Here is a 63,155-nt window from a genome sequence, read left to right as displayed (position 1 = left end):
ACTAGGTCTATTGTAGCACTCGATGAAAATATTTCATGTGTGTAGTTTTTCTGAAATAGGAACACAAACGAAGAATAAGATCATTTTAAAAATGTAATATACCCGAGGTGTCCTACTTTGACTTAAACTCTACAACACTTCTTCTTTGCGCATGTGAAACTTCATTCAAACCAATCTAACCATTTAGAAGTTAAAGATTTATTTCCCTCATATTTTTCTAAACCACTATGTGTCGCTTACGATAAAATTCGTTTACTGTAAAATGTAAACATTGACTTACGATAAAATCTTACCCCCTATAATTTTGAAGTCATTAACAATTTTGATATTCTGAGAACGCTAAAACAACAGTCGGTCTATAAAATTTTAATTTTTGCAATAAAAAAAAAATTTAAAATGTCGCTTACGACAATTTGGCGCTAAGGGCTCGATATGCGCTGAGGGAGAAAATACTATAAAAGGTGTTAATGAAAACTTGAATAACTTTTACAATTTTCATCCGGTTAAAAAAAGATAAAACACTGTTTTGTTAAGAACTAAATTTGTATAGATCGGCGCCAAACGGCGCCAATAGTTAAAATCCTAGTCAAAATTGCGTAGGTAAGCCAAAAAACATTATATATTTTGAATGAATAAATTTCAAATCTGCTAACAATATGTACAAAACTCTTTACAAATATAGAATTTGGACAAAATACCCTTTCCAACAAGGTATAAAAATTCTGAAAAAAATAATTATAAATATTAAAAATACGCCCTTTAATAAGGTATAACTCCCCAAATCTTTAAAGTGGAAAGTAGTGTATTATGTTGCATTTTCGAATACTTCTGTTGACATAATAACTATAATTTCTGCAAATAATTATTGTTTGACACCTTAACTTTACCATACAAGTTGTTTTGTGGTTAATTTCAATCATTTGGAAAATTTTGCATTAAGCGCTTTATAGTCCGTGCCCCGTTCGACTACTATTTGTTTCGATCGATGCAAAACGCTCTCTCTGAGATATGCTTTGGAACAGAGTATTTGATATTGGCTTGATTCATTCTTAATCTCAAAAGATGAACATTTCTTTTGGCGTGGATACCATATGTTGCCAGAAATTATTCGTTTTATTCATTAAAAACTATTCGATTAATCGAACAATCAATATTCGAGTGGATACCCTAGTAAACCATTGGGTATATCTTAATGAGATTTTACACATTCATAACAGATATATTTTACAGTTGAATGGATTAGTGGGTAGCCCACCAAAGTCACCTAAATATGCCAAGATTTGATTATACAAAATATATAAATTTTTATGGCCATAATAAGAATCGGCCAATTCAAAACTCACGCACGTTTTGAATTGGCCGATATTTGAGCAGTGATGTCAACAAGAAAAATAGTTTGAAAGTTTACAGCATAGTTTGTATAAAATGAAACATTATACGAGAGACAATGCGTTTATGTTGTTGAACAATATTGATCTAATTTCGTGCACAGTGAAGAGAGTAAAAAAATTCAATGAGTTTCGATGATTTGAATGGTTTATTTCAAAAACCAGTCAAGCAACAAATACTCTGAAATTGAGTTATTGGGCGATTACTGTTTTGTAAAGGTAAATGAATCGTTTAATGCAAAAAATACTGTCACTTTATTATGCTGATCCAAAGACGAGAAATCCGTGTTTAGTCCAGAAATAAGTCAAGTGACAGCGCTTGACAGGCCCTACTGGGCCCTAATCTAATTTTTTTTAATAAATATTGTAGGTCTCAACAAATGTGAAAAAATAAAAGATTTACAAGCTCCAAAACCCTACTTGGTTGGATATAAAACAGTTTTATGGGAATATTTTTCAATGGCCTACAGCAGAAGAAAATGCACTATGATGGCGAATAAAACAAATAGGAATATGATATTGAATTCATTAAAAAGTTAATGTTTCATTTTATTTTTGAAGTTCGTAATAAAATTAGAATATTTTGTATGAAATTTACAATAGTGATGGTTGTTTTTTTCAGAAACCAGTCAAGTGCAAACTTTATATTATTTAAAATAAACTTTTATGTTTATCAAACAGTTACACAAATAGATAACTTTCATAGGAAAAAATATAAATTTTATAAAAGTAATTTTTAGACTGCTAGAAAGTTGTCTTTGATTTACTCAAATTCAATAATTTGTTGCTTGATTGGTTTTTGAGATAAACGATTCAAATGGTGATTCTGGATTTGCTGGTAGTGCTGTTGAAATGTCATTATCGAAACATTGCATGACAGTGATGACGAAAAACAAGAAACATCAATTTGGATTCTTGGGCTAGAATTGCAAATTTCAATAAGTTCTCTATAGCGTATACTGGCTTTTCATCTAATAATTTTAGGTGACTTTGCTAAAATGTATAAATTTCTTTTAAAATAAAAACTACAATTTTCATTATTGTTTAAAGATTATATAAAATAACGGTATTTTTATTTATTTTTTTTTTGTTTGTTTTTTTTTGTATAAATTTATAAATATAGAAAAATTAGTAACTAATGAACTCAATATTGATTAAACATAAACATAATTATAAAATAAAAGTGAAAATTATATATGTCTGTATTGTACTTAGAAGTTAGAATATAAAAAAAATTAAACAATATTTAAAAGAATTTTAAACCATTAACATATTTAGAAATAACAACTTAACATTTATGATATTTGAACATTTATTTCCAATTGCTGAGTAATTGGTTGGATGGCACCAATTTAAGAGGTGCTGGGGGACGAGCCAAGAATGGAGGTGGAGGTAGAACCTGAATACTTTGGGCAGAGCTGGCATAACGTAAGTTGGAACGTCTGTAACAAAAATTTATTTTTAATATTAAAATTTTTAAGAAAAATGTATAACTCACCTAGATTTCAATGATTTGCGTCCAGAGCTATTAAAGAAATTTTATGTTTTTAATTTGTTTGCTTGTTTTTTGTTTAATTTTTTATCTTACCGTTTCTTGGAGCGAGACTTGGACTTGGATTTGCTTCTCCTAGATTTTGATTTGCGAGATTTTGACCTAGATTTTGATCTTGAGCGGGTAGACTTTGCACGAGATCGGGATCTTTTAACAGAGCGGGGGGCGTACTGAACCACTCTTCTGCTATATATGCCTCGTGAAGACCATGGATGATAGACGGGGTGGTATGGTTTGATTGGTGCAGGCTCTGGCTCGGGTTCTGGTTCCTCTTCTTCTTCCTCCTCCTCTTCCTCCTCTTCTTCTTCCTCCTCCTCCTCTGCAGGCTCTTCTTCAGGGGCTGGTGCTTCGGGGGCAGCTGCTGGTGGTGGAGCGGTATACATAGCCGAAAGCTGAATTGGTACAAAAGCTGGCAAGGAGACTGTAAGAGGTACTCCAGCTGGAGGGCCGGCGGGTTCAGGTTCTGGCTCAGGTTCTGGTTCCGGCTCAGGTTCGGGCTCTTCCTCTGGCTCGGGTTCAGGCTCTGGCTCCGGCTCTGGCTCTGGTTCAGGCTCTGGTCTAGACACTTCTTTAGCTGCTTCTAGCAAAGTTATCAATTCTTGTTTACTAATATGACCTAGACCAATTGACTGAGGGTGAACTGGAGGTCCATGCCAACCGCCACCATGAATGGGAGGACCATACAATGAACGTTGGGGTCTCACTAATTGACCTTGCTGGAATTGTGGCGGCCTAATGTTGGGTGGTGCATTACCGGAAGGAGGTAGAAAAGACATGGGTAAACCCGATACAGAAGCATAAACCATTTCGGCCTGTAAAAAGCTTATTAAACTGCACATGGCCAAACAGCCCAGCTGTTGGAAAAAAAACAAAGTTTTTATTAGTTTGAAATTTTATTGAACTTTTGAACTATTTGCTCAAATTCTTCAACTCACTATGACTTTATGCATCATTTTATAAGAATTTCACTTTTTAAATCAATCACTCAAATTGTATCCTTTTTTCGTTTTTGGATGTTTTCAATTAAATTAAGTTTTATTTGTTGTTTATTTTTCTTTCGTTTCCTTTTAACTAAAAAGTCACTGGTTTTTTTAAACTATTTCTGATATAGTTTTGATTTTATCAATATTTTTTTATTTGAAATCTTTGTAATGGCCTAGAGCTGTTGGTAGGCAACTGATGATGATGAGATGAAATGTTTTAGTTTTTATACTACTGTTACAAAAACAAACACCTCTGTAGCAAAATGCAGTTGGTGATGAAGGCCTCCTCCAACTCACCAACAAAACACTTGAAAAACAAAAACAAACATTAAAAGGAAAAAAACCGACTTGATCACTTTATTCCACGTGTCTTGCATCATTTATGTTTTTACAGGTACCAGAATTGAGTAAATCACCATAAAAAATCGAACATTAAGCTAAACTCTATTCATTGTGTGTGGCTTGGTTTTTTCAATACAGACTATTTGGTGCAATTTCCTTTGGCGTAAAACGTATAACTACTCCCTATTCCAAAACAATAAATCAAACAAACAATTGCTCAATACTTTATTATTGTTACCATGATAATGTTTGAGGAAGCTTTTTTCAATGTTTTATTTTTATTTTTTTGTATGTGAGTGTTGCATTAACAAATCTGATTTTTTTTCCAGTTAGTTACCACTCTTTAATACAACACCTCAATACAGTTTTCATTTGTATCTTACTAACTTGGTTATCCTTTTTTGGCTTATAGTTAATAAAGATTTCTTGTTTCTTTTAATTTTTTTTTTTTAATAACTTGAATATTATTACATTTATTATTTAGTTTTTTATTAAAATTTTATATACAATTCATAATAATTATGAAATTTTACAGTTTTCACTCCAATTTAGGTGTTCAGTTTGGAAACATCAGCTTAATTTGGCTTTTGCTAAGTGCAACTGCATGTTTACTTAAAAAATAAATAAAATTTTTAAAATATTTAACAGTTATATGATATGTAGTTTTTAAGAACTAAATAAATTTTAAACACAATACATATACCTAGGGATATAAATAGTTCTGAAGATAAACCTTTTTGAATATAAGCTATCATAATGTACGAGTCATAGAGTGTTTTTATACCCACCATCAAAAAATATAATGGGTATATGCATTTTTTCATTCCGTTTGTAACATTTCGAATATCGTAGAATTAACAAGTAAATCCAAACGAAAGGATCTAGCTGGCTGAAATTTTCCACAAATATTCTCTGTTTGTCTGGTATTGAAAATGAGCAATATCGTAAAGGTATTTATAGACGGCAATACTGGGTAATTTAAAATATTATTGAAATCATTCGGTATTTCAAAAAATCGTTTCGAAAAATACATTTCTTGTATACACGATAGTATTACAAATATTTTATTTGTTTGTTGATTGATATTTTTCTGCTAACTTTATTTGTATTTTATATTTTCTTCACATTTTTGTTTGCCTTATTTGTTATAAAAAGTTTTTGAATTGTTTTAAAAAATTTTGGAATACCGACCGTAAATCAAAAAAAATATTTGTATTTTTTGAAAATCTAATACAATTTTTGTTTAGACGATGAAATTGTATTATGATACTTGAATTTGTGACAAATATTAATACTCAGTATTGCCGTCTATAAATACCTTTAATGATAATGTCTCCCCGGAATACCCCTTGGGGCATGTTTGGACATCTTGGTAAACTACACGACTTGATGTTATGTCTCAAGGGGAAATATTGGGCAAAATTGGGGTCCCTGAGATGCACGGACCTCATTCCTTGTAGGAATTTAATTTTTTTTAAATTCGCAGCTGACTAGACTCTTGTCTATTGCCATATGGATTCATTTGCCCCAGGACTTGCCCTGTTGGATCATTGGTGAGGTCACTTATGCGAACACGTGGTGGCTGTGGTTAAAACAAAAAGCTTTATATAGTTGTTTGAAGCTAGTGGCAAAATTTCGGGCAACCAATTGTATCTTACTAGTTGCTATTAGCCGAAGCAACAGAGCCATTGAAGGTAGCAGATAGCAATTGGCGCAGTGATCAGGAAACGTATTGGGGTGGTCAATTGTATGTGGTGTCAAAAACACACACAATTTGACTTTTATCGACCGGAGCTTTCGAAGTCTGAGATCATATATCTGATTGGATTACCATGTCTCTCCAGCAAGGGGTTTGTACATTGATTTGTGCCGTAAATGTAAAAGTCACGCAATGGCGGTGATAGACGCATAGATTCTACACGCAGAGAAAACATATAATTGGGCATGGTTACTGTAACCATTTAAATAGTTGTACAAGATGTTTAACAATATTATAGTCACAGTAACTATTTACATGATTGTGGTAACCATAATATGGTTAATTTATGATTCATATGATTGTATCAACCACATATATGGTTACAGTAAACAAATATATGTTTGTGGCAACCATATTTATGATGAATAATTTTATCATAATATGTTGTTCTCAGATTACGATAAGCCTTAAGCCGAGAGCAACATAATATGATAAGTACTTCATCATATGAATGGTTGTCACAAACATATATTTGTTTACTGTAACCATATATATGGTTGATACAATCATGTGAATTGTAAATTAACCCCTTACTTGTTTTTTTGGGTGTATTAAAATTGGACCTCCAGATTCGCGGCGGCCACATGCCAAAAATCATACATAACCATTATGTTTTAATTCCATTAAATTATCTAATTAAAAAAGCCAATTGGATGGATATTAAAAACATTTTTCTCAGTTTTATTTCAATTTAAAGTTCTCCGCCTTTACCTTCTCAACACTTAGGTTTTTGACAACTGAGTTAGGTCTTGGATAATAGAGTTTACACTATTTTGCTATGGTTCGAATCTAAACAAATCTTGAAGGCTTGATGTTTATTGTTTTCATTTATATTTTTCTGTTATTACAAATTAATATGCAAATCATAAATAAACTTTATTTATTTATGATTTTCATATGCATTTATGGAAGATAAATTATTATTTTGAGATGCAATTACATATAAGTTAAACAATTTATATAATAATCTATTTCTTTTCAAATTCTAAAACAACAGATTTCAATAAGAAAAACTGCCTCATGTTCAATTTTACTAAATTAATCAATATTCATGTAAAAGTCATACAGTTTATGTTGAAATTTATTTTATGATTTATTATTACGATTTATGGATTGTTGAAAATACCATATTTTACTTAATTGAATTTACTAGTTTTCAAATTGGGTTAAAATTATTAAAAAATAAATACATAATTATTAGCACATAACAAATGAATAACAGTGTGAAAGAAAATGGCAACAAAAACAAATTAAACGGAAGAAAAAAAAAATAAATCCAATAAATACAACATTAAGAAATATTGTTAAAAAAAAGTTGCTATAAAAACTAAATAAAAACTATTTACAAAAAAAGGTTTATTGTCTGCAAATGTCACTTAATAAAGAAGATGATGATGTTCAGTGGATTCCCACAAATCAAATGAAAAATTAAGTTTCAATATTTTTTATTGAAAAGCAACAAAACAACTAAAAAATACTTGATCAATATCTGCCATGAAAACTAGTGCAAATCTTCCAAACAAAAAAGTCAGTCAGTCAATGAGCCATTATCGTCATCATCATCATCATCTGGATGAAGAATAAGTTTTCAGGTGAATTGTTGTGTTTGTAAAAAAAACAACAGAGTTATATTGAAACAAAAACAATAAGAGCTAGTTTTTGTGATAAAGATGATCTACATTCTCTGTTTAAACCTAGCTTAAACTAAAATTGCTATTGTTTACTTTATAATCTTGGTTTAACAGAGCACCACTAAATGTAAGTTAGAACTGTCAAACACAAACAGTTGAAAAAATTAAATTCAGCACAGTATTTTTATATAAGACTGTCATTCCGTTTGTAATTTCTACATTTTTCATTTGCGACCCCACAAAGTGTACATGTATATTCTATATGATTTATGATTTATACATCAATATATCGGGAATTCTTCCGGCTCGGTAGCTAAAATCGTCCCACAAATGGCTGAGTTATAAGGAAAAAACCGGTACAACCTAGATTTTTGGCCTATTTTTATACCCTTCACCATGAGTGGCATGGCTATATATAAGTTTGTCATTCCGTTTGTAATTTCCACATTTTTCATTTGCGACCCCTAAAGTATATATATTCTGGATCGTTATAGATAGCGGTATCGATATAGCCATGTCCGTCTGTCCGTATGTGTGTTGAAATCAACTTTCCGAAGCCCCCAAATAACATACATACACGATTCATACATCAATATCTTCGAAATTCTTCCGGCTCGGTCGCTATTTAAAATCGAGAAAATCGGTCCACAAATGGCTGAGATATAAGGAAAAAACTAGGACAACCTCGATTTTTTACCTATTTTTTACCTATATCTGGATTACTAAGTCATTAATATAGAAAATATGGATATCTAATGATAGATATTTCAAAGACCTTTGCAACAACGTATATAATACCATAGTAAGTTGGACATACAATGGGTCAAAATCGGAAAAAAATATTTTTTAACCCGAATTTTTTTTTCATCAACATTTTTTTTTTTGTTATAAATTCTTTTTCAAAAAAAAATAATTAAAGAAATTTAAAAAAAAAAATTTTGAATAAACTTTTTTTAAAAAAAATTAAAAAACAATTTGGAAAAAAAAAATTTTAAAACATTAAAAAAAAATTTTGATTTTGTTTAATATTTAAAAAAAAAATATTTTTAAGTATAATTTGGTTAAGGGTATATAAGATTCGGCGCAGCCGAATATAGCTCTCTTACTTGTTTTTATCTATATCTGGATTACTAAGTCATTATATCAAATGATATATATTTCAAAGTCCATTGCAACGATGTAATTGGTCAAAATCGGGAAAAATATCTTTGAACCCGAATTTTTTTTCAACCAAAAAATTTTTTTTTTTACAAATTTTTGTTCAGTAATAAATTTAAATTTTTTTTTAAAAACAAATTTTTGAAAAAAATTTAATTTTTTTTTTTGAATTTTCAAAACTAATTTTGAAATTTTTTTTAAAATTTTGTTTCCCTAAAACTATTTAAAATTTGTATTTTAAAGTATAATTTGTTGAAGGGTATATAATATTCGGCACAGCCGAAGCTCTCTTACTTGTTTTTTTTTGCTTTATCATCAGGGAAACCAAAATATGCAAATGCATGTTTTTTCTGGTGAGTCTAATGAGCACATGGATAAGATATTTACACGTTTCAGATCTATTTAAGAATTTTGGCATCGATTTGTTAGTGCATATTTTTGCATATTTTACCCTTAAATACATATTTTTGCATATATTTGTTTTAAGAGCATATTTATGTCATATTTTGCGTTTTTAGATCATATTTTACTGTTTAATAGCATATTTTGAGTTTATCAAAAACAAATTTTGTCTTACTTATTTTTCGCTGTTGTGTTACAGGTTTTTACTTCCTTTGTTTAAAATTCAAAATTGAAAAATAGATGGCTTTTCACCAAAAAAAAAAATTAAAAAAACAGACATTTTTTTTTAAATTTAAAATAACAGTTCGAAAAATTTTTTTATCCAAAAAATGAAAAAACTGAAAAAATTTTTGTTCACCTAAAAATATTTAAATTTTTTATTTTGAAGTATAATTAGGTGAAGGGTATATAAGATTCTCTTACTCTCTTACTTGTTTTAATATAAAATAAACACTATTTTAATAATAGCTCCATCTAAATATCAAATTTTAGTTCTAATTCAAACTTAACCGTTCTAAGTGTTAAAGAAATATTGTCTTTTAAATTTGCTCCTGTAACATCAGTTGATGTCGAAAGAACATTTTCTATGTTTAAAAATGTTTTCAGATCCAATAGACAACGATTTTTATTTGAAAATTTAAGTCAATTTTTTTTGGTTAAAAATTATGTAAAAGTTTGTTTTTTAAGAGCATATTTTTTAAATTTTAAGAGCATATTTTAAAGTTTTTACTGCATATTTAAAGCGCCTAAAACGCTTTTTTTAGAGCATATTTCCGGTTTCCCTGGTTATCATGAATATAATTTTTAATATCCATTTTATTTAAATAGCTTTAACTATTTCTTTATACAATGTTAAAATTTATATGAACATTTTTGGCAATACTAACAAAATTGGTTAAAGCCCGACTACATTTGCCTCATGTTTAGCTTAACAGCGTGTTAAGCTACGTTTAACTAACCAGTAAAAAACTAGCTCTAAGAGACTCTCAGCGATTAAGTAAAACTGGGTGTATTAAACTACATACATACATCTGTCAATCAATAGTTGATTGTTTATTGGTTTTTCCTAAATAAGAAAATTCAACAAAATTGAACATTGAACTGCATTAAAACCAACAACAATAAAGTGATTTGCTAGTACAGTGGACTCAAACAAAGTTGATAACATCAAAATAATTTCTTTAAATTTAAGATTATATAGTCAATAGTACTCAAAACTTTAGAGGATCACACATAGAACAGAAGCTCTTCTTTTTTGTCTAGTTTCCGCTCTATATATGTATTTTTCTATGTTCAAAATGTTGTTTGTTGTTTAGAAATTTTCTTAGTTCAGCTGTTTCCACTGTCTAGTGTTTTTAATTTTGACAAACGTTGATATTGTATGAATGGTAAATGATACAATTTCTCTCTTTGATTCATTTTATCATGGCATTTGGAATGTGGTTGGGGATGTTGTTTATGGAATTGGTTTATAAGGTTATTTACTTTTGTACTCCTCATATACTTATGTAGTATTTAAGTAGTACTGTTTGTTGTCTGTTGACTGTGTAATATTGAATGCTGAATGATGTTTTAATATTGATCTATTATGGTCAAAGGAAGTGATTATGTTTATTATAGTAAACATAATGTAGTTTGTCTTAGATTTTTACGCTTTTTGTTTTTTATTATTATTATTATTACATACATACATATTATGAAAACAAATAATCTTTAATATCGTATTTTTTTACTTCCTTTTAATTAATAAAATAAATAAAGCACAAACCATGAACAGATTTTTTAGCGTTTAAGCAAAAGTATTTTAAAGATTTCCAAAAAAAATAAACATGTTGTAGCGAAACTTAAGTACCCTTTAGTTGTAACAAAAATAACTGAACTTACCCAGTTGGTCACGTGGGAAGCAAATCCCTGACGACTTCTTCAAACTAAAAGCACTTGAATCGTATGTTAATATGGGCGGAAGAGAGGGCATTCGTAGCCTAATTCATGGATTTTTGCAATGGAAACTGCACATGTGTGCACCCGATTGTGACCAAATCTTGCGGAAAGCTTTCTGATACCCAAGTGATCATTCAAGATTGAAACCACTCAAACAGAGATGCCTTTGGCTTTCGCAATTTCTCGCCTTCAGTAAACCACCTTTTTACCATTGAAATTGATGGTGCAGAGTATTTATCAAGCTTAGCCTAGGTTTAAGTGATGATTTCCCGGGCGAACCAGATAAATGTTTACCCACAAAACGTGCAACAATCAGTGTCCCTATTATATTGGTGGTGGGTATATAAGAATCGCTACTGCCGAATATAACACTCTTGCTTGTTGTTTCTTATTTGATACTTTTTATGAATTTCGTTAACATTCGTATTGTATTCATTGTTCAGGTAACTAACCGATCATTTTCGCTCCCTGGTGTCTATGAGTGGCGATCACTGATTAAAATCTTGAAATTAAATTACCGCATGCTAAGGGCACTTTAAACATGTCTTAAATAAAGTTTCAATATTAATAAATTAATGATACATATCTATATTTAAAATGACACCTTAGTGCATCGAGTATAGAGTGAACATAGTGAACAAATGACAATATTAAATCTTCACACATTTCTTAAATTATTTCATACCTACAACTATTAATGTTTTAACAAATCTCTTACATATTACTATTTACTACATGGTACATACAATGTTGCTACTTGGATAAAAAAGAAACACTAATCGTTGCAAACCCATGGTTTTTGATCTTCATGAAATTGTATTAAAACCAGTTCATAAGTAACAATTGTTCCAGCCACCTAACGATAACATTTAAAAGAAAACAAATAGAAAAACAAATATTTAAGCTATTTAGCCATACAATAATTTTCAATTAGTATCTGTTACACAGTTTGAATAAATTTTCGATTACATTGATCGCAACTTACCGTTAATACCAATTTCCGGGTTACATCGAAATATTGCATGCCCGTCATGGCAACTTTATTGATGTTGATCTCCAAAACGAAACGTTCTACTTCGGGATAGTAACAGTCGGGTGGTATATGTTTTATAATGTTTAAAGGATCTCGAGATCTGTCATTCACCTCGGCCAAATAGAGAGAGACGGCCAGAGTACGAGCCAGTAAAAACATAAGAGAGAAATAGAAATAAATTGCATGGGCCATGGAGGGCATTGTGCTGGAATTAAAAAATGAATATAATTTTTTATAAGTTCAGTAACTGATTAATTAAATTTCAGATCAATAAAAAGTAGATAAATCAGAAATATTTCTCAAAAAAATCAGCCAAATCGGTTAAAAGATGGACGATTTTGGTTTTGATATCTATATCGAGCCCTTAGCGCCAAATTATCGTAAGCCTCAAAACACAAATTTTACAGGAGAAGGTTTTTTCGATTATTTTGAAATTTATACATAAAATTAAAAATCTTATGATGCGATATAATATAATTTCGTTCAAGCTATTTGCCTATTTTTCAAAAATCTTTTTTATTGAATTTTTGCATAGATACAAATTTTTCGAATTGAAATAAAATTGTTTTTAATGAAATTTCACAGTTATGTACAATTTTCCATTTAATATATAAAAATAGAAACTAATTTTCAAATTTATTATCAGCAATCCCGCAATTCCCAAAAAATTTTTGAAAAATCCCAAAAATGGAAATTTTTAGTTTTTTGGCTATAATATCCATACCAGGATCGGAGTTATCGGAACCCTTTACAAAATAATTAAAAGCATATTGGGCCATCTAAAATCGGTTTTTGCCCTAAATTTTAATTTTACATAAAAAAATAGGTGTTTTTTGAATGGACCTGGTCCCCTCGGTAAGAAAAATTTTTAATTTTTTTGCAATTAAAATATTTTATGAAAACTTAGCTTTCAGGAAGTATAAATTCCTTATATATCCTTTTAGAAATTTTTTGCGATAACTTAAAAAGAAAAAAAGTAATTTTTTCCCAAAAAATTAGCGATAAATCGGCTTTTTAAAATTTTTTAAATTAAAATACATATAACTTTGGACTTAGTCATTATTTTTAAACAGTTCTTTTTCTATTTGACACATTCATATGTTGTTAGTCTAATGAAGGAAAACTGGAGAAAATCGGAAAATATTTGGATACGCTGTTATCAAAAAACTGGAATAGGTTGGGTAAAACTGTTGAAAATGTAATTTTCAAATGCGAATATCTCCTAAGCTATAAGAGATAATTGATAGCTACGACTAGGTTTTTTGTAGCGCTCGATGAAAAGATTTTATATGTGTAATTTTTTGAAATCGAAACACAAACGAAGAAATAGGATCGTTTTAAAAATGTAACATACCCGAGGTGTCCTACTTTGAGGATCCTTGGTCGCGCCCCTGGTGGGCACATGACGTCCACATCCAGAACTTAAACTCGACAACACTTCTTCTTTGTGCATGTGAAATTTCATTCAAACCAATCTAACCATTTAGAAGTTACAGATTTATTTTCCTCTTTTTTTTATATACCACTATGTGCTTACGATAAAATTCGTTTAATCTAAAAGGTAAACATTGACTTACGATAAAATCTTACCCCCTATAATTTTGAAATCATTAACAATTTTGATATTCTTAGAACGCTAATACATCAGTCGGTCCATAAAATTTTAATTTTTGCAATAAAAAAAAAATTTAGAAAATGTCGCTTACGATAATTTGGCGCTAAGGGTGATATAACTAAGATATTTATGAGAGCTTTACTATTTTTTTTACATTGGGCAATAGAATGTCCCAAAATTTTTTTTTTGGAATTTTGGAACGCATACCCTCTATTTTTTTATATATATACAAAACTATAGTTAAAACTATATGCGATTTAGTTTTGAGGTGCATTTACAAGGGGAAAAAATGCAATTTTTTCAGTTTTTGTAAAAATGTTCCCATTAAATAATTAGTTTTGCAATTTAATTTAAAAGAATCGAAATATGTACGTAATTGTCGTTCTAATAAGATATAAAACACAAAAATTGGTTAAAAAATGTTAAAGTTATTAAAAAATCGCCAGGCCATTAACGTGTCTCAGGCTTCTAGTAGCCAAGAAATGTAGGAACAAAATTAAAATATTTTGAGATATATAAAAATAAAAGCTTATTTTTACTTAAAATATATCCATATTTACTTGTATGTCAGTTTTTGTATTCGTAGCATACCGCTAACATATTCGCAGGTATAACCAAAAAAAATATATTTTAACGGCAGTTTCAAAACTCCATTTTTAATTTTTTAAAAATTTTGTTAAATTAATTTCAGAATTTTTTAATCATCACATTGGGATTTATTGAGAACATAATAGGGAATAAAAATATGAAAAAAGTATGACAATACCTCCTATAGATTTTCCGTTCCTTAAGTAAAAGCTATTCAGAATATTATAGTCCAGGTAATTTTAAATATTGTTTGAAAGTTTTACTAAAATCAGAAAACGTTAACCCTTAAATCGTGAAGGTCAAAGGTAAATTTTTTTAATATTTGGAATTTGTAATGGAAAGATAGCGATTTTGTAATAACTTTGAAATTTTTAAGCAATTTTTGTGTTTTATATCTTATTAGAACAACAATTACGTACACATTTCGATTTTTTTAAATTAAATTGCAAAATTAATTATATAATGGCAACATTTTTACAAAAACTGAAAAAAAAATTTTCCCCTTCAAAATGCACCTCAAAACTAAATCGCAAGTCAGCACTGGTTGCAATCATGATAGAAAGACAAAATTTCATATTTAACTATAGTTTTATATATATAAAAAAATAGGGTATGCGTTCCAAAATTCCAAAAAAAAAAAAAATTTGGGACACTCTATTGGGCAATCGTATGGTGGCAGGGAGAAATAATGAACCGATTCTAACCAAATTCAATAGGCTTTGTCATTGGTGTAAAAGAATAGCTTGTTTCAAATATTATTGAATTATTTTTGAAATTGCGACCTGCAGTTTGATTACAAATTTTCACGCACTTTTTCATTTCCCGGGAAATCGGATTTCATTTTGAAGTTTTCCGGGATCCCGGGAATTCCCGCCTAGAACAAATTATTCAATTTTAAGAATGTAGACTTCGTTAAAAATCTAAAAAATGTCATTGGTTTTAAAATGTAATTGGATTCAAATAAAAAAAATCCAATAAAAATTTAATATAAAGAGATAAACTGAAACGATTTCTTATTTTGTTTATATATAAAAGGTGACCATTTGTCATTTGTATCGGAATGGCTGCAATTTTCATTAGATTTTGTTCTACCTTCATTAGATTGCAATTATTTCTGTTAATTCGCAAAAAATAAATATTTTATTATTTTTTTAATTTTAAATTGCATTTGCCCAATTCACAATTGGTGTCGTAGCGTTGTATCGTTGTATGTCGTAGTTTTTTTATTAACTCATTTTGCTCCGCCGTTCGATTTTTCGAACAGTAAAAATAAAATTTTTCAAAAAAATGTTTATATGTGAAAAAGGTGTAATTTCTGAAAAATTTAGGTATGAATGTTAAGTCTCATCTTTTAGCTAATAAAAAACTATATCCCGAAATGACCATCCCTCACGTTGCTAGGGGCAAATTTCTGCAATTACATTAAATCAGCGAAGCGAAAAAAGAGAAATTGTAGTTTGTGTGCATGTAAGGGTAAAAAATAAAAAATCCGCAACAACATCAAGCAATTAATGAAATATTTGTATTTTTACGCTGTATTGTTTGCAACTAAATGTGTTATTTGTATTTTTTACTCTCTTGTTGCGTGTTTTGTTTACATTCGGGTTGTGTACGTGTAAATTGACGAAAATCATCGTAATTTAAACAATATGAACGCCTACCAATGCATTAAATTAAAGAAGGTGTCTAAAAATAGACATTTTTTAAATAAATTTTTAAATATAATAATAAAAATAAAATTAAAATAATAAACATATGAAATTATTGCTAACATATGTAACGGTTTCATAAATCATAAAAACCATGATTTACATGCAAATGCGGGACATCACAAGTGTGTAAACTTAGCTGTTCGAAATGTTGAACAGGCTTTTCTGAGAAAACGAAAAAGGGTAAAATAAAAATACCAGATATTTGCAATCAGTGGGTCATAATTACCCTAAAAAAGTTTTTTTTTTAAAAATAAATAAAAATGTTATCTCGGAGCGAAATGGGTTAATGTTTTGTTTTTGTTTCGAAAAAATAGTTTGAAAAATATTTATGACTTACAACTCTTCAACACTACGACATCAATTGTGAATTGGCAATTGTTTTGCTTATTAAATCAAAAATTAATTAAAGATGTTAATTAAAACTTGATGATAACCCAATAATATTAAACAAAATTCAATTCCAAAAATTTTAGTTTTACTCTTTGTGAAAAAGTAAAATACTGAAAAAACTACACTTTCGATCGGATAGAATTCTGTGACAGCCGTAAACATTTATGAGTTTTTGGAATATTTTGAATAATAAACTTGCTATTGGTCCATTTGGGTTGAATCTTTTTTCTTGTATGAATCTTCTGCATTAGTTTTGAAGTTTTAAGCTTCTTTTGGAGAAAATCAAGTTTAAAAAAAATCACATAAAACTAATATTCCCGGGAATTCTCGCACAATTTCCCGGGAATTCGGTATTGAAAATTTGGCGGAATTCCAGGGAATTCTCGTCCCAGGAACTCTAATTACAATGGATGGACGGACGGTAAACTGATCCCTAGCAGATGATGGGTGAATATTGGGAAAATATTTTTGCACGTTACAAACATCAGAATTTGTTTCGTGTCTACTTATTTTAAAGTGAAGGGTTTTGTTTTGTATAAAAAATTTCACTTACTTGATGCTTTTCAAGCACTGTATGCAAACAAAATATAAATTATTTGCAAATGACAGCATTATAATTCCTGAAACAGCTTCATCCACCTCCACGATTAACTCACAAATCAAAGTATATTGATAACGGCATTTGGACCAATAAGTTTCAGTCATGTACTAGAACATAAAACAAAATATTATACGTATTGGAAAACTACAGATTTAATACTTATTCAAACTCACCAAACCTTGAAATTGGTACATATGATTCTGCAACCGTTTAAACAATGCCGACAAACCCATACCAATATTCATAACAAAAACATCCATGTAGGTCCAGCCGAAAGTCAATAGAATATTTTCTAATTTACCCATCCAAGCTAGCCAGGGCGAATAATCGAAAATGTAAAAGATTTGATCCACAACATTTAAAAAAAATGCTTTGATGGGATCGTTGTTGTTGGTACAATAGTTGGCAAAGTGTACGGCGGAAATGGTGGCGAGTAAATGTTCAGCTGGTAATAAAGGTTCGAATGAATTAAATCTTAATTTTAGTTACCAAATCAAAATAAATTGTATCTCTTAACCATTCTGTTAATGAATTAATTACGAATTAATTCATAGGCTTAATTCCAGAGGACTTCAAATGTATTGAATTCATTCCTTTGAGAACTAATTCCTTATTGAATCAATCAAATTAAAAATATATTGAATGATTACATTTTAATCTATTACAAAAATACTTAAATTAATTTTTTTCAAATTCATTTTGTAAATGATTAAAAGCAAAACAATAACAAAACTGAATGAAGAAAACATATTTCAACTCAATTTGGTTTAGAATTGAATTAACAAAAATTTAATTATTTAAAGGTTGAATGAATTCTGTTTTGAATTAATTCAACCACGAATAAATTCTATTTAAATAAAAGGTTTTTAATGAAGCTAGAATTATTGGCGGAAATTTTTTAATTTCGAATCAAGATTTTAGTAAATTAAACTCAAATTGAATTCATTAATTGGAAGCTCTGACTGGAATTAATGAAAACTAATATTTCGTGTTTATTCTAATTTCCCCCATTAGGTTTCAATTTGCTCAAATAAATATTTATTTAATCGTTTACACACATTTATTTTTTTTCTTTTTGTAGTTTTAATTTGTGTGTGTCGTTTAATCTATATATGATATTCATTACTTGCCCAGTGCTTACTAAATGATAATGTTATCAAAACAAATGTAACTATTTTAATCCTTGCGTATAATTCCTCTTTTTCCTGCCACTTGTTAAATGCTGGCAATTGCTGTTCCACCTCCTGCCAGCGACACATCAGTTTGGGCCACTTCTTAGCCAAACGTAAAAATCCAATCGTTGCCAGAAATATATTGATGTGAAAAATGAATGGTTCTGTAAATATTTAGTTATTAACGTGCAGAAAGAATTTTATTTACATTTAGCTGGGACAGATAGACAGACAGACGGTCTCTCTGTGTCATATAGCTTATACTGACAGACTGATTGTCCGTCCGCCATATTTTGTCTCACCTATATTCCGTACATCCAATTTTAAACGTACAATCATATTGACGGTTAACATCGTATCCAGTATGGTGGCCCCAATATAAAACAAACAAAAGCCAGTACGAAAACTAAACCAGTTGAAGGATAAACCTTCAGCAGATTTATTTTGTACTCCACGTACTGGCATCAAACAAAAACATTGAGCCATCACTAGTACTGCAGCGGTTGTGGGTGGTTGTATTGAAAATATTGGAGTGAGATGAAAAATAGAAAACAGAAATGAAAACCCAAATAGTAAATTAAATTGAATCGGATTGGATTGGATTGAATTGGATTAACACACTCATATTTGAGTTTTACATGAATGTGACAAATATATATTTGTACTTACATATGGGCAATTCCACGAGAATGACAAACCCTTGAAACTTTTTTTCAAGATGATTTGAATAGGAGAAAACACTAAAATGTTACTATGTGATGGTATTAAAGTAGAACTTAATATGTATAATATTTTAAGGGCAAAAATAATAGTTTAAACTCACTATATTTAATTTTTTAATTTAATTAATTAATTTAATTTTTTTGCTATTATCAAATTGTTTATTGAAACCGAATATATATTTTCTATTTAGTTTTTTACACATACAGAATATATGAGGAGCCGCAGAACAAAAAGTACTTTTTTTGAAAATACAGTGGAGTCGGGTTAGAGTGAACACTTGATAATATGAACTACTGGATAGTATGAACACACAATTTTTTACATTGGAGACTCTAAAGAGTGAACATCGCCTACCTCTATAGAGTGAACTTTATTTTTTTTTTTTGCAAAAAAATTTAAAATCAAAAGTTTTGTGACTTTTTTTGACTATTTGTATTGCTATATAAACCCAAAAAAAATCTTTCTATAAAAGTTTAGCAAGAAATAATTAAAGGTATGGACATTGGAGTGAGAGTTACATTTCTAGCTAATAAATTTGTTGTAGCAAAGTCCACAATATGTGGCATTAAACAAATACAAAGTGGAATTCTATGCCATAATAAAAGAGCTATAAATAAAAAAATCTTTGTAAAAAGCGGAATTTCCCAGCGTCGAAAAAATACTCCATAATTGACTTTTAAAGCAGCGATGTAAAAATTTCCCTGTCAGTGGAGAAATGCTTAAGGCAAAATCAAAAAAAAAAATACACGAGCAGTTACACGATCAGAATGCAAGCGCAGGCTGGCTGCAAGGGTATAAAGCAGGAACTCAAGCTGTTCAAATTTTTGAAAAAGCCATTGACTGGGCTGAGAACAATACCAAAGATTATGAAAATATCTTAGTTTTACAAATTTCGTGATTTAGTAGTACAAAAAGCCAAAAGTACATGTACAAAACAATGATTTATTTGTTCCTTTATAAAATGTAATAAAATGTACATTTTTGACATCCAATTTTATGATTTTATATTATTTTTTCAGTCTCGATAAAGTGAATTTATTGGATAAAGTGAACAGGCCTTGCATTAATTAGTTCACTCTATCCCGACTCCACTGTATAAAAATTTTGGGAAATTAATTTTTTCTAGAAGATTTCAACCCAATATTATAAAAGTACCAAAAACAAATAAGAGAATCTTATATACCCTTCACCAAATTATACTTCAAAATACTAATTTTAAATATTTTTAGGTAAACAAAATATATTTTTTTTAATTTTTTGGAAATTTTTTTTTTTTTTTTAAATTTAAAAAAAAAATTTTGTTTTTTTAAATTTTATAAATTTTTTTTTTGTGAAAAAAAAATTCGGGTTAAAATTTTTTTTCCGATTTTGACCCCTTGTAGGTCGAACTTACTATGGTCTTATATACGTCGTTGCAAAGGTCTTTGAAATATATATCATTAGATATCCATGTTGTCTATATTAATATCTCAGCATGACAGAATTATTAAAGATTTCGATCCCGATGATATCTGGGGTCTTCAGAAAATTGATTTCAACAAACTGACAGACAGACGGACATGGCTTAATTGACTCCGTTATCTATAAGGATCTAGATATATACTTTATAGGGTCGGAAAATTATATTGTGGAAATTTCAAACGGAATGACAAACTTCTCACGAAGGTGAAGGGTATAATAAATTTGTAAAAAAATAGAAAAAGTACCTTTTGTTCTGCGGCTCCTCAAATATTGTTTTAGTATACGAGAAAAATCGATATTCAATTTTATTTATTATAAAATCATCCAAAGATTGTTTTTATTTAAATATGACGGATTCTGAAGCAAAAAAATTTGGTTTGGTAAAAGAAATTAAAAGAAAACATAAAATCAATTCCGTTTTATGTCACGTATGATATACCCTTATTTCGCTCGATATTTTGGACAGCAATGTTTCGAAAGAACTTATTATTTTTTAAAATATAGTACCCTGTGAATGGAAAATAAAGACCATGGAACATTTTTGCAAAATCTATTCCACTCTATAGGCGTACAAATGTTACGTACGATGACATGGAATTACCCATATGTAAGTGAACTTTAAAAAGAGTTTTTATGAATCTTATAAAATAGCGAGAAAATTTAACTTTAGAAACTAATATCGAAAGCTGAAAACAATATACCGATGGTCACATATTGACAACTCGCAAAAAACTCCTCCATACTTCCTCCATACTCCCCTATCATACATACCTGTTATATAGCAGCATTATCTCATTTTGGGAAAAAATATTAATTACGAGGTGTCATCATGCGCCCTTTGATATGTTAATATGTATGTATAACTCATTTCAAGACAAAATTCTATAAATTTTTTTGACACAATTGTGTATTAATACAAATAATGTCCTTCACCAACATGAGTGGCAAGGGTATATAACGGGTTTTCCAGTAAGAGCGATACAATGTTAAAATGAAATAAAATTTTAGTTGTATGTGAGATTTTAACGAAATTCGTTTTTCATTTGAATGGTTCATGTATAGACGATATTTCATATAACTCGGCCAGTGGGGCAGAATCAAAGTTTGTTGGAAATAAATCTGGCATTTCTAAACGGCTGGTCCGATCCAGCCGAGCGCTTTCCTAATAGTCTTTAGTATAAGACGTAGTCTTTAGTATAAGACGTAGTCTTTAGTATAAGACGTAGTCTTTAGTATAAGACGTAGTCTTTAGTATAAGACGTAGTCTTTAGTATAAGACGTAGTCTTTAGTATAAGACGTAGTCTTTAGTATAAGACGTAGTCTTTAGTATAAGACGTAGTCTTTAGTATAAGACGTAGTCTTTAGTATAAGACGTAGTCTTTAGTATAAGACGTAGTCTTTAGTATAAGACGTAGTCTTTAGTATAAGACGTAGTCTTTAGTATAAGACGTAGTCTTTAGTATAAGACGTAGTCTTTAGTATAAGACGTAGTCTTTAGTATAAGACGTAGTATTTAGTAAATTTATTTTTACTTTTTCATTTCCCTATTTATAAGCCTTCTTGATTTTAATAATTACTTAAAATGCCAATGTAATGTATTGGCATATTAACCCATTTCTTGAGAAATTAATGTTTTTGTTGCATATATTTCATCAGAAATTTAATTTTTTGGTCATTCAACAGTTTTGTTTAACCTGCCACAACCTGTTTAGGTGTAAATCAGTTTTCTCTTTAATTTAATTAAATTTCTTTTGTCTTAAAATAAGTTTTCATAAAATCTGTCAACCTTTGTTTATATTTAACAACAAAAAAAGTATTCTCTAATAAGACAAAAAAAAATGCCGTTGGTTGCATTTAAAAACCCACGCGTCAAATTCACTTTTAAATTTTCTTTATGAAATAAAACCTGTGAAATTGTTGCTAACAGATGCATATTTTAACTTCTAACTTGCTAATTTGTTAACAAATTATATTAAAGAAAAAGTCGGCAGCAGGAGTAAGAAATAACTTTGTTATTAGAGCTGACGCCAGCAGCCAACCAACCATTGCTAACACTTACAACATGACATTAAACCGTCACTGAATTGAGTAAAAATTATTAAATATTTTGTTTCTATTAAATATTACTGTAGATATGTTGTTTCGTTATATAAACAAAAGTATTGTTGATATTTGCAGTTGCAAGAAATGAAAAGATTGATGTACTGATATGCTGGGATTATAATTGCAATGAACTTTTAATGTGAAAAAGGAAAGAAGATTATATTCTTAAAGAAACAATTAAATCACGCTATCAAATATACTGTACAGTTGGCATTGTAATCAACTGGTTACATGAAGAAGCCAATTGTCGTGTTGTATTCTATATAATATTTTAATTAAATTCATAATTAATTTAATATTTATGTTACTTACCTGGCCCTATAGCCTGATGAAATGAGCCATTGTGCAACAAATCCTTAGCACTGGCATAGCGAACGCCACCTGTTGCGAAGTAAGAAATAAAAGATGCATTTAAATTAAATTTATTAAATACTGTCTGCGGTTTTATCCAGCTGGTAAATACGTGTGACAAATCAGCCATGTCACAGAGTTATATGAAATTGAAAATAAAAATCCATTTAACTTTCCAGAAAAAGTTAAATTTCAAATTAATAAAATTTTTAAAATATTTATGACTTTACTGAATTTAGATTTTATACAATAAGATTGCCGTATTAATTACAGAAAAAATCAAACAACTTTTGTACAAAATCTGTGACATGCCTGAATAAATATTGTTACAGTACTTCGTAGACAAACTTACGTTGATTTTGTCTGAAATCTTTGAAATTATATAGAAAAGTCTTCAAATCCTTGTTAATTGAATGAGTTTTTCTATGAACGAATTGATGAAAAAGAAACATGAAGAAATATCTTTAAACATTTTAAACAACTGAAGAATTTCAAAGAATTGTGACAATTTCAGTAAATATGAGTACACAGTGGGACTTAAGTAAGTTTAATTTTTTTATTTTGTTTTAAATATTTTGATAATAAATCTTACATTTCTGATCCAAATGACATGAAATTTTACATAAGCGTAGCAGAGTAGTATTTGAGTTTATTTTTTTAAGTACCCTCAGAAGCGGCTATGTGGTGCCTCAAATTAGGGCAGCTAAAACATGCAACATTTTTATACGCTTGCAAATTGTTTAATATCAAAGACTTTTATATTTTATTAAAGCCCTTGATTAGGCTTTAATCGATTTTGAATTAGACAATTGAGAAATAATTTTTAATTTTCGTATTTTTTGGTGAAAAATTGTTATTACTCTCTGCTTCATAGAAAAAAGTTCTTTTACGGAACTTAAATATTTTTTTGAAAGGTGTCTCCACAAGCATAACTTTCAAATAGAAAATGTTTAAACTTTACCAATTTCTTTTTATCGAAATTTTGAATTTATTTTGTTATTTCATAAAAGAAACTGCTTACCCGTTATTTACCGTAACATATCTCATTATATTTTGAAGAAATTATATAACAAATGGAGGCTTCCAAATCTAATTTTTTTATAATTTTAGCATTTTTTGAATTGTACAAAATATATAAGAGATCGAAAAAGTTTTTTTGTATAAGAGAGATAATATGAGGAGCAGCAGAACAAAAGGTACTTTTTCGAATTTTTTTACAAATTGTATTTTTGTTATTTTTATAATATTTGGGTAGAAATATTCTAGAAAAAATCAATTTCCAAAAATGTTTAAATTTTCAAAAAAGTACCTTCTGTTCCTCATATGCGGCTCCTCATATTTTATACAGACCAAAAAATGCGGAAATCATTCAAATTTTTCGCTTTTATTTTGAAACATTTGTACATCTATGGAGTTTTCCCATCATTCTGACAACATATGGATTCAGAGTCAAACGAACTGCTCATCTTTTAAGGCAAAGAACGAATCAAGCAAATATCGGATACTCTGTTAAAGTGTAGCGAATCCCAAATAGAGCGTTCAGCATTGATCGAGTATTCGGACGGATCAAATTCATTCTAAATAGTTTTTAACAGGTATTGAATTGGCCGAGCGTTGTCATAATGGAATATTACGGTTTCATGTCTGGCCTCATATTATAGCCGTTTTTCGCCAAATGCTCGTTTCAAACGAATCAGTTAAGTTCGATACAAGTTCCAGGTACTGGTATTTGGTCTCATCAAATACAGAGCATTAACATAGTGCCATTGATATTTGGCTATGGTGTCGATTCGGCTAGGTGGTTGGGCTTTACGTACGATCTCTCATGCTTAGGATTACCATAATATCGCAAGTAATTATTCGGTGCAGAAAGGCAAAATCATCTTTCAAGGTCTCTCGGCTTCAATTCGTATGTTACCAAATATCCTTGCTTTTGGACGAATACTTCTGCTTGAGTTTTACAACAATATTCATGGAATAATGCCTCCAATTCTTGCTTTTCAAACTTTTTTGGCTGACCTGGGCGATCTCTGTCTGAACAGAACAAACCATCTCTACCACCATGAAACCGATTTAACACATTCACCATTGGATTTGGTGAGCAATCGTTGAGCGTCAGCATCACTTCCAATTAAAGAATTAAAGCAAAACTTCCCGCATATGAAGCTTTGTTGACACAAAATTCGAAAGAGAATTTAAAAATGTTTTGCAGCTAATGTTTCACAGTGTGGACCGGAACTAAAATGACATACACTGAATAGCTTAGAAACAATGTGTAACTAGTTTTAAATACCTAGTTCCTATCTGTAGAATTTCATAAGAGTCACAACATTGTTGTTCACCTGGACAACCTCAATTTTTATCCTATTTTTGATCTACATATATCTGGATTACTAAGTCATTAATAAAGACAATTTGGATATCTAATGACAGATAATACAAAGTAATTTGCAACGACGTATGTAAAGCCATAGCAATTTGGACCTACAATGGGTCAAAATCGGGAATAATATTTTTTATCCCGAATTTTATCTTTCACTCAAAAAATTTTTTTGTCATAAATTTGTTTTACTAATAAATTTAAAAAAAAATTATTTCAAAAAATTTTTTAAATAAAATTAAAAAAACAATTTTGAAAAAAAAAATAAAAAATCAAACTTGAAAAAAAAATAAATTTTGTTTACCTAAAAATATTTTAAAGTATAATTTGGTGATGGCAATTTAAGATTCGGCTCAGCCGAAGTGATATTAAAGGTTAATTTCCATTTCTGTGCTGTTATTGTAAATACTAGACTTCATTTTATATTTGTCTAAAGTTTCATCAAAATCGGCCAAAAAATATTTAACATTTCGCTATCTTTCCATTAGAAATTTCAAATATTGAAAAATTCTATCTTTGACCTTTTCCGATTTTAGGAAAACTTTCAGACTATATTTAGAATTACCTGGACTATAATATTCTGAACATATTTTACTTAAAATTAATAACAGTAAGGAAATTCGGCTCATTCGCCAAAATATGGCCAAAAAAATAGTTTTTCTCGAAAATCGAAAAATTTAATTCGCAGGTACGGAAAAACTATAGGAGGTATTGACATACTTTTTTCACATTTTTATTCCCTATTATGTTGTAAATAAATCACCATGTGATGATCAAAAAATTCTGAAATTTGTTTAACAAAATTTTTAAAAATTTGAAATTGGAGTTTTGAAACTGCCGTTAAAAAAAATATTTTTTTTGGTTATACCTGCGAATAGATTAACTGTATCCTATGAAGATAAAAATTCATATACAAGTAAATATGGATATATTTTAAGTAAGAATAAACTTTTGTTTTAATATTTCTCATTGGAAACACTGGATCTGGCCAGATAATCATCGAGCACTCATGTTGGATATTGCAGCGGCAATAACAACTTTAGTTTTAGTTTAGGTTAAGATTTGAATACTTATTTGTAAATTTCTAAAAAGAAAGATTCAATAAAGAAAAAAGATACTGAAAAAAAAAAAAAAATATTTCTCAAAATATGTTAATTTTGTTCCTACATTTCTTGTTCTAGTGGCCTGAGACACGTTAATGGCCTGGCGATTTTTTAATAACTTTAAGATTTTTTAACCAATTTTTGTCTTTATATCTTATTAAAATGACAATTACTTACACATTTCGATTCTTTTAAATTAAATTGCAAAAGTAATTATTTAATGGCAAAAATTTAAAAAAAACTGAATAAAATGCATTTTTTCCCCTTGTAAATGCACCTCTTCTTAAAACAAGCTAAACATTTTTTTGGTGGTATTTTAGATCATTATGAAAGTTTTCATCGTGTACCGTTTCAACATTTCAAAAAATTTAATTCTAAGGGACACTCTAATGTAAATCCATAGTAAGTTGGACCTACAATGGGTCAAAATCGGGAAAATATTTTTAATCCCGAATTTTTTTTTCACTCAAACAATTTGTTTGTCATAATTTTTTTTTACTAAAAAAAATTAAAAAAAACTATTTTGAAAAAAAAAATTAAAAATCTATCTTGGAAAAAAATTAATTTTGTTTACCTAAAAATATTTAAAATGATTATTTTCAAATATAATTTGGTGATGGCAATTTAAGATTCGGCACATCCGAATAAAGCTCCCTTACTTGTTAATTCTCAATTCCCATTAACACAATGTATAGTTATGTTTTAACCTAAAGTTAAACTGACAGTTTTCATACAAAAATTAGTATAACCGGTTGTGGGGGTAACTTGGATTTTATTTAATTTTTTACATTAACAAGTCGATTTTTCATAATCTATTAGCTCACTTTAGTCCCACTGTTTAATTGCAGCTTTACTTACTACTTTCCGTTTCTTACTGTCTTACCTTTGTTGGTTTACATTCGATTTGAAATTGCGTTTTTTAATCAACTGCGAAAATTTGCTGAAACCCTTAAAACGCTTAACAATACCTTTCTTATTGTGATGACGTAAATTAAAAGTCATTATTAATATAATGTCTAGAAAAATAAAAATAAGAACTTAATTGTTAAACAAACAAGTTTTCAATTCAAAGCGAAAAATGTTGCAGTAATTTTCTCGCAAATATATTCCACTCAGTATTATTTACAATATTTTCTGTTGATTTAACGTCAAACGGAAACGGAAGTTGCTGACAAACTGTAACCACAAATACAAAAATTAACATTGGCCCAGTCAGTATTTACCTTTAACAGCTTTAATTAAGCAAATACTTATTTGTACAATACAATATACAATCACATCACATGTTTTTCTATTTCTATAGCCATATTTCTAAATTATTCCAAATAAAAATAACTTTTGATTCTTGTAGGTTAAGGTGGTTATGCCCGTTAATAATACGTCCTTAATGGGCAACAGCTGCCCACTTTTATTGACGTGTTCTGTGCAAACTTTGTTATAAAAATGAACGAATGTGTCGCTTGATGTGTGTGGCAAAGCAATATTGACATAAATTTGTTAATGCTCACGTGCTAAAATATTTTATGAGGCAGTTGTTGTTTACGTTTTTTGCTCTTTTTTTGTTTTTGTTGTTTTTGGTTACATTCTTTTTTATTACATCCTTGAACTTGAAAGTGTGTTTTAGTACAACTTGGTTTTGAAAGGTTTTTTTTCATATATTTTTATCGCGTTTCAGTGTTTATAGCCTTCAGCTTCGTGAGAAGGGTATATATAAGTTTGTCATTCCGTTTGTAATTTCTACATTTTTCATTTCCGACCCTATAAAGTATATATATTCTGGATCCTTAGAGATAGCGGAGTCGATTAAGCCATGTCCGTCTGTCTGTCTGTCTGTCTGTCTGTCTGTCTGTCTGTCTGTCTGTTGAAATCAATTTTCTGAAGGCCCCAGATATCTCCGGGATCCAAATCTTCAACAATTCTGTCAGACATACTTTCGAGAATTTTGCTATTTAAAATCAGCAAAATCCGTCCATAAATAACGGAGATATGAGCAAAAATCCGAGACAACCTCTGAAAATTTCATCAAAAAACACAATGTATTGCATGCTTTGACAAAAAAACAACAAAACGTATGCTTGGATGTGCAAGCTTTGTGTATTTTGTTTTTTTTGTGTTTTGTTTCTTTTGGCGTTGTTGTTGTTTTTTATACAACTAAACTTTTGTTTGGTTGTGTGTTGGTTTTTTTGACAAAAAATCAACAAATCGTATGTTTGAATGTGCATGCTTTGCGTATTTTGTTTCTTTTGGCGTTGTTGTTGTTTTTTATACAATTAAACGTATGTTTGGATGTGTGTTGGTTTCATTGCCTTGCGTATTTTGTTTTTTCTTTTGGTGTTTTGTTTCGTTTGGCGTTGTTGTTGTTTTTTGTGTTCTTGATAAATTTAGGATGCTGTATGCTGAAAGTGGGCAATGTACATACATATATACTAATTATAAAAAATAATAATGCATCCACAACAAAGGTGAAGGGTATATAAGATTCGGCATAGCCGAATATAGCACTCTTACTTGTTTTTTTTTAATATTTTGGTAACATATAAACATTAGGGTGGCCCATATTGTTCAATGCCAAGGTTTAAAATCTAAAAACCATATGAAACTGAAAACTTTAGCAAAATCGGATAACGTCTAGAGATTGCGAAATCTATTTCAAATTTTGTGTCTGCATGATGTAGCTAATTACTGCATGTCATGTATTTTGTTAAAATATTAGGAGATCTTTTGTGAATAAAATAAAAAGTTGTGTAAGGATTTTAATCGTTTAGGGCTTTTATATGCACGTTAGAGTGACAATCAGTTGTATGGAAAAAAATGTTTGTTAAAATTTTGAAGAGTGCCGGGTGGAATATTGTGACACTAGGCCTAAATGTTAAGTGCTGAAAATTTGAGCCAAATCGGGCAACGATTTCTGGACGCGCATCAAGGTCAAAGTTCAAAGGAATAAATAGGTGAAACTCGTTAACTTTCTGCATTGTTTTCTAGAAATATGTAGATTTATTTATATTAATGAATATTACATTAAAAAAAATTTTGGAAATTAACCCTGTATCTCCTTTGGGCCAAAATAACCCAAAAACTGTATTATAGCCAAAATTCGAAAAAAAAATAAATTTTTTATGTACGAAATATGTACGTAATTATCGTTGTAGTGAGATATAAATGACAAATTTGGTTAAAAAATGTTAAAGTTATTACAAATTCGCCAGACCATTAACGTGTTTCAGGCCACTTGAACAAAAAATTTAGGAAAAAATTAACATATTTCGTGAAAAATTAAAATAAAAGCTAATTTTTATTTAAAATATATCCATATTTACTTGTGTATGAGTTTTTGTCTTCGTAGGATACCGTTAACTTATTCGCAGGTATGACCAAAAAAAATATTTTTTTTTTAACGGCTGTTTCAAATCTCCATTTTCAAATTATTAAAAATTTTGTTAAACAAATTTCAGAATTTTTTGATCATCACATTGGGATTTATTTAGATCAAAATGCGGAATAAAAATATGAAAAAATTAATCAATACCTCTTACAGTTTTTCCGTACCTGCGATTTAAATTTTGCGATTTTCAAGAAAAACTAATTTTTTGTCCATATTTTGGCGAATGAGCCCAATTTCCTTACTGTTATAAATTCTAAGTAAAACTTATTCATAATATTATAATCCTGGTAATTCTAAACATGGTCTGAAAGTTTTACTAAAATCGGAAAACGTTAACCTTCAAATCGTGAAGGTCAAAGGTCAAATTTTTCAATATTTGGAATTTCCAATTAAAAAGATAGCGAAATGTTATATATTTTTGGGCCGATTTTAATGAAACTTGAGGAAAATATATATTGGGGTCTATCATTTACAACAACAGTGCAAAAATTGATTTTAACCTTTAAGAGAATTTGGGGTCAAAATGGCTGTGTTTTTCGTGATTTTAAAAGTTAAAAAAAATATTTTTTTGGCCAAGACAAAAACTCACTCATAAGTAAATACGGATATATTTTAAATAAAAATTAGCTTTTATTTTAATGCTTCTCGAAATATGTTAATTTTGTTCCAAAATTGTTTGTTCAAGTGGCCTGAAACACGTTAATGGTCTGACGAATTTGTAATAACTTTAACATTTTTTAACCAAATTTTGTCATTTATATCTCAATTCAACGATAATTACGTACATATTTCGATTCTTTTGCATTCAATTGCAAAAGTATTTATTTAGTAGCAAAATTTTTACAAAAACTGAAAAATTTTAATTTTTTCGAATTTTGGCGGTAATACAGTTTTTGGGTCATTTTGACCCAAAGGAGATACAAGGTTAATTTCAAAAAAAATTGTTTAATGTAATATTCATTAATATAAATAAATCTACATATTTCTAGAAAACAATGCAGAAAGTTAACGAGTTTCACCTATTTATTCTATATAAATAGTAAAATTTTGAATATATCTGAACTTTGACCTCGATGCGCGTCCAGAAATCGTTACCCGATTTGGCTCAAATTTTCAGCACTTAACATTTAGGCCTAGTGTCACAAAAAAATCGGCTGTCATTCTAATGCACGTAGTAAAAATTAATAGCTTAGCTGCATTTTCCAATTTTGTATGCCGTTTTAAAAAACAAAAATTTAAAAATTTTGTTAAAAAATATTTCTGAAACGACTGTGCAGATTAAAAAAAGTTGCAGGTCCTGGCTCACTAAATGCGAACGAACATTTGATGAAATTAAATTTTTCTACCGACTTTTATGAGGTTCGGTCCATAATTGACCCTAGCCAAATAAATATTGATATTGATGGTGGGTATACTAGATTCGGCACAGCCTAATATTACACTTTTATTTGCATTCCCACGACAGCCGGTTCTACGCACCGGAATGACCCGAGTTCACTCGGCCAAGTGCTGTCAACTCAGCAAACACTGCTGCTACAACAACACTTTTGAGTGTTATTAATATGAATAAATGAAAAACTATTTTTAATTGAAATTTTTTTTTGAAACTAAACTAGAACTTTCAATTGAAATGTGTAATCTCTAAATTGTATCCGATTTTGCTTAAATTTTCTAAATTTGATTTTCAGATGATGCAAAATAGGCGCCGCCCTAATATATACATACATTCACATATTAGTTAAGTTTTAACACACTCATACATATGTATACGAGTATATATATATATATAAAACGTAAACATTTGCTCACATTTAAGCTTAATGTTTTTGGATATTAGCGCCAAAGTGTACAAATACACTGGGAGAAATAAATGGTGATCTTTTAAAAACCGAATATAAAAGTTTTCTCGTTTAGAACTATGTTCGTATTAAAAATAAATCATATTTAAAACAACTGCAACCTGTCCGTTTTATGTTTATTATCAGTTGCGGGTAGCAGAAATAGTTTTAAGTTTTCTAGCCTGAGCTTTGTGTAAGAATCGATACAAAATTAATAAAAGGATACAATGCAATGCATATTTATTTGGTAGTTTTATAAAATTGATTTATTTTTTTCTCCGTGTCTTTACACATTACATTCACGTTTCTTAAAAATATATTTATGGTGTGTTTATTTGTACAATAATTTTTTTAGGAAATTTATCACACACAAAAAAGTAGGCCATTGTATGTTTGAGTAGATTGGTCATTTAGATGTTGGCTGGATGTTGTTGATTCAGTTCGTTTTTGTTGTGTTCACATTAAAAATTCTTACAAATTGTCGGAGTTAATGTAACAGTTCATTAAGTTTGAAATATTTTTTTTTATGTATTCCTTTATTTTTGTGTTGCTGTTTTTGTACTTTTCGTGTGATAAAAACAAATTACCAGCACATTCAAGATACACATTATGATTAATTGGAACCGAAAAAAAAAATAAATGAAATAAATATATTTTTTTTGTTTTATGTCTAACAATATAAAGAAATAATAATAATACAAAAAGTTGCAAAGTAATGTGGAAAAAATGAAGGAATGATCTGGCCAGACATTCGTCTATAAACTGACATATATATATATATATTGGGTGTATGACTTAAAAATACGTTATTGGCAATAGAAGGCATATATTTTGAACGCGGCTTTTTCTTTTAATAACTCATATACATATATACATTTTAGAGTGACAATCAGTTGTATGGAAAAAAAATGTTGTTAAAATTTTGAAGAGTGCCGGGTGGAAAATTGTGACACTAGGCCTGAAAGTTAAGTGCTGAAAATTTGAGCCAAATCGGACAACGATTTCTGGACGCGCATCGAGGTCAAAGTTCAGAATAAATAGGTGAAACTCGTTAACTTTCTGCTTTGTTTCCTAGAAATATGTAGATTTATTTATACTAATGAATATAACATTAAACATTTTTTGGACATTAACCCTCTATCTCCTTTGGGTCGAAATGACCCAAAAACTGTATTATCCCCAAAATTCAGAAAAAATTCAAAATTTTTAGTTTTTGTAAAAATTTTGGTACTAAATAAATACATTTACAATTTAATGCAAAAGAATCGAAATGTGTACGCAATTATCGTTGTAATGAGATATAAATGACAAAATTTGGTTAAAAAATGTTGAAGTTATTACAAATTAGCCAGACCATTAACGTGTCAACAAGAAACTTAGGAGAAAAAAATTAACATATTTCGAGAAAAATTAAAATAAAAGCTAATTTTTATTAAAAAAAATATCCGGGTTTACTTGTGCATGAGTTTTTGTCTTCGTAGGATACCGTAAACCTATTCGCAGATATGGCCAAAAAAAATTTTTTTTTTAACGGCTTTTTCAAATCTCCATTTTCAAATTTTTAAAAATTTTGTTAAACAAATTTCAGAATTTTTTGATCATCACATTGGGATTTATTGAGATCATAATAGGGAATAAAAATATGAAAAAATTATGACAATACCTCTTACAGTTTTTCCATACCTGCGATTTAAGTTTTTAAATTTTCAAGAAAAACTAATTTTTTGTCCATATTTTAGGGAATGAGCCCAATTTCCGTACTCTTATAAATATTAAGTAAAACCTATTCATAACATTATTGTCCTGGTAATTTTCAATATTTGGAATTTCTAATGATAAGATAGCGAATTTTATATATTTTGGGCTGATTTTAATGAAACTTTTTAGAAAATATTTTTTCGAAGCTGTAGTTTTTTTTGTTTTCTAGAAAAAATGGAATAAGTTTAACATTCCGTTTGTAATTTTTACAATATTCATTTGAGACCATACAGAAATTCTGGCTAATTATATGAAGCGAAATTAAATATATCAATGTTTTTGGTTAATCTAAATGGTTCTCAAAATAAATATATGAGTGAAAGCCATTACAACATTCATTCATTAATTTTTCATCAAAAATTGTTTATCACTCATAATTGATTGTTCACTAACACAGTGCAACACGAACGTATTTTGCGATTTTGTTCTTGAAGATGAAGTTCTTTTGATTTTTTATGTTCACAATTTTTGTTCTTTATGACAAGGGCTACAACTTTGCCTCAGAGAATAAATCAAAATTCCGAACTGTTTGCAAGATATGAACCTGGAAAACTTATCACTTTTTTGCAAAAATTATACCGAGGCCCCAAATCTTTGGGTACATGACTTTGGGCAAAACTGGGAGACACCAGTCTTTTTTTTTTTGGTATTTTATCACGTAGTGGTGACTCAAAAAATTACAAACAGTGTAATTAAATCCTACTTTACAAGAAACCAAAATCATGTTTCTATTAAAGTATACTAATAGAATATATCTTCATATTATTCAAGACAAATTCAAATATAATACTCTCTCTAACTTGTTAAAACTAAGGTTGTTTTCATTGTAGTTAAATTTATCTTCATATATTTTTTTATAAAATAAACACAATTCATATCAAATACAATTTATTTTCTTTAATAATTCAAACATAAATTAAATTTGATGATTTAAGTGAGCAGCTGCTCATTATGAAGGTCCAATAGTCGATTTCGATCATTTTCACAGTCCCACAAATTGGTGTCCTCATGAAATTGTATTAAAACCAGTTCGTAGGTTATAATTGTACCGGCCACCTAAACAATAGAATGATAAGACCAAAAAGAGAAACAAAAAAATCTTATCAATAAAATCAATTTTGTAAAAACACATTTAAATTACGAGAAACAACAAAACCAAAAAATTATTAGAATTTTAAAAAAAAAAAAATCGTTATCGCTAAAATACCATAACGTTACCGAAATAACTGAAATTACCCTTATATGTACAACTAATTAGAAAATCTCTTACTTTGAAAAATCCGTTATCGTTATTCTGTAAATGCATTTATGAAATCTGTAAACTTTAAAATTTTATATAATATAGGGATATTCACATGGTCTTGTATTAGTCATATTGACATAATGTTCTAATATAATATAATAGTTGTTGTTGTATTTTAAACAAAAATAAGTATTATTTTATGACAAAACATAGTTCAAATAGTCTTATTAGTTTAGAACTTTTTTGTTCATATTGTACATTATGACAATATGACTAAATAGTAGAGCGTGTGAATATCCCAAGTATCTACTTATTATATTAAACGAAAAGACAAGCGTTAAAAACATGCTATGCAAATACTCAAGTTTAAAACCTATCTCCCAAACGTTTCGATTTATAAAATGAGGCTGTTAATTAATGTTGTGAATATTTGTATATTCTAGATTTTGGATTTCATTCAGTAAAACGAAATGTTTTGTAATGTAAGAAATTTGTATTAATAATACTGAGAAAAGTTTTGAAACTTGAATATTTTTCCATAAAAAATTTTGTCAAACGTTTTACGTTTTGTTTTACAAAATGAGTACTTTTAGATCAATAGCTACCAAATTTTAACGAAATTCTTATATAAAATTTGTTCACAATTCCGATATTACCGTTGTCGTGTTACCGTTTCCTTTTTTTAACCATTACGAATCGGTAGCCAACGTTAAACAAAACCATAAATTGTTTTTCTATTAAATTCTGAAGTAAACTGATGATGAGGATGATGCTGAATCTGATGATGGTGTTGGTGATGGTGGTGATGAGCAGTAAATTTCAAACAATAAAAATTTTACAATTGAATTGAATTTTGTTCTTCTTTTATTTTTCTGAAATTGAAGGAAATGCACATACAACACCTAGAGACAGTGAGAGACTGTGAAAGGCTCTTATGTACATTAGACAGGCATTAATTTCGAGGAAGTTTTCAGAAAAATTAATTAACTTTAATGTCACAGAAACTTGTAAATTGAAATATTTGAAATAATTTCTTATAAAATATAGCACAGTGTAACACGAACAAAAATAACCATATACGGACACAACTACGTGATAAAAGACCAAAAAAAAGCCGCGTGTCTCCCAGTTTTGCCCAAGGTCATGCACTTTTTTATAGGCCCCCAAAGATTTGGGGCCTCAGTGTCATTTTTGCAAAAAATTGATTATTTTCTCAGGCTCATATCTTGCAAACAGTTCGGAATTTTGATTTACTCTCTGAGTTGTAGCCCTTGTCATAAAGAACAAAAATTGTGAACATATAAATTCAAAAAATCTTTATCTTCAAGATCAAAATCGCAAAAAACTTTAAAAACTTCAATTATTTTACCTTTTTCCCCAGTTCAGGTCCTTAGGTAGCTAACCATTATAAATTCAAGGAAACAATCAATTACAAAAATGTACCTAAGAGCTCAATAAACAACTTTCTGGAACATATAAACTTCCTAGGAATGATTCTTAACACCGTTTAGGTAGGTCAATATAAGTTAGTAAGAAAAAACTAAAGGAATTAAGGGCCTGGCTCACTAAATGCGAACGAACATCTTCTTTCTTATTTCAATTTTTGTTCTTTACGACAAGGGCTACAACTTTGCCTCAGAGATTAAATCAAACTTCAGAACTGAGGAAATTATAACTTTATTGCAAAAATGACACCGAGGGCCCAAATGTTTGGGCGCCCATAAAAAAGTGCATGACTTTGGGCAAAACTGGGAGACACGGGTCATTTTTTTTGGTCTTTTATCACGTATTGGTGTCCGTATATGGTTATAATTCCATGACTCAACATAATCTGTATCCGGTTTAATTAAAGAAAATAAACCACTGTTTTGAAAAGGTAAAAACGTAACAATATTTAAACATCTTACAAGCTGGGAAAATATTTTCCTAGCCAGCGGTGGTCGACTTTGGCCCCCAGTATATCATCTTCTATTCTATATTTTCTTAAAGCCTCAGCCCTCTTCTACGATTCGTTCATACATCATTTTGCAAAGATTCAGATTTATTACCACTTTTTTTGCGATCGACTCCACTGTTGGTCATCAGAGTGACCAAAAATCAAATGATTGTCATATTCTCCATCCCTGAACATCTGAGTATGTCACTGAAATGTCAAATAAACACATACAGTGTGTGAGAGATTCTCAGTGATACAATTCAAATAGTGTAAAGCTTATTTAAGAATATAATCCAACTATCTTGTAAGTACCACCCTAATGAACATACCTATATATATGGGGCATTTCATGTCAAGTGAACCAACTTTTGAAATCGATGTCTTCCGATCGGGATGAAATTTGCACCATGGTTAGCTCTATTGGATAGTAACTCAGACACAATTTTTCAACAACATCGGTCGAGAACTCTCTGAGTTATAGGGGGTAAAATTTTGACAATTTGGTCAAACAGGGGTTTTTTCTTATCCATGTAACTTATTACCTATTGTTCTTAGCGAAATGTGTCCCAAATAGTATAGATAGCTATTTCTTCGATCTTTCGAAAAAAAATATTTAAAAAAAAAAATAAAAAAATTTTAATATTTTTTTTCCGAAATCAAAAACTTTTTTGACTTTTTTTTAAAATACGTCATTTTTTTTTTTTTTCTTAAAATAAAGTTTAGATATTTTCCTTGAACACCTACTTGGTCGCTTAGTGGGATGCGAGTGGGATATCTATCAAAATAAATATTTTGTAACTCAAAACATAAAATTTTTGACTTTTTTTGCAAAATCAAAAACTTTGTTGACTTTTTTTTTCAAAATGGACCCTTTTTTAATCTTTTTTTTTTAGGTCAAACAAAAGCTTAGATATTATCCTTGAAGACCCTATTGGTCGCTTAGTGGGATGCGAGTGGGATATCTATCAAAATAAATATTTTTTAACTCAAGACTTACAATTTTTGACTTTTTTTTTTGCAAATACCATTTTTTTTCCAAATGGGCCCTTTTTTAAAATTTTTTTTGTAGTCAAAAGAAAGCTTAGGTCCATTCCTTTAAGATATTTTTAGTCCCTTAGTGGGATACGAGTGGGATATCTATCAAAATAAATATTTTGTAACGCAAGACATACAATTTTTTAATTTTTTTTTGCAAAATCAAAATTTTTTTCCAATATGGGCCCTTTTTTAATTTTTTTTTTTTGCTCAAAAGAAAGCCTAGGTCCATTCCTTTAAGATATTTTTAGTCCCTTAGTGGGATGCGAGTGGGATATCTATCAAAATAAATGTTTTAACACAAAAATTGTATGTCTTGAGTTACAAAACATTTATTTTGATATATATCCCACTCGCATCCCACTAAGCGATCAAAACCATCTTAAAGGAATAGGCCTAAGCTTTCTTTATAGCAAAAAAAAAAATTACAAAAAGGGCCCATTTTAAAAAAAAGTCAAAAAAGTTTTTGATTTTGCCAAAAAATCAAAAATTGTATATCTTGAGTTACAAAATATTTATTTTGATAGATATCCCACTCGTATCCCACTAAGGGACCTAAAATATCTTAAAGGAATGGACCTAAGCTTTCTTTTGACTAAAAAAAAATGTTTAAAAAAGGGCCCATTTTGAAAAAAAATTCGAATTTGCAAAAAAAAAGTCAATAATTGAATGTCTTGAGTTACAACATTTTTATTTTAATAGATATCCTACTCACATCTTCCTAAGTGACACAATAGGTCTTAAAGGAAAAGACCTAAGCTTTCTTTTGAGCAAAAAAAAAATTTTAAAAAAAAGTCCCATATTGGAAAAAAATTTCGATTTTGCAAAAAAAAATTAAAAAATTGTTACAAAATATTTATTTTGATAGATATCCCACTCGCATCCCACTAAGGGACTAAAAATATCTTAAAGGAATGGACCTAGGCTTTCTTTTGAGCAAAAAAAAAAATTAAAAAAGGGCCCATATTGGAAAAAAATTTTGATTTTGCAAAAAAAAATTAAAAAATTGTATGTCTTGCGTTACAAAATATTTATTTTGATAGATATCCCACTCGCATCCCACTAAGGGACTAAAAATATCTTAAAGGAATGGACCTAAGCTTTCTTTTGACTACAAAAAAAATTTTAAAAAAAGGGCCCATTTGGAAAAAAAAAATCGTATTTGCAAAAAAAAAAGTCAAAAATTGTAAGTCTTGAGTTAAAAAATATTTATTTTGATAGATATCCCACTCGCATCCCTTTAAGCGACCAAAAGGGTCTTCAAGGATAATATCTAAGCTTTTGTTTGACCTAAAAAAAAAGATTAAAAAAGGGTCCATTTTGAAAAAAAAAGTCAAAAATTTTATGTTTTGAGTTACAAAATATTTATTTTGATAGATATCCCACTCGCATCCCACCAAGCGACCAAGTAGGTATTCAAGGAAAATATCTAAACTTTATTTTAAGAAAAAAAAAAAATGACGTATTTTAAAAAAAAGTCAAAAAAGTTTTTGATTTCGGAAAAAAAATATTAAAAATTTTTTATTTTTTTTTTTAAATATTTTTTTTCGAAAGATCGAAGAAATAGCTATCTATACTATTTGGGACACATTTTGCTAAGAACAATAGGTAATAAGTTACATGGATAAGAAAAAAACCCCTGTTTGACCAAATTGTCAAAATTTTACCCCCTATAACTCAGAGAGTTCTCGACCGATGTTGTTGAAAAATTGTGTCTGAGTTACTATCCAATAGAGCTAACCTTGGTGCAAATTTCATCCCGATCGGAAGACATCGATTTCAAAAGTTGGTTCACTTGACATGAAATGCCCCATATACAAATGAAAACATGTACAAAATTTAATGAAGTTGCATTGATGATGTTCAACATGACTGGAATGTTGTCTGGTGTCAATGTGAACGCATATGACATGAGTGAGAGTATGTATCAGGGAAAATGAATCCAACACAATTTGGTTTTATTGTTGTCGTGCAAAGCATTAGCAAGAAACTTACACTGAGTACCAACTTTCGTGTTAAATGAAAGAATTTCATGCCACTCAAGGCAACTAAATCGTTGCTAATTTCTTCAGCAAAACGTCGCACCTCCATACACCACGACTCTTTGGGCACACATCTCAAAATAAGCAAGGGTTTACGGGATTCATCATGCACCGCTGAGGAATACAACGATACAGCCAATGTACGACCCAACAGAAAGAATAGTGAGAAATAGAAGTATGCAGCATGTGCAATTGATGGCATTTTACTGTGTTTTTGTGTTCAACAAAATCAAAAAGACATGTTTAGTTTAGAAATACATAATAATGAACTGATGTTCAACATTATATGTAGATACTACTCACTTGAGACTCCGAAGCAGTTGTACACAAATAAAATACAAGTTGTTGGAAAAGGAAACCATTGTTATCATCGATATTGCATTATCGACTTTCTCACACAAACTACACAAGTTGCGATAGAGAATTCTACGCTCCGACCAAAAAGCTGCTGGCATTTGCTGCATTTTTAATGTAAAATAAAAGAAAAAAAAAGGAAATAAGTAGTAGGTATTCGGTAATTGGGGAATTTACCTTATTTTTATATTGAATTAAATTCTTATTCAGCTGTTCAAACATCGAGGCCAGTCCAATGCTTACAATCATTACAAAGACATCCATATAATTCCAGGTGAAGGTTGAAATAAAATTCGATATCTTTCCATACCATCCCCACCAATAGGAATAGTCAAAGACTTTGAATATGTGCTCATTGGAAAAACGAAAGAAATTTTCAATGGGATTTTTGGTTATGGGACAGAAATTGGAGTAGTGTATGACAGATATGCAACTCAGTAAATGTTCAGCTAGAAAAATATCAAGAAAATATAGTTTAAAATATTATAAATAAAAACTGGCGGAAATTAGCCCATAACTAAAGATATTACAGGGATTTAACTAAACAAGCCAAATCTGAAAAATCATAAAACGCAAATACATAGTCGCCAAAAAGTATGCTTCATATAATAAAAAAAAAAACCGGCAAAATAAGAGGTCCACTTATTTTCTAAGAGTAATTGGCTATCATTTATTATTTAAAACTTACTTTTTGCAGTGAATCACGAAGAGCAGCCTTCATGATCAGTAATTCTAAATATGGTCCTTTTTTGAACCCAAAAGTGAAATATTTCACAGAAGTTTCCTGAGTGATGTCAGTATGTACAAAATAAAATAAAGTTTCTTTTTACATTTCCTATTTGTAACTAAAAATAAAAGTTATTTTTTAACACTTGGATTTAAGAACGAGTTTTTATGTCACTTTCGGATAGTGCAAAGTACTTGGGCATTATACTCGACAGGAAATTATCCTGGAAACTCAACACTGAAGCAAGGGCATCTCAGGCCATGACAGCTATATATGTCTGCAAAAAGGCCATAGGCACGAGATGGGGTATTAAACCCTGGAAAGTGAACTGGCTAGTTGATACGGTTACTAAACTTATACTATTCTATGGGGCCTCTGTCTGCTGGAAGACAATGGATACCCTTTCAAACCGTATACTATTTGAAAGGGTCATATTTTCATATTAAGAAGAATCCTGATAACAGGGGCATTGCGAATTATATATCCTACGGGCATGCTTGCATAATTGGAAGTATTCAAAATCTTCGTGATCATTTATTGCTTACTGCACTCCGAAACTGTTTATCAATACCATCCAGTATAGAACCTGTTGATGGTCTCTCCCTTGATTCAGTCCATCTATACGGATGGATCCAAAAGAGGGGATGAGATGGCGAGACATTCAACAGTTGTACTCACTTGGATACGTGGATACAGTGATAATGAAGGCAATTGTATTGCTGATAACTTGGCGGGAATAGGAGCCTCGATGTCGGAAAATTAAATAGACTTCCTTTGTGGCATTCCGCTATCGACTTGTAAGCAGCGGATGAATAAATTATATTACGAACTTGCCCAAACAAGGTGGGGTAATGAATTCACCTGTGTCATAATGAGAATGATATGGCCTGCGTTAGGCTGTAAACGCTTACAACGAGTAACCGGGCATTGCACTTTTAGTACCCATGCTGCAAGACTTGGGCTGCCTCACCATGACTTCTGCATAGGTTGACAGAATGAGAAGGAGGAAGAGATCATCCTACACTTCTTTTGTAATTGTCCGGCACTGGCTGATCTACGTGCCAGGCTTTTAGGTGAGCGATCCTTTCGTAATCTCTCTGGGTTATCTGGCAAGGAACTAAGGTGCATAGACGCCTTTATTAGGGAAAGCAGGTGGTTGATAAGACCGAACATGCAAATTCCACCTCATAGTGACCCAACAATTGTCTCATGATGGTCTGTTTTAGTTGTATTCCTTGGTTTCTTAAATTTTTCTCTTACTCCTCCAATTTCTATCAATATTTTTCTCGTGCAAACTCTTACTCAATCTATAGATTTCCATCTTCTTTTACTTCTCTTTTCTATTTCAATGGACCCAAGTGAGCTATACGAGATGAAATGTTTTGGACGGCTGCATGAATACCTAACCTATGGACGACTGATTTTCGTTCTCTGCTTATAAGAAACCAAACTAGATTTTGAAAACATGACATACTAAATCATCGGCAAAGTTCTAGAACAAACATTTTAGAAAATCAACCTTCTAATAAACCAAACCTAATTTTGTGGATATTTTATATTTATTGTAATTTCCCAATTATTTTAATTACAAAACTTGTCACAATTGAAAATGATAAATTTTGGCAACATTTTAAAATGACCTCACAAATCATTTATACATATTGTATTTAGAGTGTCAATCGACAAAAAAAAAACGGAAAATACCTACAGAAAAAAACCAATAGAAAAACGTGTGGACAAATTTCCTAGAAATTAAACAGAAAAAACTACACAACATGACTATTTCCAAATGCAAACACATCAATTACAATTTTTTTTTTGTTTCTCTCCGATTTGTGCTGAAAAAGTTGGTATGTTTGTTTTCAGTTTTACTATTAATTTATCTAAATTTAATATCATTTATCACTTTTGTTTTTACATCACTATGTATAGAGAGTAAATGGTATGAGTATTAATGTATTTCATTTTCATAAACTTACTCAATGACAGCATCATTCCCACAAATGTCACCATGCGTATTTTATACGCCATACGACATTTATCAAATTGAGAGGTATATGGCGGTAGCTTTTGCTCAATCTCATACCAATAGACCATTAAATCTGGCCAGTTGCGAGCCAAACTCAGTGAACAGACTAGGAATGTTATGATGGAAATGTGAAATATCATGGGCTCTGCAAACAATAAGAAAAATAAATGTGTATTAGTTGGAATATACAAGGAGCAGTTGAAGTGGATGAAGTTGGAGATAGAGATGAAGAATGGTAAGCATTAGCTGTAAGTAAAAGTATTATAATCGGCTTTAGTAGAATTTAATATGTATTACATTTAAATGTATATAACATTTGCAAATACATATGTAAAGGTTTCCATACTTATTTCACTTTTGCTAGCTTAAATATAAATTAAAACCTGAAAGTATGCTATGTATATTTATGTATTTTGTTGCTCTAGATGTATGCTTTATAGATATGTATGTTTTGTTTAATGTTGTTTAACTGCCTTCTATTAAATGGTCTTTTATAAAAAGAAAAACATCTTCAAATATATCTTAGCGTTCACATAAATATTCAGTGGTTTTGTATATAACACTCTGCTACAAAATGACACTTTTTGTCAGAACTTGAAAAGCGACCTAATGGGGTTATAGGCCTAGGTGAGGACATACTAAAACCGTTTTCAAAGATTTTGAAACAACCTCAAAATTTTGAGTTATTTTGAAAAAACTGTTTTAGGGTAGGTCGTAGTACTTTAGTACCTCTAACTGACACATTTTTAGACCAATTTGACAATTTTAAACAATTGTGAATAGAAAAAGAATTAAGCTTTCCTTGTATGTAGGTATAAAATATATATTCCAAGAAATTGTTTAAGTTTTTAGAAAAAGTTTAAATTTGTTTTTTATTTTCTTCGTAATTTTTCAAATTCAACAATAGTTATTTTAAATTTTTTCTATGAAAACCAAATTTTTTTTGCACATTGTTTTAAAGACAATTTTATGTAGACAAAAACGTGACTTATTAAAATCGTTTCGTACTTGCAAAAGTTATTAAACTTTTTGTAAATTAAAAATTTTACAAATATTCTTTTTTGTATAGTTTTTTTTATTCATATGCGCTAGGGGAGAAAATACTAAGAAAGGTATTAATGAAAAGTTGAATAACTTTTAAAGTTTTCATCCGATTTGAAAAATTAAAACCATGTATTTTTAAGAACTAAATTTATTGTATACATTGATATAAATTTGTATAAGCTTCCATATCAAAATAATCAATGAAATGCGACTAAAATCAAAAATGTTGATAAATTTTGTTTTGTTTTTAGATATTCTTAACCAAAACAATACTTATAACTTACAAATGTATCAATAAATACATGTCATTTTAAAGCGTAAAAAGTTTTCTTTTTAAACACGTTAAAAAATTAAAAGTCGGACAAAAAGTGACTGAGTTACAGATCGATAAGTTGACGAACATCACTGAAAACGTTTTTTTTAGAATAACTTCTAAATTTGAGGGTGTTTCTGAATTTTTTATGTAATGTACTCAGCAAGACCTATAACCCACGTTAGCTCGTTTGCCAAGTTTTTTTCATCGTAGCACCGTGTAATTTTATTCCAAACATTTAGAAAATATTTGTTTATACTTTTGTTGTGTTTGTCTCAGATTTTGTTTAACTGTCCTGAAACCCGCAAGTAATTTTATCATTGACTTACTGTTTACACATTAGACTGCTTCAAACAAATAAATTGGGAATTTAAAATTTTTCCCACACATTTAATTTTTATTAAAAAACTCAGAATTTAAATTCAATAATTTTAATATTACCTTAACCACGGAACTTTAAATTCAAACATAGCTATACATAAATCAATTTAGTTTCGGCACGGGTTAATATAAAAGGATAAATGCTAGTGTGATTTATATCAGGAGACTTTCAGTTTTTTTACAGACAATTCTGGACAAGTCTTTTACAATTGGTGAAACATCATCAAGACTAAATTGTGGTTTTTATTTCATTAATTCTGCAGTAATGTGTCATATATGTATGTATATAAGTATTTGACACAATTTTAGCTATTAAGTGCTGGTTGTATCCTAAATACATACAGTTAATCTAAACTAAAAGTAATTTTCATTTTAAAAATGCTATAAAAGATTTATTAAATCTTAAAGTGTTTAATTTAAAAAGATATTTCATTAAAGTTCTCTCGTTTCTATGCTATTATTATTGATTATAATAAAGCCAAAAAGTATGCTCCACATAAATATATTAGAACTTTAAATAAGAATCAGAGACAGAAAATAAGAGCTCCACTTATTTTTATTTTAAAAATATATACAGGTAAGCCTCCATTTACGCGGTACTTTATTTACGCGAATTCGATATAACGCGAACTCAAATTAGCAACCATTTTTTGAAATACGCGACTTTTTTTACACGATTTTTATATAACGCGGCAACAAACAACAATAAACGAAAAAAATCAAGCGAATAACAGATTTCTTTTTTGAAAACTCCGTTAATTTTTATGAATTTTTGTTATGTTTTGATCTCTTTTACGTATTAGAATATTTTGTTTATTTAATTGACATTTTTTCCTTCATTTTCGATAAGAAATAATTTTTTTAGTTGAGTTTTTTTACTTCACTTTTGTTTTAAGTAAGTTTTTAAAAGTACATTACAACTTGCCGTTATAGTTAAATTTACCTTTAAGGGTACCTTTTGTAGTTACGTCCGCTTTCATTTAAGGTGACGATATGTATGTGTGTATGTACATATGTGTTTTCTATTTAACGCGATTTTTAGGCCCCAATTTATTTTTTGTTATGTATCTGATGTATTGTTTTACGCGAAATAAAAAATGTTGGCCCCACAAGAGAATTTCGTTCTAAACTAGAACCTCGTTTTACGCGAATTTGATTTACACGCTATTTTTTTGGGCCCAACAAACAGCGTAAATGGAGGCCTACCTGTATTAAGAACTAGCATTTATTATTAAAAAGAATTCTAACAGAAAATCAGCTAGACATTTCTTGATAAGTGGTTGAGGCCATATGTAAAGGAAAATTAAAGAAAAAATTTTGGGAATAAGTTTTTCCCGTCAGAATAAAAACGCATTTGAAGAGTTTTATTTATTCCTTCAGAAAATAAAAGTAATTTGTGTAGTAATTTATTTGTTTAAGAAAAATAAAACAACAATTTAATAATAGGAATCTAACAATAACAAATTTAAATCCCACTTGTTTTTATTTTAATGACAATTTATTCAATTGCAATGCAAGGTGCTTTACAAATTGTAATGATCTGGTGTCAATTTACATAAAATGAGATTTATTTTCTGAAGGGGAAAATAAAACTCCTTAAATGAGTTTTTTTATGATTGCTATTTAAAACTCTTTTTTAAGAGTTTCATGCGAATTTTTTCTTTAGTTTAAGATTGATTTTTATTTTTAAAGTCACAAAATAACAGTTATAGAATCATTTTTTTTTGATATTACTTATAATCGTTACGGTCCTTGGTTTAAACTATCATATTATGACAATATGAGTTAATAGCAGACCGTTTGAATCCCCCCAATTACATAGTTTAAAATGTTTTTATACATACTGCTACTCTAAAATTCCTTTAAATTAACCCTTTTTAAGGGCAATACTTAATTTAAAGCCTAAAAGTATGCTTTACATGTGTGACAAATATGTGTAGTTCTTTGTGATGTGATAAATTTGTGTAACAAAATTTGACAACAAACTTAAATTAATTGGACAAGGAATGTAATTGGAAGTAAATCTAAATTAAATTAAGTTTTCAAAAGTTCATTGAATCAGAAAAAACAAATTATATTGTAATAAACTCTAACAATAGCAACTAAACATTAAAGGCCTTATTCATAAAATTTTTTTAAATTTAAACAATATTTTAAACTCAAATTTTGTATGGAAATTTTGCTTTAAAACATTGTTTAAATTTAATTTTTTTATAAATATTTACCACCATATTCATAAAAAAAATAATTTTTTAGTAGTTTTTAAGTAGGTTTTATAAAAAAAATCAATTTTTTTAAACTAGCTTAGCTGCCAAACAACAAAGTTTACCTCAATATAAGTAATATATTGATATTAATGAAATGAAACTGTGTTAAATATAAATAAAAATAAAACTTACCAATATTATTAAATGTTATGGAGCCATTCAATACCATATTCATGGTTAGCGCTGAATCAAAAATCATAATAAAAATAAAAATCAAACAATACCAGGTGCGATAATTGGACCAAGAGAAACTCGCATAACGTGGATGTGGCATAGAGATGCCTTTAACTGGCATTATGGCAAAAATTTCGGCTATTAAAAACACTAAAAGAAAATCAAAGAAAATTAAATGTATTCATGCTTTAAACAAATGTATTTTTTAAATAAATGTCTAGATAAATTTAAATAATATCCTTAAAATAGATATTTAACTTTGAATAAGTAGGAGTTCGTGTGTATTTATTAATACCGTCTGCCCTTGTATCTACATATGTGATTTTTTTAACCACATTTTATCACCCCCATACATTTGTACATGGTACAAAATGCATTCCAATTTGCCAATTGTTCAAAATTAATTTTCAGTGATATTCTTTGAATTATTACAGATTAATTGTAATAAATGAATTTAAGCCTAATAAAAAATTTACTTCAAAATTATATAAAATAAAAAGTTAAACTAATATTTCAGTTATTTTGGTAACAGTAGCTTAGCGGTAACGGTATTTGCTGCTTTTTCGGTAATGGTTTCGGTAATGGTAATTTTGTCATAAATGAAATTATTAATAAAATTTAATAGTATTTCGTATTGAAAAGTGCCAGTACTCCAGAGACTCATTTGATACTTTTAAACTATTTTCAGTATTTTATGTATAAATACAAATTTTCAAATTCCTATAGACTGTTTTCTATTTAAAATCGTGTGTATAACTGTGTTTTATATTAAAATTCTTGTGTTTAACAGTATTTTATGTCGAAAACCTTCTATATAACACAACTTGCTCTAGAAAAATCGTAAAATCGTGGTTTCTATTGAAAATATTGAGCATAACAGTATTTTCTATAGAAAATCTTGTGTATAACAATATTTTTTATAGAAAATCTTATGTATAACAGTATTTTCTATAGAAAATCTTGTTTATAACAGAATTTTCTATAGATAATCTTTTATATAACAGTATTTTCAATTGAAAATCTTGTATATAACAGTAAAAATATTGTGTATAAGTACCTGAATTTTCTATAAAAAATCTTGTTTATAGCTGAATTTTCTGTACAAATCTTGTTTATAACAGAATTTTCTGTACAAAATTTTCTATAGAACAGAATTTTCTGTACAAATCTTGTTTATAACAGAATTTTCTGTACAAAATCTTGTATATTACAGTAGTTTTAATAGAAAATAATGTGTATAACAGTATTTTCTATAGAAAATATTATATATAACAGTATATTCTTTAGAAAATGTTATGTATTTCAGTAAAGAAAATCTTCAGTATAATAGTATTTTTTACAGAAAACATTCAGTACAACAGTATTTTCTATAGAAAAGTTTATGTATAACATTATTTTCTGTAAAAAATCTTGTGTTTATCAATATTTTCTGTAGAAAATCATCAGTACAACAGTATTTTCTATTGAAAATCTTCAATAAAACAATATTTTCTATAGAAATTCGTCAGTATAACAATACTTTTTATATGATTTGAAACACAAAACTACGCTAATATTAAAATAAATTAAATTTAAAATTTTAGCAGTCTGAGGTTAGAAAAAGAACTATTTGAATATTATTTTAAAATCAAAAAAATTTCATTTTCCATCCCTGAGATAATTTTCTATGAGAAGGTCTATGCAGATTAACCAGAAACGATCGAGTACTTAAAAGATAATATTCGTCGCGTTATTGCCGAAGTACAGCCTACTTCAAGCGAACTTCACAACATCAAATTTTATAAAAGAAAATTTTGTATCATCAGCTGATTTCATGTAACGATTTACTATAATAAAGGTATTCCTTGCAGAAATTTAAATTTTAAATAAAAGTTTGTTAGACTTTATTTTGCAATGTAATTTTGAATGTGAAACATCTTCTGCGAGGTGGCATAGAATGTGCAAATATGTCATTTAGAAGGCCTACAAAGTGGAGCACAAACTTTTTTCCCTATTGTGCATAAATCGCAAAACTCAGTATGTAGATTAGAGTGCTCCAAAAAATTAAATTACGAATTTTGACCAAAACCAAAATTCTTGGGGGAAACTTCACAGTCTAACAAATAGATTACTTCTGGTGGATAAAATAACTACTTTATAAAGTGCAGTGACTACACTCTAAATTACTTAGAGGCTCTTAAGTGGCAATTGTTTTCAAGCTAGATTACCTGGGATGTATAAAGTAACCAACTGACTACGATCTGCACTACAAAAAGCACATACATGTCCCATTATATAAAAATTGGGGTCAGCTCAGACCATGCGCGGATCCAGTGGGGGTGAAATAGGAAATTTCCCCACCAAAACCGAAACGTTTTCATATAAAAAAAGGAATAAAAAGAAAAATGTTGAACAAATTTTAATTTCCCCCCCAAATGGTTGACCTGGATCCGCTCCTGGCTGAGATATTAGTTAGTGGATATTATTGTTTATAAGCGATACCTTTACTACTTGCTTAACTGTAGTTAATAACCCAATTTTATAATATCTTAGAGTACAACTGTATATTTTGTTCAAAATTTTATATATTCAGGATATATAAAAGCAATACGTGTCCTTGAAGAAATTAAAAAAAAAAACAATATTTTTTCCAGTCATACCTTAATATATTTGTTCGGCCATACAATCTTCGAGCTCTCTAATGTCATGTATGTATAACAATTACAACTATATTTGTATAAAGTCTAAATATATTTAGACTTCCTTCTGTTTGAGCTTTAAGGTTGTATAGGTTTTTCATATGTGTTACTGTTATTTGTGGAAATGTGGGTTTAAACTTGAGGCATTGTTGAAAAGTCATTTTGTGGTTTTTCTTTCGAAATTTAAAATGTATAAATTTGGTAACTGTTTGCCTTTTGGAATATGGGCAATTCCATGTCATCGTACGTGACATTTGTACGCCTATAGAGTGGAATAGATTTTGCTAAACTAAGAGTATCTGAAAATAATTTGGTATTTATGTTCTATATTTTAAAAAATATAGAACATAAAAACATAGAACATATTTTAAAAAAATAATAAGTTCTTTCGGAACTTTGTTGTCCAAAATATAGAGCGAAATAAGGGTATATCGTACGTGACCTAAAACGGAACTCATTTTGAGGTATATATAGAAATATGCGAAAATTTGCGAATCGTGAGATGCGCTATGTTTTCTTTTAATTTCTTACACTAAACCAAATATTTTTTCTTTTACAATCCGTCATATTTAAATAAAAACAATCTTTATAATAAATACAATTTAATATCGTACGTGACATACCATACGTGACAGACATTTCTCTAATAGCAAAACAAAATATATTCTGTAAATACTCGTATATGTGTTTATAAAAAGACTAAAATATTAATAGAAAATATATTTATATTCGGTTTCAATAAACAATTTAATAATAGAAAAAAACAAGTAAGAGAGCTATATTCGGCTGTGCCGAATCTTATATACCCTTCACCAAATTATACTTAAAAATATTTTTATTTAAACAAAATCAAATTTTTTTTTAATGTTTTAAAATTTTTAAAATTTTTTTTTTTTTCAAATTGTTTTTTAATTTTTTTTAAAAAAGTTTTTTTAAATTTTTTTTTTTAAAAATCTTTAATTAATTTTTTTGGAAAAAGAATTTATGACAAAAAAAAAATTGTTGATGAAAAAAAAATTCGGGTTAAAAAATATTTTTTTACGATTTTGACCCATTGTATGTCCAACTTACTATGGTCTTATATACGTCGTTGCACAGGTCTTTGAAATATCTATCATTAGATATCCATATTGTCTATAATAATGATTTAGTAATTCAGAAATGGGTCAAAAATAGGTCAAAAATCGAGGTTGTCCTAGTTTTTTTCCTATATCTCAGCGATTTGTGGACCGATTTTCTCGATTTTAAATAGCGACCGAGCCGGAAGAATTTCGGAGATATTGATGTATGAATCGTGTATGTAAATTATTTGGGGGCTTCGGAAAGTTGATTTCAACACACAGACGTAAAGACGGACATGGCTATATCGATTCCGCTATCTATAACGATCCAGAATATATGTACTTTATGGGGTCGCAAATGAAAAATGTGGAAATTACAAACGGAATGACAAACTTATATATACCCTTGCCACTCATGGTGAAGGGTATAACAATCAGATTAAAATTCATACTACATGCTAATTGGGAGCCAGTTTTTGCCGCAATCTTAGCCTAAAACATACTAAGCCTAAATACTTTCATATAGTAACATTTTAGTGTTGTCTACTATTCAAATCATCTTGAATAAAACTTTCAAGAGTTTTTGTTTTATGAGTCGTGATTGTCATTATCGTGGAATTGCCCATATGTAAAAATTGCTTACACACGTATGACATAATTGTTTGGGGGTTTGCATTGAAACAAATTATATTATTTATAAAATATTAAAAAACAATAAAAAAATTATTTATTTTAAAAGACATAGATCGGTCAATATTTGAGCATAGTCCCTATATATACACTCTTACTTGTTTTTTTAATATAAAACATATCAGCCTACGTCCTTCGTATTGCAAACAATTTAGTTGAATACTAAAATTAATTTAGTTTCAACAGTCCATATTTTTCACAAACTTTTTAGTCTCAATTTGTAAATTTCCTCATATAATTCACACTTAAGTATATTAAATTACTTTACATACAAATAAAAATGAATTACTTACCCTTTCCCACCGCTTCATAGAAACTGCCATTGTACATAAAATCATTTTTTGTGGCTTTTCGAAATAATTCTACAAAAGGAAACTTAAGAAAATTTAAGCCAAAAGAAACAACATGCAAATTATAAAGTAATTATCGAAAAAAAACCTACTTGGTGGTTTATCTAAAAACTCGTCATCATTCAGACGATGAGGTCGTGGATTGCCAGTGTGTTGACTTGAGTAGAAATTCTCCGAATCACTAATTAAATGCATGCGAAATGTTGGCATTGGCATGTTCAAAAGAAATTTCTTCAGTTTAATTTGATCATTAGGCGAAATGCTTGAGTTGAGATTTGCATGCGGTAAAACAAATAAATAAATAATTCAAATGACGAATGTACAAGTATGTTAATTAAAATAATATCTCTTAATTAAATTAATTAATGTAAATGAAATTCTGCTTGAACTATTGTATTTCTTATCTAGTTATAATAGTACATACCTGTTGGCATTTGTGGTTAATTGTTTACTGTTTTTAGTGGTTTGCTCATTGGTTTTTCGCAATTTACTTAATTTCTTATTAAATCTCTTTAAAATTTTCATTTTGTTTAAACTTATTCAGGTTTTAAATTGAATATAAGTAGTTTTTTACTCTTAATTTTTATGAAAAATAATTTTAATGTAGGATTATTTATTTTTTTACGCTTAATTTCTTATTTGAAATGTTCTCTATGCAAGGATTTTTTACAAATGATTTTTTGTTTGTTGGTTACTTTGTGTCAATGTTCCTATTGAAGTATTTTGCTTACTATTTATGTTCTTTTACTGATGACTATAATTAACTCTTTTTTGAAAAAAATACTAATATTTCAAATACAGCAAAACTAACACGAACAGTTTACTTTGGCAAAATAACTACAATTTTATTGACAAAATACGAGGAGTGCTTTAGAAGTTTGAATAGTGCTAAATTCTGAAGTGGAAAATACTTATGGCTGGTTTTATATTGACACCAAATTTTACTAAATATGACTTACTTAATTATGCCAAATAACATCAGTAGGATTGAGAAATCAACATAATTTAAAAGAAAAATTTTAAGTTCAGTATCTAGTAGGGTATTCATTCGACTAATGATCGTTCGAATAATCGAATAATTTCTTACGAATAATTATTCGAATAATTTAAAAATGGCGCTTTTCGAATAACGAATAATTCTAACAATTTTATGTAGAATAATCGAATAAAACGAATAAATGTTCATATATATTTAAATTTATTAAATTGCTTAAAATTGTTCATAATTTCAAATTTAAATAAGTAATAATGACTCACAAAAATTGTATTGTTTGTGAAATTCGACAAATAACTAAAGACAAGGGGACTTTCGATCACTGTTGATGAGTGAGAGTGCTCCTTCTATTAATATATAAATATTACTGCAAGAATTTACAATTCTGAAAACAAATTTTTCAAAATTTTTAACTTAGGACTTGAACCAATGAAAATAAAAGGTACGGAGTAAAATATTTGTTATTTAGCTGGCGAAATATTAGAAGAATCGCAATTACTAATCAAAACTTTAAATTAGATTAAAGTGGAGTTGAATGTGATGGAGAATGTGATTTTGAAACGGTCGTCGAAAGTGATATTGAGGATGACATTTATAATGATTACATTATCTGATCTTAAAATATATGTATATAAGTGATGTTGTTAACCGCGTATGTAAGTGTTTTAAAATATTTAATAAATCGAATGATAAACACAAATATTGCAAACTAACGTTTTGTTGCAAGAAAAGCATGGAGTTCGTCTTATACTCGATGTTAAACATAGTAGGACATCTTTGTCTAACATGGTAATAAACTTTTTGCGTATTTATAAATGCGTCAATCATACACTGTCTGACTTCGAATTAACCACGTTCACTGACAATGATATCAAACTTTGAACAGATTCCCTTTATTATGTAATTCCCCAAGACCACTTTATTAAGCAAAGATTCGGCAACGTTGATAGAGCTTGATGTACAATACAATTTGTTATAAATAATTTAGAAATAGTGAATAATTAATTTACTAAAGAATTAGTTACTCAATTTAAAACCCGAATTAATGAACGACATAAAAAAGTTCTTAATACGTTTATATTGTATTTCAGGATCATGTCCAACTAGTTCAAATTTTTTAAAGCATAGCTCCAAAACGGAATCTAAAATGTTTGGTAGTCAATTGTTTTGTTGATTGTTCGGGAGGGAATCTGATCAGAATATTTCTGACTTTGTTTTCGAATGTTTTTTAACATTATCAATACTTGAATGGTTAACTTTAACGTTATTTTTTGTTTTTGTTTAACAGTAAAATATTAAAAAACCAACATCAAAACTTCATTCTTTACTTTTTTAAAAAAATTTTAATTATTCGAATAATTCGATTAATTTTAAACGTGTGATCGAATTATTCGAACAAGTTAAAATCTCTTATTCGAATTATTCGTTTTATTCGAACAAGAGAAAAATCGAATAATTCGAATACCCTAGTATCTAGACTATTTTTTTAGACCTCTGACCTACGTAAGTGTAAAACAGAATTACGAATATGCAAATTATATTAAAAAAATTAAAAAAACAAAAAAAAATAAAATTTAAAATTTTTTTTTTCAAAATTTTAAAAAAACAATTCGAAAATTTTTTTTCCAAAAATTAATTTTGTTTACCTAAAAATACTTAACATTTTTATTTTGAAGTATAATTTGGTGAAGTCACTGCCGAATATAGCTCTTTTATTTGTTTTAAAAACATCTTCTATATACATTAGGGTGGCCCCGTTTGTATGGAGAAAAAATAAGGTATCGATGTTCCCGCCTAAAATGAAAATTTGATTCATTCTAAGACTACGTTTTGAAATTTTTTCGTCCTGGGGTCAATATTTGGCGAGCTGGATCAAAGGATAAAAAGGTCCTTTTTTGAGGTTTTTTACATTTTTTCCATATTTCTTCCAAAGGAAGTATATGTAAATTTGGTATCATATGAAAGGTCTTTGAGAGACGCATTCAATTGGTTAAAAGAAATTTAAAAAAAAAAAATTTTAATTAAAAAATTTTAAAAATTTTCGACAAAATTTTAGTTTTTTTTAATTTTTTCATAGAATTTATTCAAATACATAGATGAAATTTCTTGATCATAAACATCATGTAATTTCACCGAAATGGTTTTTCTCGTTTTTTAAAATTCAATCCAGTTCAATGTTTATTCAAATTTGTTTAAACCTAATTTCATCCCTATCTGACAATCTCTGTACTCAATTCATAGTATGTATGTATGGGCATCAAAATAACTCAAATTTTATAAGCTTTCCATCGATGTATAAATTCTTATACTTTTCTTTTGTTACACTGCGAATATTTAAATTTAAGCTAAAACATTTGCTATACATAGCGCTATAATGATTATTTTAATGTTATTCCTTTGGAATGTTGTTGTTAATTTTAAGTAACATATGAAAAACTGCTTAACAGATAGGGATGAAATTAGGTTTAAACAAATTTGAATAAACATTGAACTGGACTGAATTTTAAAAAACGAGAAAAACCATTTCGGTGAAATTACATGATGTTTATGATCAAGAAATTTCATCTATGTATTTGAATAAATTCTATGAAAAAATTAAAAAAAAACTAAAATTTTGTCGAAAATTTTTAAAATTTTTTAATTAAAAATTTTTTTTTTAAATTTCTTTTATTCATGAATTCCATAACTCCCTATCTATACTTGCAACATATTTAAAACTTTATGACGTTTGTTGTCGAGACAAAGTTGTCTGAGTAAATATTCTAACAATTTATATCTTGACAACCATTTTGAAGTTTACCATGACAAACATTTATCAGGTATAGACATAGGGTAAGACATCAAAAAACTTGAGTCTTCAGATTTTGATTATATTCAGTAAATACTAATGGGTTTTTGTGTTGAAAGTTACGCCACTTTTTTTTAAGGCGATCTCAAATTAAAACCACAATACATATTCCTAAATCTAGCCTATCTCGTATAATTTACATATTTTTTTAATTTACATATTTAAATTACAATGGGGCAGATTTGTAATTTGTAAAATAACACAAAAAATCTAAAAACATAAACATATTATACTGTTTTTTACCTTAATTCACAAAACAAAGTATAAAAAACTAGATTTTTATTAATTAACTAAACAAATTGTGATTGATTTTTTCTATATTTTGCTCTACATCACTGGGATTGCTTGTATCTGGCGAATGTGCCCCAGGGGGAACACATTCCCATGATGAGGAAAGATACTTCAAAATTCAAGAATAAACTATATTTATTTTATGAAATTTAATAAGCTTGTGGTACTACAAACAGTTAAAACATTTATTAAGCATTTAAGTTTTAGCGCAGTCACTAATGAGAGACTTCGTGTTGTATTGCAACAGGACCAGTTCATAAGTCAAAATCGTACCAGCCACCTAAAGAAAAGAAAACAAAAATATAAAAGACAAAGAACTTAAGTAAATAAGTAAAGAACACTGAATTGGAGGAATAGAGGAATAGAGCATGAAATAAACATGACATCTTTGAAATAATGACAAATTGTGGATAAACAATGAAATGACATTTAAGTTAAAATACCATTATGAGGTTTTTTTAATACAAAAAAAGCAAATAAATATTTTACTCACTGATAAAACCATGTTGCGCGTTAAATTGAACAATTTCATACCCGTTAAAGCAATCATATCAGCATTGACTTCTTCGGAAAATCGTTTGAGCTGGAGGTAAGCGGTTGGAAAAAATATTTAAGAGTTTTAAAACTTATTCGTAATGAAATTTCAAATTTCAAGTTTATAAAACAAATATAAGGTGCTTGAATTCACAGCCTGTTCTTTTAAAATTATAAATTTATAAGCGAACGAATGCTATACAAACGAATTTGTTACAAATTTGAAAATATAAGTACGATTGAAACTAATCTTGTACTGAAGACAAATCTATGGTATAAACTAATCGTAGACTTTAAAAATACCTATGACTGAAACTAATCTTAGAGTGTAGAGAGACCTACGATTGAAGCTAATCTTAGACTGTAGACAGACCTATAATTGAAGCTACTCAAAGACTATTGACAACCTTATGATTGAAGCTAATCTTAGACTGTAGACAGACTTACGATTGAAGCAAATCTTAGACTGTAGACAGACCTACGATTGAAGCTACTCAAAGACTTATGATTGAAGCTAATCTTAGACTGTAGACAGACCTACGATCGAAGCTAATCTTGGACTGTAAAAAGAACTACGATTGAAGCTAATATTAGATTGTAGACAGACCTACGATTGAAGCTAATCTTAGACTGTAGTCAGAGATACGATTGAAGTTAATATTATACTTTAAAAATACCTGTGATTGTAGATAATATACTGTAGATAGACCTACGATTGAAGCTAATCTTTGACTGTTGACAGACCTACAATTGAAGCTACTCAAAGACTTATGATTGAAGCTAATATTAGAGTGTAGACAGACCTACGATTGAAGCTTATCTTACACTATATAAAGACCTTCGATTAAAGCCAATTCTAAACTATAGACTTACGATGTAAGCTAATCTTAACTTCAGTTTTTATAAATCACATAATATTGTTTATGTTTCCACATATCTTTATGTCAAAATTTACTCGAAGACTTTTGACAACCTTAGACTGTTGACAGTCCTACGATTGAAGCTACTCAAAGACTTATGATTCAAGCTAATATTAGATTGTAGACAGACCTACGATTGAAGCTAATCTTAGACTGTAGACAGACCTACGATTGAAGCTAATCTTAGACTATAGTCAGATACGATTGAATTTAATCTTATACTGTAAAAAGACCTGTGATTGTAGATAATATACTGTAGATAGACCTACGATTGAAGCTAATCTTTGACTGTTGAAAGACCTACATTTGAAGCTAATTTTGCAACGTGAGCAGACCTACAATTGTAGGTAATCTTAGACGGTAGATAGACCTATGATTGGAGCTAATTTTAGACTGTAGACAGACTTACGATTGAAGCTAATCAAAGACTATAGACACACCTATGATTGAAGATTATCTTAGACTATATAAAGACCAATTCTAAACTATAGACTTTCGATGGAAGCTAATCTTACGTTGAGTTTTTATAAATCATAAAAAAATGTTTGTTTCCTAATATTTTTTATGTCAAAATTTCAATTAATTTCGTTTTGGAAATGATAAAATTCGTTTATTAATGTCGAAAACTGGTTTTATAAAAACAGGCTGTTAATCATGAACATTTTGATTTGTATTATAAAGGCAGTTTTAACTAATAATATTATTATTATGCTGTGAAATTGTAATCTACTATTCAATGTTTTTAAATTAATGATAAAGGTTGCCTAAATTTAAAACATAAAACATCTTCATTCTATTCTTCATTTCTTAACTAAATATATTGAATTAACACAAAACGTCTAAAATATTTCTTCAATACATTCAATATTAATGATTTGGTATAAAAATAAAATAAAAACAAAAATTCCTAAGAAACCATATATCTACAAACTAAACGTTCATGTAAAAACCCCTTTTAAAATTTTCCAATTGAGCAGGTGGCGTATGATCAATATTAATTACGTTCTAAACTTAAACTTTGTTAAATTATTTAAAAACTAGTTGTTGTAAATACATTAGATTAAATGTATTTGATGATGAAACCTTTAAAGTTTAGAAACTAAAACCACACACAACATAATAAGGCGAAATATAGAAAGGAAAAGCGTTTTTTATGCTGGCTGGGTTAGGAATTAAATATTTATGAAGAAAATAAAATAAAATGATTGAAAAATGTACACACTTGTTAATTTGAAAGGGTTAAACAAATAATAAGAATAAAAAAGACAATTGAAATTAAAATTGATTAAAATAAAGAAAGAATCTAAACATACACACAATTTATAAATTGTTAAATTTAATATTCATGGTTTTCTGTTATGTTTGAACTTTTATTGAAAAACTTTTGTTTGTATTTAAGTTTGTGTTACGTTATCGAATTTGATGCTTCATAAAATTTTGTTTTTAATTTGAATTTATTTTTGGTGACACAGTAACAGCCTGTTCTTTAATAGCTTTTGTGTTTGTTTATCTTGTACTAACCTCAGGACACCAAAATTCACGTTTAACTTTACGAAATATGACCAAAGGTTTTCTAGACTCTTCATTGATTTCGGCAGCATATAAAGCCAAGGTAAAGGTGCGTCCCAACAGAAAAACCAATGAATACCAAAAATACAAAGTGTGCGTAAATGAGGGCTTCTTTCTAAATAACAAAAAATATAGAGATAAAATCTAATTATTTAAAACGCAAAAAAAGGAAATGTTCAATTTAAACTTACTGTAAACTTTTCAAAATTTTATTACAAATAAAATACAAATTATTGGACAGACACAACATGGTAATGAGTGCAATTGTATTGTCCACCGATTCATTTAGCCTACACAACAGGCGATAGTTTTTGCGGCACTCCATCCAAAATGTTGCTGTGGTGGGCTAAAATTATATGTTTTGTTTTTTCACAACAGAAAAAAAAATCATACTAAAGTTTTGGAAACCTTTTTCAAATGTGAAGCCATATAAACATTAAGTTGACGAAATTTTGATGCCAAAGCCACACAGATACACATTAAAAATATGTCGTTAAAATTCCAGGCAAATGTTGAAAATAAATTTATAATTTTACCCAATACGCCCGCCAAGGTGGTGTATTCAAAGAAGTGGAAAAATTGACCGAAATTTGAGTATAAAAAACTGTCTATGGGACGATTTTTGAAGGTGGGACATCGGTTGACATAGTAGATTATGTTCAGCATGCTAAGTATGTGTTCTCCTATAAGTTATTTGCAGGAAAATTTTTTAAATAATTAAAAATAAACAAATTCAGTTTAATCCCTAAAAATCAACTTAACTTTTTTTTAAGCCTAAACATAGGCAATACTTAATTTTATTTTATGTTTTAGATAAGATAAAGTGTTCTATTATTATTATTATTATTTTATAACATGTTTTGCTATTGTTTCCGTTTTATATTTAAAGTATTTTTAGTTTTTAGATTTAAATTTTGTTTACAGATTTTTATATTCTAGGTTGCAACAATATAGCAACTTAATACATTAAGCTAATAATACGACTTGTTCATGGCAGTAGAAATAAAACATGCTGGTTATTGTCTCTAAATTTAGAATTTAATTCATTTTAGTTTCTCATTGTTACATTTTGTTGCATTTACTTATCATTACGCTACCTTTTCTTTGAAATTTAACAGTATAAAAATAGTATATTACTAAATAAAACTACATTATATCATGAATTCTACAACAGAACTTAGAAAAAAAAAACACTTTGTTTTATTTAAATTTAAAGATAGAAAGATAGGAAGAAATTTAAATTAAGTTTTTAAATAAAAAAAATAAAAACGGAAATGTCCAAATGACTCTAAAGTGTACAATTTTTGAGATATTTTTTTGGAAAACATATAATATTCTTTAAATTTACAACATTTTTATCCTAGTCGTATTAATATTGAAAATTTTCACTAGACTTAAATTAACATATGTCCTCAAAATTAAATTTTTTCTTTAAAACTTACCCAATGAACAAATGCTTGCCACCAATGTAATCATTTTGATTTTATGAGCCAACCATGATCTCTCCATTTCCGTGCGCTGTTGTGGCAAACTATTTTCAACTTGTTGCCATTGTTGCATTAACGGTGGCCATTTGCGGGTCATATTGAAAAATGTTAAGGCAATGAAAAAAATCGACGAAAAAAATATTAAACCCTCTAGGAAACAAAAGCAACATGAATAATAAATCAAATACATAAAGCAAATGTATGAAGGCAGGGGAAGAGAAAAACAAAAGATAAAAAACGCAATAAAACGTAAAAATATTGTTGTAAAATTATATTACAGCAAGTATGTGTGTAATAGGGTGGCGCCTTTTGTATGGAGAAAAATTCCCAACTAAAATGAAAGTTTTGTTTGTTTGAGGAGAGCATTTTTCAAAGTCTGTGTTCTGCAGTCACACAGAGGGGCAGAATCAAATATTTTTGGAAATAAATCTGGCATTTCTAAATGGCTGGTCCGATCGATCTTACAAAAAAAAATTTCAAGTCAATATCTCAATTAGATTAAAAAATATGAAATTTCTAAAACTCAGTCCTTCAAAAATATTGCAATTTTTCATTAAAAACAATTAACTTATCTAAACCAAAAAAATTTGTTCGGAATAAATGTGGACCAAATTTCTCCTAATATTTGGAATCTTTATCAAATTTTGATAAAAATTTTAGTAAAATCTTTATGTATTAACCCTCTAACCGGTAAGGCTGCCCTTGGTTATTTTTCCCGTTATAATGGTAAATATGTGTAAAGAGACAAAAAATATACTTATTGTGATAAACAAGAACGTGCACTTGTCTTCTGTTTGTTTTATTCCAACGTATTTCTTACTTTTTAAACAATAACCTGGTATATTATTTTAACTCGAAATAAAATTGTCCGGTTAGAGGTTTAACAAAACTCAATGAAATTTTCAACGTTTTTTAAATTTGTCATTCTAAATAGCAAAGTGTAAAAAAACTTGTCAAAGGCTCAAAGGGAATCCCGCAATTCCTAAAAATTGGAGCGAAAATCCCAAAAATTGTATTTTTTACAATTTTATCCATAGGGTCCCAATTTCCTTTTGAGCTGGGAAAATACTTTGGGGATAAATAGAGAACACATCAAGGTTTCCAAATCTGCTTTCTGTTTCCGTTAAATTCTGAAGAGCGTAGGGGCAAAATATTCCAAAAATTGGACATGTCTTTTACACCAAAATGTTCTTCGTAAAGATACCTTACAGAAAAGAAAAACATAAAATTGTTATATGAACTTAAAAAAAAAATGTTTTTTTTAATAAAAATTGATTTAAGTCACATTTTCGCCCAAAAAACCACAAAAATCTAATATTTTTTGAATTTCTAAATTGAAAATCATTTATTTTTGCATCCGTAATTGATATTGCTCTGAAATCTTTTGTATATTATTGGTAATTTAGGTGTCTAACAAACAAACAAAAAATTCGAGTCTATTCGGTCCAAAAGTACCACCAATATTTTTTAAAAAAAAGCGAAATTTCACATTTGAAATGCTTATAACTCGGAAATTATAGGAGATAAATAGCACAGACAAGCATGTTTTTTCAAGACCTAGCCGCTTACCCAAAATATAAAACTCTTTAAATCGGATGGGAAACAAAAAAATGGCACGTGTTTAAAAATTGTACATGTCGAAGGTATCCTACTTTGAGCCCCCATAGCGCTGCCCCTGGAGCATTTGTAGGGCCCATTTTAATAACTTAAACTCAATACTCCGGACAAATACGCGGACGTAGCCAAGTCAAATTTTATACTGATCGGACCTGCTATTTAGAAATGCCAGATTTATTTCCAAACATTTTTGATTATGCCCCACTGTGCGTATTATTTTGTGAATCGAAATTTAAGAGGTCCTTTTTTAAGTTTTATAAATTTCAGGAGGTCTTTGATAGGCTCTTTCAATGCCGTATCTGAATTCTTGTAATATTCCAAAAATATTCGAAGCTTTTTAATTTGAGGGACAAATTTGAAGTTTTTAAAAAAAAATTCCCCTTTTTTGAAATTCTATCTAGTTCGAATTTGAGAAACGGTTTCTTAGCATGAATAAAACTTTTATTTTAAAAAGAGAACATCCACAACATTTTTTGAGGCACCCTAATGAGTAAGTTTTCAGAAAAAAACTCACCCACTGAATCAAAGTTAAAGGCATCACGAAAGGCATATGCAACAGTAATACCCATGAAAAAGGAAAAACAAATGATGATCAACACTGAATACCAAGTGCGTATGAAACGCCAGGAAAATTTTAAATCATACGCTGAGTTGGATGTAACACCCGCCAAAGGCATAATGGCGAATATTTGAGCTAGAATCAGGACTAATTTATTAACGTTTTTTAGTGTGGGAATTAAAATGAGAATAGAAAAGAAAAGCCCAATAATTTAAATTAATTAAAATATTAATATTTTAATAAGTAATTTTTGTTTATTTTTAATTTAAGTAATTGTTTAAAGACCTGGTCGTATGGCTTCTTGAAAGGAACCTGTATGAATGTAATCCTCTTTGGTGCCCCTGCGTAGCAGCTTATTTTTTACTAAAGAAATAAAAAAGGAGTGTTTAAATGAGCAAATATTATATAGAAGAAAATGTATTTGTATATAAAAATTAATAATTTTCACTTCCTAATTGAGTGTCAGACTGATTTTTTACAATATCTTGTTGTATATTTATTCCTCTAACATTTTTACTCACTGTAAAAATTAAAATCAAAAAAACTTACATTTAAATATTTTTAATTTTCGTTGATTTTGCGACATATTTGCTGATTTAATTCTATAATACAATGAGCTGAAAGTATATACACAAAAAAAAAGGA

The 63,155-nt window shown here is 28.8% G+C and overlaps 2 protein-coding genes across 2 annotated transcripts; both read right to left on the bottom strand.

Moving 5' to 3' along the window:
• Positions 1-11,931: 11,931 nt before the first annotated feature.
• Positions 11,932-51,907, bottom strand: LOC135954071 (uncharacterized). The gene is made up of 16 exons (XM_065504126.1): positions 51,784-51,907; positions 51,635-51,703; positions 46,871-47,062; positions 42,684-42,878; positions 40,155-40,426; positions 39,927-40,081; positions 39,577-39,829; positions 34,314-34,423; positions 23,259-23,329; positions 22,868-22,936; positions 18,570-18,761; positions 18,237-18,431; positions 17,269-17,540; positions 17,048-17,202; positions 12,142-12,394; positions 11,932-12,012 (listed from the first exon to the last, which is right to left on the bottom strand). The coding sequence occupies exons 1-16, from the start codon at positions 51,905-51,907 to the stop codon at positions 11,932-11,934; spliced, it is 2,658 nt and encodes an 885-aa protein (XP_065360198.1).
• A 4,113-nt stretch (positions 51,908-56,020) lies between these two features.
• Positions 56,021-62,877, bottom strand: LOC135954445 (gustatory receptor for sugar taste 64e-like). Its single transcript, XM_065504620.1, has 8 exons — positions 62,796-62,877; positions 62,466-62,657; positions 60,290-60,484; positions 59,256-59,530; positions 59,039-59,193; positions 58,800-58,962; positions 56,318-56,407; positions 56,021-56,104 (listed from the first exon to the last, which is right to left on the bottom strand). Exons 2-8 carry the CDS (start codon positions 62,626-62,628, stop codon positions 56,021-56,023), a joined length of 1,125 nt encoding a protein of 374 aa, XP_065360692.1. The 5' UTR covers positions 62,629-62,657; positions 62,796-62,877.
• Between the last annotated feature and the right edge of the window lie 278 nt (positions 62,878-63,155).

Source organism: Calliphora vicina, chromosome 3 (genome assembly GCF_958450345.1).
Source record: "Calliphora vicina chromosome 3, idCalVici1.1, whole genome shotgun sequence".
Taxonomy (NCBI): domain Eukaryota; kingdom Metazoa; phylum Arthropoda; class Insecta; order Diptera; family Calliphoridae; genus Calliphora; species Calliphora vicina.
Note: the sequence above shows the minus strand (reverse complement) of the source record. Positions and strands in the feature narration are given on the sequence as shown.

Coding starts and splice junctions, on each gene's coding strand:
- LOC135954071 (XM_065504126.1), bottom strand. CDS start 51,907: ATGCCAATGCCAACATTTCGCATGCATTTAATTAGTGATTCGGAGAAT. Junction 40,082..40,154: donor TAATTCAATATAAAAATAAG/GTAAATTCCCCA, acceptor TTAAAAATGCAG/CAAATGCCAGCAGCTTTTTG. Junction 12,013..12,141: donor CCCGGAAATTGGTATTAACG/GTAAGTTGCGAT, acceptor TGTTATCGTTAG/GTGGCTGGAACAATTGTTAC.
- LOC135954445 (XM_065504620.1), bottom strand. CDS start 62,628: ATGCCTTTGGCGGGTGTTACATCCAACTCAGCGTATGATTTAAAATTT. Junction 59,531..60,289: donor GGCAAGCATTTGTTCATTGG/GTAAGTTTTAAA, acceptor AATAACTTATAG/GAGAACACATACTTAGCATG. Junction 56,408..58,799: donor GTGAATTTTGGTGTCCTGAG/GTTAGTACAAGA, acceptor GCTTACCTCCAG/CTCAAACGATTTTCCGAAGA.